This window comes from Leopardus geoffroyi, chromosome A2 (assembly GCF_018350155.1).
Source record: "Leopardus geoffroyi isolate Oge1 chromosome A2, O.geoffroyi_Oge1_pat1.0, whole genome shotgun sequence".
Lineage (NCBI taxonomy): Eukaryota > Metazoa > Chordata > Mammalia > Carnivora > Felidae > Leopardus > Leopardus geoffroyi.
Genome location: NC_059331.1, coordinates 60,513,738 through 60,584,012, shown reverse-complemented (window position 1 = coordinate 60,584,012; position 70,275 = coordinate 60,513,738). Strand labels below are relative to the sequence as shown.

Genomic DNA, 70,275 nt, shown 5'->3' with positions numbered 1-70,275 from the left:
TGTAAAAATTCTACATATCACAATAAGACTGCCCAGAAAAAACAAGTATTTTGTTGGTTTGTTGGTTTGTTGGTTTGTTTGTTTGTTTGTTTGTTTTCCTGGTATATCTTATGTAAGTATTTTTTATGGCATTTCTTTGTCATCTTATGTTAGTGGTTCTGATTATTGTCTTCATGTCTATGATCAGCAGCAGGAAAAAGTCAAACCTTAAAATAAGGTCTTCCCAAATGTAGAGTTAAGATGTTAAGAATTAACACACATGGATTTTCTCAAGGAGATAATCTGGTAACTGCTCTCTTTGGAAATATGATTTAATGTTTCACGATACAGACAGAGAGTACAATCTTATTTGTAGCAAGTAATCTGTGAGTATATTTTATTTTCTGTCCTACTGAATTACCTCTCACAGCCAGACGTTCTGGAAGAACAATTAGGTCTAATGAGTGATTCTTCAAAATTTTACCAAGAGAGAACACTGAATTTCTTTTCAGGGCTAAATAAAGCTTCAGTGTAACCAAGTATTTCCTAGGGTCACGAGATTTATGCAGTTACTTTTTAAATTAAGAATCTTATACCTAGAGGGGCACCTGGGTGGTTCAGTTGGTTAAGCATTGGACTTCAGCTCAGGTCGTGATCTCGCGGTCAATGAGTTCAAGCCCCGTGTAGGGCTGTGTGCTGACAGCTCAGAGCTGGAGACTCCTTTGGATTCTGTGTCTCCCTCTCTGTGCACTGTCTCTCTCTCTTGCGCTGCGTGTCTCTCTCTCTCAAAAATAAATAAACATCAAAAAAATTTTTAGAAAAGAATCTCATACATAAAGAAGCACAAGAATTATATACCATTCCTTTAACAATGTAGCTTCTTATATCTTTTGAATCTGTTTTAAATTCCATCAGTAGTAACCACCAATTTGTTCAGCTCTTTTAGAAACTGTAGTGGATGTGTGAGGCTTTTTCTACATACGTGGCTTCTCTGGGTGTAAACAAGTCTATTTGACATCTTCTTCAGAAGGTAATGTCTATCTGTAGCATATGAGCATTCTGTAAAAATAAATCTCACTGCAGTTTAATGAAATTGTTATACAATAATGTAAGTTTTCTGAACTATAATATGAAACATTAAAGGGGTTTTCTTTTTCTTCTTTCTTTTTATAGTGTACTAGAAATCTTATTTGGCCTGAGAAAATAGGATAACTAATATTTAGTAATCTTTTTAAAGTTAATCTGTTAACATGTAACACCTTTCCTGGCCACTAGGGTCTTGGAACTCTTCTCTAGTTACTTCCCTCCATAACACTGCCCAACTTCAAGGACAAATTTCTAGATCATTGTCTGCATCTCACTATCTTTTATAATTGTTTGGTTTCCAAAATCTTAAAACTCTTTATCTGAAACCCTCTACCTTTCCAACCTTCAAATTCCTTCGGTGGCACTGCTACTGAGCGTAGCTGCCATCCCCCACCCCACCCCACCCTCACATCTCCACCTGTCTCCTGCATTCCCTATCTCCAGTGACCTAGAAATTGAGCTCCTTTAATGGGTCATTCTGTAGCAGGCTTTGTTTTCCTGTTTATGTGGCCTGGACACAGTCATCGCTCATTTCAATTGTGCTCGCTTAAGACTTTTTATTCGTTTGTTCCTCTTCACCTTTCACCACAGAAAACTTGCCATTGATAACAGGGATTGGTCCAAGAATTTTATGTGTCTCCTTGTCATCTCAGATGCTTAGGACTTCTACAGAAACATGACATAGCTATACTGATCAGGTCCTTTAGGGTTATGAGTGTAGAATCTTCTGCCTTAAGCGCATTCTCTCTCTCTCTCTCTCTCTCTCTCTCTCTCTCTCTCTGTTTTGTTTTGTTTAGGTTTTTTTGTTTGTTGGTTTGTTTGGCTTTTTGGGTTTTTGGTTTTCCCAAGGCATTTCTTTGGGCAGACCTAGGGACAGGGAAGCTCTGTATCTAAAAGAAGATTTTGGGCCTCTTCATGGTAAAACATGGCTTCTATTGGCCATGCAAGACCCGGTGGGTCAGTGGGAACTTGATCATAGAGTCATGGAGTTGGTTGGCTGCTGGTAGGCACTTGCTGGCTGCAGTCTCCTCCACCTTTATAATCTGGATCGAGTGGGCCCAGGTGCAATGCCAGGTGTCCATGTCTCAGTAGCACTGGGTAACAGCACCTGCAGTGGTCAGGTCCAGTACTCTTGGTACATATTGTGAGTGCCACTGGGGAGTCATGGCACAGACAGGTGCCAAAGTTCTTGACCCACATGGGGTATTTCGGAAACACCTGTCCATAGTAGACAATTTCCCTTGAAGATATATTCATCTTCTTCAGCTGAGAGACAAAGTACCAGAAGTGGAACTTGTTGACAGCATGATTATGTACAAAGATGTGCACGTGATAGAGGCGCAGAGTATGGCGTTTGGGGTAGGCAGGCAGTGCTCTATCACCTTGTACTCTCCCAGTGTGCCTGAGGCCTTTGGGGCGCACTTTCCACTCTCACTGCGGCCCACAAAAGGAAGTGTTGGCTGCATACTTATTAATGTCTGATACCTTTTTCTTTCCTGCTAGCTCCAGGTCCCTTTTTTGTTGTGGCTGCCCCAGTGTTACCAAGCTACTATCCTTTAACTTCAACAGATGTCTTGGATTATTTCCTCAGTGAGAAAACAAGTCAACAGTCATGAAATTTCTTTGCTGCCCCTCTTTACCCTCTATCACAGATTCTTCATATTCAGTGATACTAGGATTTATCTCACTTTCTCCTCCAATTTCAGAGAATGAAATACCTTTTCCTTCTTAGGGTTAGTTTTCCAACGATTTTCTTGCTATCTCTCCTTTCTATGTACTTTAAGAACTTACTTCATCAGATTTCCCCTCTCTTTCTTGGATCTGCAAACACTTCTTTCCCACAGAGCCTTTCTTAAAGCAAACTAACTGTTTACTTCTCCCTGTCATACGTAATTTCTCCTGCAACCCTACATTTTCGTCAAGTTAAATTCCCATCTCTGTCTTATTCACATTCATACTTTAAAAATGATTGATTTCCCCATCTCCTGCTCATCAATTTGCCCAGTGTGATCTGTCTTCTATTTTATCCATTTTTCTCAAATACTCTTTGGAATATTGACTATTGTACTCTCTATTTGATCAATTAAGTTTTTGTTTTTTGTCTCACTTCATCATGGTCACAAAGTGACATTGTTGGATCTTCGTGTTTTGTCCGAGATAATTTATATTCAACAAGAGGACATTATACCCTTAACTGTGGGTGCCAGGCCAGCTCTAACAACACCCAGGCCTTGCTGTTCGACTCAGCCCATTTGTGGCTATTAAGGGGCTGATATCCTCCTTCTCAACAACGATGATGGTGATGTCAATAATAAATGATAAATGCATTTGGTGCTTATGTTCATTCTGTTTTAAATTATTAATATATATTAAATCCTTCAGTCCTCTCAATACTACTGGATAGGTACTATGATTTTCTCTGTTTTGAAGATGAGAAAATTAAGACCCCAGAAGGGGAAATAACTTGAGCGCAACAAAGCTGGTAATATTTAGAGCAGATAGGTCAGCTATTTCGTACACACCATTGCATAGCTTCCCAGTTGTATTTGTTTCAGGGCTTGGCCTCTTATTTTGCATTAGCTTTCCTTGTGATTGATTCTCACTGGCACAACTCATCGTGTTTTATCTTCCATTCATGCTGAATCTTTCTTGCCTCCTGCCTCAAGACATCTCTGTTGCCACTGACACCCACTTGGTATCTCTAGATGAGCAATGTAGGAAAGGCAGAAGAGTTCAAAGTTTTTAGAGCAAATTTTTAACTAATGTTGTTGAGAGGTGGTGAATATTCTCCCTTTTGTCTTATCCATGGGCTGTCCTGAAATGCAACAGTTAGGATGGTCTCTTAGAAGACATTCCAGCAATCAAACCATCAAGTGTGCTTGACTTAAAATTGAATGTTTTCTCTCCGTATATCTGTGTCTCACGCAAATTTCCCCTCACTTCTGCTTCCCTGGAATTGTATTCCCTAAGAAACTGGCAGTATATAAACCTTTATGCCAGGTTTCACTTTTTGGAGAACCCAAGCAATCTAAATCCAAACTGTGAAAACTCCACCTAGATGGTCTACAGTCTCTCTTTCCTTATCCAGTAGAGCATAGAGGTTGACAACACTGGCTTCAGAAGATAAATATCAATTGGAGTTTGGATGTTGCCACAAATAAGCAACGGGACCTTGAGTGATGTATTTAATCTCTCTTTCCCTTTCTTAAAAATTAGAGATAACTACTTACTTTACATAGCTCTACCTCCTTAACAAGGGTTATGACACATTTAATAGTTTGCTGTGACTAACATACTCTTTGACATGTAACATGTAAGTGCTATTTTTATTATCATTAATATCTTTCAAAACTGTCTTTCACCTTTGTCTTGATATATATTCATGTTAACACCATCTAACCTACCACCCAAACAAAACAAATTGTAAGGAAAGCATTGACTCTTCCATCTGCTTCTTCCATCTGTTTCAACCTCACAAACTTTCATCATATAATTGCTTCATAAATTAACGTTTGTTTTACCTCTCAAAAACCCTCTCACATCCATTCTATATTAACCTTGCTATCTTCATTTTGACAGGCATTTCCAGAATCTCACCAAAATTTGCAATAATAGTGTACCATGTTAAATGATTTTCCTTGCCTACTCTCCTTAATGCATCACATTTATTCCTTTACTTTCCTTAGTCGTTTAAAACACAGCCCAATTTCATCACTAATAATACTGCATTGTAATTGGTTACTTATTTCTCTGCGGCTCTCAAGGGTTTATCAACCTTGGTACTATTGACATTTGGGGATATATAATTATTCATCACTGGGGGTGTTGTTCTTTGTATTGTAGGCTGTTTCACAGTATCTCTGGTCTCTATCCACTAGATGACAGTAGTGCCCCCTCCCCAGTTATGACAAAAAAAAAAAAAAAAAAAAAAAAATGTCTCCAGACTTTGTCATATGTCCCCTGAGGAGAAAACCATCCTGGTTTCGACCACTGCTGTAGAAAGTGAGTCATTTACAGACAGGGGTTATATTTTATTGACATAAGACCCTAACACCAAGCACCAAATTGCAAAAATGATAAATGTTTAATAAATATTTTATTAAATGAATGAACCGGTTCTCTCTTTCAAGTATTTTTCTTTTTCTTTTTTAAATCTCAGGGACCACCTTTTATCTGTGCTTCTGTAGCTTTTAGCATTTTTCTGTACATATGTCTGTTTCCCCAATTACATCGTATGATTTTCTTACATCCTTAACCCCCACAGAATGAATGGAATATAGTGGGTTCTCAATAAATACATATTCAATTATATTTAGTTAGTAAATTAATATCTATATTCTGTGGATATGTTCATACCACATGATTCTCTCATTGAAGGTCCTATATGATAATAATTGTATGTTCTCACATCATGCACTTTCCCTTTGTGACACTTATACCAGCTATAATTAACTGATCGTGTATTTAATTGCTTAGTATCTATCTCTGTAGGGTATTTGAGACAGAAATCGTGGTTACCTCATTTTTCCCCCTCTCCTCTGGCTAACCCAGAACTTTATTCACAGTACATACTCAGGAAATTATAAGTCTTTGTCAAATGAATGAAGGAAATAAATTAATGCTTCTGCTAGATGAAATGGACAATATGTACTTGGAGAATTTGATGCAATATATGTATCATGGTTTATGGATGTATGTGATGAAGCATCTTTGAACCTATATTAGGAAGCTTTAAAAAGTGTCATCTTTGTCAAATTAGTGAAAAAGTAATTTGCCCCTCTAAATCACTTCACAAAAGGGAGAACTTGACGCTGTCATAAGTCAATACAGATGTTTGATATCCCAGACTTGTAATCTCCTCTTGCTCAGCATGTTCATTTTTTTCCGGTCCTAATGAGTAGCTCATGGATCTTAATTGACATTTTGACCTTGAAAACTCTAGACAATGACCTCTTGTGCCAGCTTCATTATCTGTGGCTTTATCAGCCAAGGAAATTTGACAATAAAACATGAAACAATCACAATCTACACAAAGACACTATAAATCATACTTCTATCAAGTAAAAATAACCAATATAGTCCCTAACATTGTATCACACAAATACAATTTTGTCTTGTATTCCAAATATAAAATAAGTAGTTTTGTTCTGCTATTGTCTGAAACTACTTATTAACCCATATTTAAAAAATCTCAACAATGAATGTTTGATAAGAACTTCATAGAGCAGAATATTGTTTAAAGACTCTAAATTTAGTGTCTTTTGAGGAATCTTCTTGCATCAGAGGAAACCAGCATGCTATCTTAAAGAACATTAAAACCAAGAGACAAAAAAAACTCTTTTCATACATATTGCTGTGTGTTTTCTTTCCTCACCATGGTCTCCTGTTGTTCCCAGTAGGGATACCAATTTTAGGATATGCAGTAGACAGCTGTACTATAGAAGCTAAAGCTTGAAATTGTTCGGGAGAAGCTAAGTTAGGGCTTTTCATTTGACAAGAAATTGTAAGCAAAGAATCATAGTAAACAGCCTGCAATAAATGGCCTGTAATAGAAGTACCAATTTTTTTTTTCAACGTTTATTTATTTTTGGGACATAGAGAGACAGAGCATGAACGGGGGAGGGGCAGAGAGAGAGGGAGACACAGAATCGGAAACAGGCTCCAGGCTCTGAGCCATCAGCCCAGAGCCCGACGCGGGGCTCGAACTCAAGGACCGCGAGATCGTGACCTGGCTGAAGTCGGACGCTTAACCGACTGCGCCACCCAGGCGCCCCTAGAAGTACCAATTTTTTAAAAAAATTATTGACTTAGAATTTTCTGATGGAAATACTATGCCAAAATAAATTTGAAAGTGATCCTAACCACAAGCAGTCATGTTAGGCACCTGTTGACTCTTCTATACCATGCATAGCTTAATGAAAAAGACCATTGTTTCTCACAAAAGTGTGTAACTGTGTTCCCGATGGGGAGTAAAAATTACAAAAGTATGAAATTGTCATTTCAACTTAAAAACTACTGATATTTAGGCGATGTTTTATTTTAGCTGAGCGCATCTCTATTATACATGTTTTCATTCCTTTTTAATGTCGGGAAGACACACAGGTCTTTCTCCAGGACATAAAATGAGTTATTATGTTGTTATATTAATTGCCTGTACAATCATATCCAAATTCCCAAGACAATAATGGTCAGTCCTCTATCTCCCTTTCAAACCTCACTCCCATTTGCCCCTTTGTTCCTGTTCTTGTGACTGTACACAATGTGGAAAGCATCCATAGTGTCTAAACAGGTAGTATTCTGGTTGTATTACTCCCTGTGCTTGGAATGAAGACCCCACTATTTATCCCCGGAATACTCAACCTTGCTTTTCAAATCTCAGTTCAAGCCAACACTGCCTGCTCTCTGAAGCCATCATTGAGTCTTCCAGGCAGCCTTTGCTGTTTCTTTCTCCATATACCCAACTGCTTCTATCAACTCTATTTTTCCTTCCACTCTCTTCACTCTGGAACAAATTATCAGAGATATTAGTGCTAAAATCAGTGGACTCAGTAGTGTCACTTGCCTGTGCACTGATCAGACCATATTTAGAAAGTATATTTAATTCTTGGCTATTGTAGAGCAACATTGATGAATCAGAACATGGTCAGAGAAGAAAAGATCTTAAAGCCATTATATCGTGAGCTGCTACTTATGCAGTTATAAATTGGGAATAATAATATCTGGTACTGTTGTAAAATTGAACTAAAATAACACATCAAAATTCTGTTAACTTGAAAAGTAAATTTTGAGAAACATGTTCCATGCCCATTTGCCAATTTTACACTCCCTGTATTGGTTGCTCACCATCTTGAGAGAATAGACTCCCCTGTGGGCATTTGTTTCCTCTGTTTACAAAGGAACTTGCAATGAAATTACTACTTTTTATTTTTTATTTATGTTTTTATTTTTATCTCCTTGATCGAATGTAAGCTTCTTCATGGCACAAATTGGTGAAATTATTTTCATATCCTTTAATACCAGCACATTAATACTAGACACACAGTACAGTCTTCAAAAGGATATGAAGAAAATCTGAAATGAGTTTCCACCAAAGGAAAACATTGTTGTTTTCTTTAAAATAGCTAATGGGCCATCATGTAGAAGACTGGTAACTTCATCACCTCCAAACGGTAGCACAAGGAAGAGTGTGGGTAGCTAATTGCACATCAGTATTGGGAGAATACTGAAAACTTCTAAAAAAGAAACAAATGATTTGTTATCCCATTGTCCAAATAGTCTCTCCTAGTTGAAATATATGAAACCAGTTCATACAAATGATTAGAATATAGAAAGAATTAAAAAGGTATATACTAGAAATAAAAGCCTAACCTTATATTTCTAGAAACCACCCTTTACAGTGTTCTTCAAAAAGGTATTATGCATGTACATATATGCCTATAAGTACATCCGTAAAGTATTTTACACTGAAGGCATTCTCCCTATTCCCATTTATGTGAGTTAGTTGGTGTCTTCCTTTCTCCTGCCCTCTCCTCCCTCTCTTTCTCTTTCTCTGTGTTTGTGTGTGTAACTCCACTTCTTTATTGTCGGTATTATTGAACTTATTAAGAAAAACAGCGTTGTCATGAGCAGTCGTGTACATGGATACTTTGAAATATATCGGGAACTTTCTCTAAAGATTTAATGTTAAAAAGGAAACCAAAGAAATAGACTTTCCTGTGAGGTAACGATGTCTACATGAGTGTAAACTTTTAGAGGCTTTCCTTTTTTAAAATTGTTTAATGTTTATTTATTTTTGAGAGAGAGAGATTGACAGAGTGTCAGCAGGGGAGGGGCAGAGAGAGACACACACACAGAATATGAAGCAGACTCTAGGTTCCGAGCTCTCAACAAAGAGCCCAACCCGGGGCTCAAATTCATGAACCAGGAGGACAGGACTTGAGAGGAATTCGGATGCTCAACCAATGGGCCACCCAGGTGCCCCCAAGGCTTTTCTTTAAAATATTACTGCTTTGGAAATTAAGCTAAACTAAAATGGTTCCTAACAGCTGTTCATAATTCTAATATAATAACGAAATTTTGGTGGCTATTCACATCAAATAATGCTTCTCAACATTAGCTGTAAATTATAATCATCTGGAGAAATTTAAAAACAATAACAATGCGCAGGTTCCAGTCCTGATGAATTAAATCAAAATCTGTAGGGATGGGACTCAGGCTGTAGGTTCCTAGGTTCTTCTAATGTGCATTTACTATTGAGAGTTTGTGATGTAAAAGTCAAGTCATTAACATCGTTTATCAATAAGTTTGAAAACAAGAATGGCAACTGATATGTAGCAACGTCCATCAGAAGAGATGAGTAAGCTTCTGTCAAGGTAGATGCGGCAGGGTAGATAGAATGAAACCTGAAGCTAGGTTAAGTAATTGGGTTCTTGTTCAATAAATTGCTTGTTTGTGCTGTGTAATGAAAGATCTTTGGTGCAGTGGATGTCTGAATCCAAATACTCTTCAGATTTTCTGATGGAAAAAGAGATAAGGGTGAAAGGGATTTAATTTAGAACTATTGAAAACCTTTAAAGAGATTAGAAAAAATTGGCAAATGCACTTTCTTTTTTAAAATCAGGATTCTTTGTTACTTGTCAGCGCTGGTTATTTATTTTTTCAATTGACAATAAAACTTATTTGTTGGTTTTGTTTTTGTTGCTTTTAGTTTTTCTCCCATCAATTTGCCATCATTAAGTGACCTTTAAGATTCAGATTATGAAGAAGATAATGGAGAAATTGTTTTCTCCCAGCCCATGTACCCTAAACCTGAATTTAGGAAGTATTAACTTTCAGGATTTCATTGGAATGTCACATCAGAATTGTAGGCACTGCATCAGTGCATAGACTAGACCTCATGTCTTGATTCAAGTGATATTTTTCCCCCCATAAAGTCAGACCTCACTCATGTGCCTAAGCTTCTATTTAAAAAAAAAATTCTTGAAAGAATACACTTTAAAAATATATCTCATTAAAAAATTCATGTGAACAATCAGAGCAGTCTGGATATGTAATAGTGGGTAGAATTTGGTGAAATATATTAATCTCAACAATAAAACCATTCATGCATTGGGCTTTTTAAAGCATTGTCCCAGATAATTTTAATAAGTAATTATTTGAATGGATTTACTTTCTAAGGGATAAAAAAAATGTGTCCAAGAAATGAGAAATAAAATGGTCTCTTTCTTTTCATTCCACTCGTTTAACACTTGAAAAAATAAAAGGCTTTAGTTGAGGAAAAATTTAGGGATACACAACTAGAAGAGGAAAGGGATTCACAACTCAGAAGGAAAAAAAATGTTGACTGGATACGATCTGTATTGAAATTCCCTTCAATATATGGTACATTCATAGTGTTTTGATACTTGGGACAAATCCCAGGCATCGCATCCCCTCAGACGCTTTGTTTCACATCTCTGTGTCATACTCTCTAACCCTCCCTTCACTAGGTGATCTACGTATTCATACTTCATCTATTCTTGTTCTTTCCTCAGTTTTCCCTCTCCTTCTTTCTCTTCTCTGGAGGAACATGTATCTAATCTCCAGGATCATATTGGGAGTCAGAATTCTAACAAATAAGTGCTTATTGAAAGTAGCTTCTCTTTAGGGTTGCCTAGCATGCCACATGAAACAGCAGAACTAGGAAGTAAGAACACTGAGTTGAAGCAAAAGTTCAGCTGAAAAATTTGTTAAGTCTTGGCAGCTTCTAAGCCCTGTAGAGATCCATTTTCTTTTAGCAGAGGGTCAAAGGCAGAACAGGTGATCCAGAGCTGCACTGAAGATGGGAGCGTCTCCTGATGAAACATATCACTCTCAGACTCTGGGAGGCTGTCATGTGAGAGGCTGAATTAGAAATACTTTCAAAGAGACAACTGTCTTCTAGAGAGTAACCCTCCTTTTAAAAAAATTCAGGAGTTGGACTTCCCATTTATCTTTAAATGAGGAAGGAGACCTTCTCCATTTTCCCTAACTCTTGACTTCATTTTAGAACTGACAAGTTTAAACAAGATGAGAATCAGATTGCTTCTGCTTATCTCATGCTTTCAGCTCTAGCCGACGATGTAATTAATGTTGCTGTAGGAAAAACAAAAAGCGTTCTTGAGGAGAGCTTTTTCCTCTCTGCTTTTTGCAGGCATCGTTCTTGAGAGAGTAGGTTGTCTTTTTGACATACTACTGAGGGAGGTATAACACACAGATGTCCTTGATGATTTTTTGCATGTCTGTTGATTTGTAAGTTAAGCCCAGACTACTTTTGTCTTCTTATCTTTTTATGGTGCACAGAAGTTATTAATTACCATACTGTTAAAAAAAAGTAGCATCCAAAACAAAAAATTATCCATACATATGCACATAGTTTCTTTTGCTGGCCTTCCCTACAACATATGATTTTCCTTAGCATGTTGGTGTTTTAATCCGTTTCTGGGGAAATTTGCTATAGAAAAGTACTAGAGTTATACCGATAGCTATCGGGCGTCTTTTATAACTAGTTCCCTCAGTTCAAGGTTACATTTTCTTTTTTTTTTTTTTTAATTTTTTTTCAACGTTTATTTATTTTTGGGACAGAGAGAGACAGAGCATGAACGGGGGAGGGGCAGAGAGAGAGGGAGACACAGAATCGGAAACAGGCTCCAGGCTCTGAGCCATCAGCCCAGAGCCTGACGCGGGGCTCGAACTCACGGACCGCCAGATCGTGACCTGGCTGAAGTCGGACGCTTAACCGACTGCGCCACCCAGGCGCCCCCAAGGTTACATTTTCTTACCTACACTGTCAAAATTGTTTTTCAACATCATTCCTACAAATTCCAGTAGACTTCCCATCTTCTCTTGCAAGTCAGGTTTTCTCCTCAGAATCCTTCAATTTCTCTCTCTTAGTTACCAAATCAATTGTGAACGCTTTATTCTGGCACTCAGTGGTCTATAGCTAGACCCATATTTGAGTACCTATCCTGACAGTTTTATGTGCTTCAATTTCTGGTCTCTAATTAAATTATATACATGAGAATACTCAGAACTTACCCATAATATTTAGTCCGCATGGACTGCTTTTATAATCCATCTTTCTACTGTGATTCTACTCACTTATCAAGACCAAGTTTAAATGCCATTTCATCCATAACTTTTTTCTCTTCATTTATACTTTTTTCTCAGCACCCTTGCCCACCATCTACTACCACCATGGGGACATACCATAATTCATGGCTATTTTTTTTATGTTTGTTCCTATGCTATTGTAAATGCACGATACCTTGTGATATATGTATTCATATGTGTATCTGTCTGCCTTATAAGAACCTCAATATAGGAATATACCTATATCTATACAGTAGCGTATGTGTTGGTATGTGAAACCAACTCTTTGTTGGTATGTGAAATGGTTTACCTACTTGTTATAGAGAATATATACAGTTGTTTCTTACATTTATTTTTTAAAGGACAGACTATATTATTATGGAAAAAAATGTGTTAAGAATTCGTGGATCTTTTCTGTAGATAAACTTACATTCTGTCAGGAGAAGTCAACGCCTATTTTCAAAGGCAGGAAATTTTCTTTTTTTCTTGGTAGCAATAATGGGAAACACTTTAACCTCCTGTTTTTTAGTCCAAAGTGGAATGGTGTTATTTATCATGCATTGATTTGTTGTCTCTGAACTGACAAAGTAGGTGGTTTGGCTATTTACAGTCAGTGTAAGATGGTATATATGTTCAAGGATGCAGGTGAGTACCATTAGAATAAGTCCTTTGGGACGGCTAGTTATGTAGCAAAAGGAATATATCATACAAGTAATTAAGGATGCAAAAGAAGAATAGTATAGAAAGATATGATGGCTTTAAACATAAGTTGTCTTCTAATGAAGCTGATGTCAATCCAACCATTCTTTAGAGAAATCTATGTAGGATAAAGTTCTAAAATTTTCATTTTGTGATCATAATTGTATTTTGAAATGATTTCTATTTATAATGGGAATCAATATTTGATCTAGTGGATCCTCCGTATCATCCTCAGTATGATAGGATTGTTTAAGCATTTGTAAATTGGGAAAACTGAGGAATATAACAGACATGAATCCCTCACTTTCATTTTCAGTTTTTATGAAATAAAACATATATTTATGCATTATATTTATACTTAATATTATATTCAATGTTTACTGTAAAGTTATTGTAAGTAAATTTTTTTCCTGTTATAATTAAGGGGGTATGTAGTTGATAACTTATGTAGAGTATTCAGTGAAAATACTTAACAAAATGGTCTTAGTGCATATATTCTGCATACAATTAAAAACTTCTGTTTGTATGAAATGAGAATATCCCAGGATTCATATCAGATGGCTGTAAACTACCTACTTAATGTTATGTGATTTTTCCATAAGAAGCTTATTTGGTGTTTCTTTCTTTACAGAAATACCTTTATTTTAATATATTTTATTATAATAAAATTTATATGCTAACACTTAATAATAATATTCCTAATAAATTACTCATGCCGCCAATGCCACCTCGCCACCACCGCCGCTATGACTCCCTAGCGTGTAGTTCTGAACTCTGTTTCTTGGTAAAACTGCGAGGTAGGAAGTGTTTGTTGGCTTTGAAACCAGGGGCGGATCAAGATGAGTGCTTGACACTTTGGTAATGATGTCATTTAGGAAAAGGCATCGGGTTTCTTTCTTAGTTTCTATTCAATTGGGAAGGCTTAGCTCTATCACTGTCATTTTCTGGTGACATGACTGAGCGTGTTTGCTGAGCCTCAAAGGCTGTGCCACATGAAAGGGTACTGGGGCGGGTGGCCCTCAATCCTCCACCTTCCTTGTCGGGCGCTGGTTTGCTCTGCTGCCCAGTGACAGTCCTGGATGTGAGCAGTGTCCCCCCTCTGCCTTGTCCTCAAGACTGCTACATCAAGGCCTGCAGAGGGTGGGGACTTGGCCACAGGCCCAGCCCTGGGGACCTTGGCCGTGGGGCCAGTGCTGGGGTTCAGTCAGGGTCTGGCTGGCTTCGGCTGTCCTTATGCGTCCTCATGGCCAGCGCACCTGTGACAGGTGTGTGCTGTCTGTAATTTGGTTGGGGTGATGATATATGGAAATGTCCAATAGCTTGCTTTTAATGTAAGCTGTTCAGCAAGATTTTCCTATCTTACGGAAAGCCTTTTTGCTGATGCTATTAGAGTAATCGCCGATAGACCAAGTTTTGAATTCTGTGGCAAAATCCCAGAGAGAGGACGTGAACGTGCTCAGGTCTCTGCTCATCCCTCAGCTTTTACTTAAAAGGACCTGGCTGTCACTTCTTGTTCCTATTTACATCTGATTTCTCCCAAAGCGGGGGAGTTGGAGATGGAGAGAGGGAGCTGCGGTGTTCTTAGAACGCGCACCTGTTGGGGCAGCTGGGAGGCTCCGTCGGTTAAGCGTCCAATTCTTGGTTTCGGCTTAGGTCATGATCTCATGGTTCGCGAGTTCAGGCCCCACGTCAGGCTCTGTGATGACAGCGTGGAGCCTGCTTGGGATTCTGTCTCTCCCCTGCTCACACACACTGATTCTCTTTCTCAGAATAAAACAACAGAAACAGAAAGCAAGCATGTGTCGTGCTCAAGAGGAAGCTCCAGGTTTGGCAGGCTTCTCACTGTAAGGTCTGAAACTTTCCTCAAAGAGTCGTTAAAAACCATTTGTGAAGCTGAAGAGCCTGGTTTAGTTGCTTGCCACTCAGTTTTAGCCTCTTGACAGGAATCCGGTTTTCGCTGGCATCTTAGTGGTTCAAATTCGACAGATTCTATTTTTTTCCCTTTCAGGCAGATTTCAAACTGATGTGTGATAACGCGATGACCTACAACAGACCAGACACCGTGTACTACAAGTAGACCAAGAAGATCCTTCACGCAGGCTTTAAGATGAGCAAAGTAAGAAACCCGCGGCAGCAGGGAGCCACGGAGACATGAGTTCCCCTCTGTCTCGATGCCTACACAGAGCCCCACCCCCACTGACTGACATGCTTCCACCAGTCCATCACTGGCAGTGGCGCGGAGCTTCTGCTCTAGGGTACACATCCCAGGCCACCCTCCCCTCCAGGTGCTCTCTCTCTCTCTCTCTCTCTGCTCCTGCGCCAGCTGGAACGTCTCCTTTAGGGTTGGTGGAAAGTGCTGGATCTGTTGATCTAAGTGTGGGTGTCTGATGGATTGCAGCCAGACCGTGATTTGTTTTACATGGCTGCCTCACTGAGTCCGGACAGGACGTCTTGGCCATCCAGAGTGACTTCCCAGATCTGTCCCACGAGCCAGGTTGCATGTGTCACGCATCTAGGACCAGTGCCTTGTACCTGATCGGCCTGTAGGTGAGGTGAGGGCCACTGTGCCCTCTGGCCCGTCCCCCTCTGCCAGCCCCGAGTGCTCCCAGCCAGTCGGCTGCGCCTGTGGTGCTGACTCCCACCTACACCTGCCGCGGTAGCGCCATGGGAGCCCGCTGTTAGGCCAGGTGAGGCTGCGGCTGTCCACATCCAACCCATCGCCATGGCGCCTCGGCTGTGAGGCAGAGGTAAAGGCCTGCTGCTCTGTCCTTTTTGATTCTAGGAGCGGCTGTTAGCTCTGAAGCACAGCATGTCGTTTATGCAGGACATGGATTTTTCTCAGCAGGCAGATCTTCTGGGCAGCGAAGACACAGCTTTTGAGGAGCTCGTTCCTGAAGCAGCACCTGTACAAGTTGAAACTGCCAAGGAATCCAAAAGGAAGTAGAGAAGTTATCAGGTATCGGGAAACGCACCTCAGGAATGCGAGTGAGGGTGAGCCTGTGCTGGCGCCCGTGTCTGTGGAGTGGCTCGTGGACCCCCCCCCCCCCCCCCACCTGCTGGAAGGAGCCTGGTCCCCAGAGGCTGCGTGTGAGCTCTGGTCTCAGGTGTTTCCAGGCAGCTGGCCGGCAACCTGGACCAGCCGGGCCTTGTCACGCTAACGGACCTGGGGGCACAAGGGCTGGACCGCCCCTGCCAGCCATACGCAGGCTCTGTTCCAGGTGTGACACTGCTGTTCCCATATGTGTGTTGCAGTGATTGTTGGCCGTTCACTCTGAAGAAGTTCCCTCCTATGCAGGACACTTGTTGGTGGCCTGGCTTGGCTGTCCCTGAGCGGGGGACATAGCTGTGCTGTGTTAGGCAAGTGACACGCTTTGGGGAGGGCTTCATTCTCATCATACCCGACCCCCCAACTCCTGCAGCCATCCACCCTGGGCCGGGGGGGGAGCGCTTCTTGCAGGCTTGGGATCCACAGGCAGAATTTGCTCCCACAGCTCCTTGGATGGAATCTGTCCATATCCTTCTGGAACCTTCCACAGGAGAGACCACATCCCTTGGGTGCTGCACCCAGCGACCCTTGGCTGTTCAAATAAAGCTCTTCTCTGTGTGGGGTCTGAGGCCACCTGCCGAAGCCTCGGGATGCCCCTTTTGCCTCATGACCTGTGCTCCCAGCTCACCCGTGTTTCTGGTGTCTCCACGCTCCATGGAGCTTTGCCTCTTTTTCCAACGGTGCCTCGAATGACATTGTGAGTAGTGAGGTTGCCGTCAGGTTGCTCTTAGATCGACTCAGGTGTGCAGCTGAGACACGAGACACCTCCAGCGGCCGTTTGGGTCTCCCTTGCTGTTCGTGGAGGCCTCGCGTATTGCTGCAGTTACAGCCATGAGGACAGGGTCAAGGAGTACTTCGTGCCCCTGCTCCCAGCCCATGGTGACCTTGGGGAGTGGTAGGGACTGACTGTGGTGAGGTGGGAGCAGCACGGGTGCCCCGGTGACGTGGGTGGTGTTCTTGCCTCGCAGCTGCACGTTTGAGCCGGAAGGAAATGCCTGCAGCCTGACTGACAGCACGGCAGAGGAGCACGTGCTAGCCTTGGTGGAGCACGCAGCTGACGAGGCTCGGGACAGGATCAGCCAGCTCTTACAGGGGCAAGGTAGCGTCAGGGGTGTCTGGGCAGAGCTCGTGTCCCGCAGGCTCTCTTTGGGTCCTGTCACCAGCTCCATCTCTGGGGTGCCTCGCGAGCAGGACCCTCCCAGAAGTGGTGTGTGTTATGGGGTCGCTGCAGGCAGGCTCGCCCCGTAGTGGGGATGTTGCCCACCGGCGGATGGACGTCAGGCCTGCCAGTCATCTGTGCTGCAGCCTCCCTCTTCTCCTGGTTGCTTGTGTCTCTGTACGCCTCTGCAGGACCTACACGAGGCACAGGCAGAGCACAGGGGCTCCTGGCTGTCCTCCAACCTCAGCTCCCTGTCCAACACCTCCCCCTCCAGTAGGGACCAGCACCACCTGGGTAAGGTGGCCCCGGGACTTTTTGGGCTGCTCCCTCTGCAGGGTGCCCCTGCCCCTGGGGCGCTGAGACCGCCCTCTAGTCGGGCAGCTGCACGGGGCTGAAGCGTGTGAGTGGAAGTCACTTGGGGTTAGGAATCGTGGGGAGTGGCCGTGAGACATGGCCGGCCCTGCGTCATGAGGAGCCCCAGCTGGCTACACCCCAGGGACCTTGGAAGGGGCAGAACGAGCCTCAGACGCTGAGTTCAACTCGGGGAACGTTTGTTTCTTTCTGCCATTCCCGATTTTCGTCCTAACACAGAGTGTCAACGAGTGTGTCGATCCTCCGGGGCCCTGAGGGGAGAGCAGGTGGCCTGGGGCCTTCTGTGTTTACTGAGACAGAGCGGGCAGGTGTGTGGGCCCCACCGGGATTTCAGTCCCACCAGGAAGGGAACCAAACGCTTCCTGGCTCCTTGAATTTACTCCCTTACTTCCCCATGCTGCTGTTGTAGTTCCCAGATAGAAGGTCGGGCTCGCGAAATACGTCTTGACGTTGTGGGCTCGGGGGTGCTCGTCCATGGTGGAGGTTTGGCTGAGTAACAAGCGGGCTGTATGGCTGAGTTGTGGTTTCACTAACCGCCGTCACTAGGACACATTTTCGGCCTGGTGTGAACCGCGACTTGTGTGTGGATCCACTGTGTGAACACCTGTCTTTCCCACAATTGCAGGAAGTCCTTCTGGCCTCAGCATCGGGGAGCAGCCAGAGGTGACCCATGACCCATACGAATTTCTTCAGTTTCCAGAACCTGCAGCCTCTGCAAAGAGCTAGCCTTGTAGATAGACTTCCGTTAGTTTTTTTTTTTATTTGTGTGTACAGAGTTTTTGTCGTGAGACAGAGACTTTCGTTTTGTCCCCTCTGGCGTGTGGGAAGCAGCCCCGGGGAGGTGGGGAGATGTCTCTGGCATCATGTCAGCCACACGCGGATCCCGTGTTTCTGTGGGTAGCCCCGTGAATCCTGGACAGTGGACAGCACACATACAGGTGTGTGACCGGGTGGGGTTGAGCCGTTGTGCTTTGTCTCTTGAGCTTTGAGGGGTCTGTAAAGCTCCTCTCTGTGGCTGGCCGGGACATACCATCCTGCCCCAGCTTCTTTCCCGAGCACCCCCTGGGAGGCAAGAGATGCCCACGTTGAGGGTCCTGTGTGCTGTTTGCCCTGCCCGCCCTCCCCGCCGTCCCCACATTTCCGAAGCCGGTCATGGTGGGGCCGCACCCTCCTGGCCTGGGATAGGCTCTGTGCTGGGCGAGGCCTGCCTTCTGCTGGAAGCTGACACTGCCCCCTGACGACAGTGATGTGCTGTGTCCATAGACTTTTTTAATCTGGATGTGTTTACTGGATGCTTGTTTACATTTGCAAAATGTAGAGATCTCAATAAAATACAGAGCGATTGCATGTAATTGTTTGCAGCCCCATAGGTGTCCACTTCTTTGTTTGTTTGTTTTTTAATTTTCTTCAACGTTTATATTTGAGAGAGAGCACAAGAGAGGGAGGGGCCGAGAGAGAGGGAGACACAGAAACGGAAGCAGCTCCAGGCTCCGAGCTGCCAGCTAAGAGCCCGACATGGGGCTGGAACTTACAAACCGTGGGATCATGACCTGAGCCACAGTCGGACGCTCAACCACCCTGAGCCCCCCAGGCACCCCTGTAAGTGTCCACTTCCAAGTGACTTTTCAGCAAGAACCTTTGTCACAGGAGGTCAGCAGCGTCTGTTCCGGCTGCTCACCCTCTCGCGTTTACTCTGTGTCTGGCCCCGTTCTCCGCCCGCAGTGTGTCTCTCTTACCCACCCTGCACAACTTCCAGGTGGCTTCCTTTTTGAAAACAGAATTGGAAGGGCGCCTGGGCGGCTCTGTCGTTTAAGCGTCCCACTCTTGATCTTGGCTCTGGTCATGATCTCCCGGTTCGTGGGTTCAAGCCCCATGTCGAGCTCTGTGCTGACAGTGCGGAGCCTGCTTGGGAGTCTCTCTTTCCCCCTCTGCTCCTCCCCTACTTGTACGCACATGCGCACACTTCTTTCTCTCTCAAAATAAATAAACTTCAAAATATTAAAACAAAACGAGATTGGCGCTTCTGTCACCTCACAGGGCAGAGTGAATCCTGGGGGAAGGGGGTATGTGTGACGGAGGCAGTGGACAGCACGATGTCCCCCGGCCCACAAGTGCCACGGGGTGGGCCAGCCCTGCTGGCCACTGCCTGCTGCACTGGTAGGGCGCCTTGGGAACCTCAGGAGAAGGGGAGCAAAACATTGCATAGCTGAGGCGTCAGGAAGCCGTGGCAGGTGCCAGCAAAGGAGCAAGTCCCCAGGAGGACAGACCCCACGGTCAGGCTGCTCCTTCCTGGGTGTGTCACACACAGCCGTGAAGGGGGGACCTGGGGCTTGGGGCGCCTCCCTGGGCTTGCTGCCCCAGGAAGCTGGCAGGATCCAGGTCAGAACCCACAGGTGCTCTTGGTGGTCAGAATAACTGGGGGCAGGTGGCCTGAGAGGGGGAGTGTCCCTCAGAGCCACAGTGGCCACGTGTCAGCCACGGATGCATGGGAGCACCACAGCACCTCAACCATGCTGTTGACTCTCCAGAAAGGGGCTGTCTGGGCAGACAGTGCCAGGTGATGGGGGTCCATCTTGCTGCCTTTTCTGTGGGAAGCCACACTCCAAACAAGACCAGTGAGGTGGAGAGTGTGCACATGTGTCAGTGTTGCACGCTTGTGCAGTCTCGTATGTGCATCTGTGTGCACATGAGTACGTGTGACATGTGAGCATATGTGTGAGCACGCGTGTGCACATGTTTATTCTGGTGCACGGGTGTGCACATGCACATTGTGCTAGTGCATGTGTGAGCACGTGTGTGAGCATGTGTGTGAGTCAATGCCCGTACACGTGTGAGCACATGTGTTGGCGTGTGTGTGTTGGTGCCTGTGTGTGTGCACGTGAGTGCCAGCGCCTACCTGTCCCGCACTCCACCTCACTCGTCCGCCATCCCCGCCCCCAGCCCCAGTGCTGACCCTTTGGGGGTTGGGTGTTTAGGTGTGTGCGCAGCGGGATTGCAGCAGGCCCGTAACAGAGCTTGTGAATGACCTTCCTGTCAGGCAGGTTGAGGATCACACTCGGTGGAGTGCTCTGTGCACCCTAAAACTAGGGGGGAGTCTGTGTTGAGGGAAGGGGACACTGGGCTGCAGTAGAGGGGACAAGAGTGGGTTGCAGAGTGGGGTCCACAGAGTGGGGCCCACAGCACAGAGTGGGGCCCATTAGAATTTTAGGGCATGCAGTTGTGCGTAGGAAAAGTCCTGGTTGTCCCGGGCGGGGGTTACGGCTCTGGTTTTTAGTCTGTTTCTTAGCGTTGTAGCTTCTGAAGTTTTTCTCATGGAGCGAAGATGTCTCTTTTGGAGGCACATTTCTCATAGGTGTGAGTGGCTGAGGTCAGCCAGGAGGCCCGACCACCTGCAGACTCGGGGGACCCCTGGGGTAGTGCCTCCCCTGCCCCACTCCCTGGTGCCTCTTTCAGGGTCTGCCGAGTGGAGGGGTTGAGGCCACAGGCCCCAGAAAAAAACCCCAGCGAGGGGCCAGCAGCCTGCACACAGGCGTATCTGGGGAAGCCCGTTCTATGCAGAAGGCCGACACCTTGCTCGTCTTCATTTACCGAAAAGCACTTTCAAGCGCTGTAAAGACTAAACTTTGCCGCAGCTTGAGCTCTGCCAGTGGGAGTGGTGGCCTCACAGCCAACACTCACATGCCGTGTCAGATGTGGCGGCTCAAAAGTGAGTGCACTGTGGGAGGCCTGCACTCTGGTGGGTGCCCTGCCCTGAACTTGAACTGTGTTCAGTTACTGGCATCTCCCACCATCCACGGCCTCTGCTGTGCCGATGGCTGGGCTCTTGGGGGTCTGAGACCCTGGTCAAGCAGCCTGTCGTCTGCCCTGGGTCTCTGGTGGCATGTTGGCCTGGCCCGGGGTAGCGCTGTGGACGGTGGTGGCCGGCAGGCCTGGGCACGGGATTCCCTGGGATGTGGTTCCAGGTGGAGGTTAGCACGCAGAGCTGTGCGGGCCCCAGCCCGGGGCTGCCCACAGGCGGGTGCTGGTGTGCAGGGCCCATAAGGGGCAGCCGCTCTCCCCTCCCCCGCCCGGCCACCGGCCTCCAGCACCCTCATTCCCTGCGGCCCCTCATCCTGGGCCCCATCTCCTCTCGCCCGCCTGTGGTCAGACAAAGCTGCCAGGATCAGCGTCCCTGTCATCCCCAGGGACTCTTTGCTCCTGAAGATCGCTCCGCATGGTGTGTTGGGCCAAAGGGGGTATGTGTTGAGGACGTGGAAGCCCAGGTAGTCAGGCTGGATGTAGGAATGACCCTACAGACCAGCAGTTGGCCCCACCCCGGCCACGGGGGCCTTCTCTGCAGGGTGTCCCCAGCTGGCTGGGGGGGCCCCGGGCCTTCTCTACAGGGTGTCTGTAGCTGGACCCACCCTGCCCCCCGTTGGCTGTGGGGGCCCCAGGGTGGGGCAGGCCTTGGCTTTATGAGGCACCTTGGGCTCCATCATTGCCACAGCAACTGGGCCTTTGTTGTTTCTCAGGCCTGGGCCGAGTGAGACTGTGATCCTCAGTCCTTCCTGGACTGTTAACCAGGAAGGAAGTGGAGCGGGTTCTGTCTCCCAGCGAGGTAGGTGTCTCCTGCTTCTACTGTGACCAGAGAACTCAGAAGCACAACCTGTGCGCATCCCCAAGCAAGACACAGAATGAAATAATGATTCAGGGGCTGTCAGGACCTGTGTCAGGTTTCAGAAGGTCACGTTTGCCAGGCTGTGATATCATAAACACGCAGGTGTGCCCAGGTCGCCCTGTTCAGAGAGCATGGTGTGACGGTGTCTGTCTAGCAGGGGACAGGGTCACCACCCACAGTCACACTGGGCCAGTGCAGCAGCCTCTGCTCGAAGCTTCTGTGAGTCGGCCATGTTTGTGTTGGGGACGTGGAGGTGACGATGGTCTTGTGGGAGCATTGCGACTCCAACACATCTCACACCAAAACCTGGACTAAACCCTTAGGAGTAACGAAAAACGAATGTCAGGAACTGAGCTTGGGCTAAGAGGGGACCCAGGCCCCACCGAGTCTGCCCAAGAGGGAGATCGTTAGGTTCCCTTCCTGCAGGCTGAATCCAGAGGAACAGTCCTGGCATTTGAGGAAGGAGTAGACGGGGGACTGGCTCAGATCTGGTGGGGGAGGGGGGGGGTGGTTAGGAGGTCGTCTAGGGAGTGACACCAGCACAGGCTCCAAAGGCAAGAGATGGCCATTAGTGGAGGGGGTGGGGAACGACGTGGCTCCAGGCCGAGGAAATAGCACGAGAAAGGTGAGGAACGAGAAATGAGTCAAGAAATCTTGTGTGCCTATGCTGTGTGTGTGTGTGTGTGTGTGTGTGTGTGTGTGTTTGTGGTGTGTGTCTGTTGCGTGTGTGTCTTGTGTGTGTGCTGTACGTGTGGTGCATGTGTATGTCTCTGTGGTGTGTGTTCCACATGTGTATGCGCTCTATGGTGTATGTGTGTGGTACGTCACGCATGTGGTATGTGCGGTGTGTTGCGTGTGCACGTGTGTTCCGTGTGTGGTGTGTGAGCATGAGCATGTGGATGGACGTGTCCGCACGGGTGTCTTGTGCACACACGGAGCCCACGTTAACTGTGCCGTCTGGTCTCGGCAGGAGTCAGGAGCCCTTGCATTTGTTGGTAACTGTGTATTTGTCCTGGTGAGAACTGCTGGAATCTTCTGAGACTGAAAAACCGAACCAGAAGATCCAAGGGGGTGTTCGAGCCGAACACCTGCCCCGCCAGGGGGCCCGGGGCGAGGCCCCTGCTACCACCTGCAGCTGTTCTCTCCAGACCCCCCGGCTCACCAGAGCCCACGTGACTGCGGAGCCCGCGGGGCCCGACTTTGGTGGTGCCCACCACAGCCACTCCTGGTGACTGGGTAAGTGTGCACCTCCCGCCGCGGCTGCTTGGGCCGTGTGCGTGGTTGTGACCTCACACTCATGGTGCTGTGGTCCTGCCCAGGGACCAAGGCTGCACTCACCCTCCGTGGAGTGTTGCTCTTGGTGCCACTTTGAGATTGGCTGCAGGGAAGCTTTCGGGGGGCCTCCGAGGAGTGCTGCTGCGGTGCCCCCACACGTGCACTCTCGGTCCCATGTTCCCGTGACACTTTGGCTGTCTTTGTTCGGGTTCAAAGTACTTTCAGAACTTGAAAACTCGCTCTGTTTCAAGTTTTACCAAATCCAATGCCAGCTGCAACCTCAGTGTTTCCACGTCAGTGATACCATTTCTGTCCTGGGAAGCCCCGTAGGATGTGGCCCACCCTTGCCTTCCACGGGCTCCTGGGCTGACATGCGCCCTCCCGTGCCTTCCCTGTGCCCTCGTGTCCTCTCCGCACCCCCTCGCTCCTTCGACAAGATAAGTGCTGTCTCCACTGCCATCCTCCACGGCACTTCCAATTTCTCCCACATCCCTGTTTCACCTCCCTGTGCCAAGGTCTGTGGTTACACCCTAGAGCCCACCTCCCCGCTAGTGGGGTTTGGTTTTCAGAAGCATCCTTTCCATTGGCCGGTACTTCCATCCAAATGTTGTTTTCGTGCGGGAATTGTGTCGTTTGTAACACAGGGTGCCTTTCTGTGCACCAACCCCCGGGGTGCTGGCCTCGCCGTCCATGTGGGATGGTCTCTGTGGTCCCCCAGGGGTCTCACTGATCAGGTAAGCCCTGCCTGGCCCCACACCCCGAGAAGAGTGGCAGAAATCCGCCCTAATGAGGCAAAGTCCCCGGGACCCTCGGCTCTGCCGGGGGCGGCTGTGATGTGGCTCACCTTCTCCAACAGACTGACACCTGGCCAGAAGTGGCCACGGCTCCCTCCCAGCCCCTCAGCTCGACCTGGGTGTCCCCAGAGTGCCCAGAGACCCCAGAAGCCCCTTGGTCAGCAGGCCTTTGTTCTGGAGCAGGAACGTCCTCAAGGGAAACTTGCAGAAGATTCCCTGAGGATTTCAGCACACAGAAGTGTCGCGTGGTCATAGGGTCTGCTTTTCCTGCAACCTTTTCCTCGGTGTCCCTGGGGGTGGGGGTGGCTCTCCACCTGTCTTGCAGATGGATCTGAGCAGCCGGAGCCAGAGAGGGGCCCTGCGGGAAGCCAGCAGGGAACAGGCCTCGCCCCGCCGCTGGTCCAGAGTGAATGGCTGGTCGTGGCCCCTGGACCGCTTCCAGGTGGTGGTTTGGACCATACTGTTCATCTTGGCCTTTGCCAACTTCTGTATCTTCGTCCCCTTGCTACCACCTAACTGGAACTTAATCATGTATGGTGTATCCTTCACTGTGGGAGCAGTGCCTGCTGTCCCAGGGAGGCTCCCCACGGGCCCTGCCCCAGATCTGGCTCGGGGCCCTGCCATGCCTACCAGCCCCCCACACCTGAGTCATCCACGGGTCCGCCCTCTGTTCTGTGACCCCACTCCCCCTCTTTACCCCAGACACCCGCCATGGCCACGCTGCCTGAAATCTTACGTTTGTTCTCTGTGTGGCTCACTGGCTTGGGGCTGGGGCTAAAAGCACAGGAGTGTCTGCTGCTTGCCTGCTGTCAGTGCAGGGAGAGCACGCCTGGGGTCCAGGGTCTTTGGGGTGAGGCAGGCAGCCTGGACGACAGGAAAGGGTCGCAGAGGGGTCACAGGGATGGCTCAGAAACTGAAGGCTGAGTCCCAGGGATTCACATGGCGTTCGTTCTCAGGGTCTGGGGTGCCCCATGCGGGCCCCACTTGTCTGCAGGTCTGCAGTGGGCTGGGTCAGGCTGGCTGGTGGGGGAACCACGCCAGGGGTACAAGGAAGACACCGATTATAACCATGTCCCTTCTTGCAACAAGTGAGTCTGGTGACGGGTGTTGGCCGGGCCTGGAGTGGCCGAGGCCAGAGAGAAAACCTGCCGGTTGCTAGGAGCCACACAGTGGGGACTGTGAACCCCGTGGTGGCCTTGAAAGGAGGTTCCAGACATGTCACCAGAGTAGGCTTCAGGCCAGGTGGGCAGGCATCAGGGACGCACTTGGGGCTGACGCGCAGGCCCCGTGGTGGAGCATGGCAGGTGCAGCCGAGTGCTCCTCCCCTGACCAGGCGGGCATCGCCAGCCTAGCCCCCTCCTCACACCTCACTCTGTGAGTGACGGACCTCAGTTCCGCCAGCGCATCCGTGCTCCGGGGGCCACCGCTGGCCAACCCCACCAGTGAGCCTGGGCATCCCCCATGGCCTGATGTGCAAGCCTGCTGCCCCCTGCCCAGCGCCACGCAGCCCCTGATCTGGCCGGCCTCCCCCTGTGGGGCCCTCAGGGTGTCTGATCCAGCGGCACAGAGCCGGGAATGTGGGTCCTGTGTGTCTGAATGCAGCTGCCCCACTTCTAGGCCTGTGGCCCAGGGTTGGCAAAGCTAGGTGGGGCCTCCAAAGCCAACATCCCACGCCCCACATCACCCCGTGTAACTTGTGTCTTTCACACACAAGAGGATGGGCAGAAGTCGGCCAGCCTTGTAGATTTCTCCACTGGTCCCCAAAACCTGCTTTGTTGGGTTTTTAAATCCAGAATCCAGTCACAATTCACGCTTTGCATGTGGCAAGGGGTCTCCTCTCTCTGTCCCAGCACAAAGGCCTGCAGTGCCCGACCCACGACTTCCTGGTCAGAATGGCGCTCTCACTGGGACTCGCACCACAGCGAAACATCTCCCAGTTCTGAGAGGGAGCCCTCTCTCGTTCTGGGACCAGAAGCCCTCAGTGTCGGCAGGGGCCAGCTCCGGGGAGGGCCAGTTCCTGGCCTCCTTGCAGCCTCCAGCTGCCCCTCTGTCTGTATCCTAACCTCCGTCCCTGACCGTGGGTTTGCGTTCTGGGTTCTAATCCGTTGTCTCCCTTCTCCCTTCGCTGTGGCTCAGCCTGTTCTGGGGCCTTCTCGAGCTGCCTCGTGTGTTCTCTGTGCAGGGAGCACTCTGAGAAGTCACCTGCTTTTGGGCCCAGAGGGCACCCTGAGCTCACTTGTACGCCCTTTCTCCCAGGAGCCCCTGGCTGGCCCCAAGTCCCAGGTTCTGGCTGGCTTCCTTTCCCCCAGTCTCCGAAGCGCTTGGCCACCGGGGGACGCCAGCGTCGTTCGGCGCTGCAGGGGCTGCTGCCCCAGGAGGGAGGGCAGGGTCTCCGTTGCACCTCCAGAAGACAAAGCAGAGGAGGCGGACCCCTGGTTCCCTGCTGACCTCAGAGGCCAGCTTCTCCCACCGCCCTGCCCCTGTGAAGGGCCCAGAGGGTCCCTGTGCTGAGGGACTGGCCTCTGATGTGACCTGTCTTAGTCCCAGGGCCTGCGCCGTGGCCAGGCAAAACCCCTGGTTAGGTTAGCCTCAGTGACTGCAGGGCTGGTGGCGGGTGGTGGGAGCTCTGGGGGGCGCCTCACCCCTTCCTGCCGCAGAACCTGAAGGACCCGAAAGGAAGGTCAGGAGGGCATGTGTCCTGGGCTGGCGGAGCTGTGTTTACCAAACACAGATTGTCTCTAAGGGGATGAGGCCTCGAGGGCAGGGCCTGGCCTTCTGCATCTGGAGACCTCCTGCCCTGTCCCTTTTACTTTTTGTTATTCTCTGCAACCTGAGAGACACCCATAACCCGGGCATCTGAATGTGGGGGCAGAACTTTGGTGTGGTGCCCACCTGCTGACACTTCTCAGCCAAGTGGCTGATGGTGTGAACGGCCAGGCAAAACGCGGTGGCCTTTTGCTCACCCGTGTCACTCCCACGGGTGACCTGTCATGAACCCGTGTTCGTGCTTAAGGGGGCTTGCCTACCACATGGCAGGGGGCTGCCCCTCTGTTCCTGGGGGACACGTTCTGGGAGTGGTCTGGCCACGGCACCTGCAGGGTTGGGACATGTGGGGAAAATCAAGCTCAGGTCAGGGGCCTCGCTGCCTCCAGGTTGAGGCTATAGTGCAGACCACGCTGCCCCTACAATGTCTCCAAGGGCCCCAACGCCTCAGTCCCTCCCCCATACTTTGCCTGCCTATTTCTGATGCAACAGAGGAAGGGGCCTTCCTGTTGCACCTCTTGTCCTGGGCCGGACCCCTCTGCTCAGGACCTGCTCCCGCTGCCCCAGTAACCACACAAACAGTGCTTGCCTCCAGCCAGTGCCTCAGGCTTCAGGGAATAGGTGCAGGGAGATGGCATACCAGCACTGTGTTGGTGTCTCCAGCTGTGATGGCAAAGCCTGACCAGACCCCTGACCACCCGGCCACAGCCCCATACCCTGAATGGGACAGCAGAGCAGGGGAGGCTCAGGCCTTACCCAGCCCCGCAGGGTCCGGTGGCCACAGGAGGGGCCTTGGTGTCACCGCAACCCTTATGTGGCACTGAGGGATCTGGTCAGTCTCGTGCCCCCGTGCAGGTCCCCCAGGGCCCGGCTGGTTCTCAGCCACCCTTCCACTCACCCCTGGCCTGGGCACCAGCTTGGGCTGATCCTCGTGGCCCTCAGCTCATTCTCATCTGCCCTCCTCCTGCCCTCCTCCTGCCCTCCTCCCCCAGCAGGGCTGGGTCCCCATCACCTCCATGCCTTCATCTGGCAGCCTGAGCCCTGGGTCTGCACGTGGTGCCTAGAGGCTGGAGGGCGAGGGAGGAATGAGCGATTTGGGCCAGAAGCAGCCTCCCACTCAGGCTAGTGCATTGTGGAGGCAGGACCCCGCCTGTCAGCTCCAGGCTGCTCAGAGGCAGAAGCAGAGGCTGCTGGCAGGTCTGAGGAGGACCCCCCGAGGGGGCTTCCCGCAGGCCTGAGCAGTAGCCCCAGCCCCCTGCTCCAAACCCCCACCCCTGTCAAATCCCGGCAGAACCCCGTGCACCCATGGCCTCGCCTCCCAGGCTGGGTCATTTCTCCCTACCACACCCGGGAACCCAACCTGTAAACCCTGAACCCTCCCATTCAGCACTGGTCCTGGGAAGCAGGGCAGGACTGACGGGGAGGCGGCTTCCACCTCTTCTGTTTGGTTTCCAAGGGGACAGACAGTGTGTTGGTCCCGAAGGGGAGGATGAGGGTGGGAGCCCAGGGACTGGTTTTACCCTGGGTGCCACGGCGGGAGTGGGTGCCAGAGAGCCTGAGGGGCCTAGGGGCGAGGAGAGACAAGATGGGGCCCAGACAGACTGTGCAGACTGGCCGTGTGAGCCCTCCCTGCTCCCCTCCTTCATTTTTTGATGATACACTGTCTTCTTCCCCCGACGCACGTGCTCTGGGCATCTCTGCTGCCCAAAGAACCCCCACGACTTCGGCACCCAGCGTGGTGGCCGCTGGCCCCTGAAGGCCTTCCCTTGCTGCCTTGGTGAAGCGCGGGGTCCACACCCTCAAGCAGGCGCCTTGAGCAGGCGCCTCCAGGGTCCTGCTTCTAGTTTGAGCGGGCACCTTCGCCGTGTTAACCAGGCCTGCCTGCACGTTCCTTGACACACTCACGCCCAGGTGACTGGTGGGCTTTTCTGTTTCTACTTCGTGCTCAACTTGCTTGCTGTTTCCATCGATCCTGCTGAAACCAACGTACGGCTCAAGAACTACTTGGAGCCCGTACCCATTTTTGACCCATCCAAACACCCGCGTGTCATCGAGAACCAATATTGCCACCTGTGTGAGGTCAACGTGTAAGTGCCCAGGGTGTGGGAGCAGGCAGCCCCGAGGGCACGGCCCCTGCCGTGTGGACCCGTCCCCTCTCCGTGCTGTGCACAGGCAGGTCCTGCCCCAGCCTTTCTGTTTTCACGCAGCTGACCGGTGCTGCTTTCCTTGAATGACCAGCAGTGGCCCTGAGACACGCAGGACCCCTCACCCATCTAAGGGCTCAGATGAGTCCCAGCCCCCCCTACCGGAACCCCACCTGGGCTAGTCAGAGCCCTGAGGGCTCAGCAGGCAGCCTGGGAGGGAGGCCTGTGGCTCAGGATGGGAGCTGGTGGCGCAGTGTGGCAGGCGTGGCTGAGGGAAGATAACCTGCCTGGGGCCTGGTCTTCCCTGCCACCTGTCTCTCCTTTCTGACCCTGTCTTCCTCCCGCACATGCTGCTAACGGGCTGCTCATGTGAATTCTTTCTTCTAGGAGCCAGAAGGCTAAACACTGTAGGGCCTGCAACAAGTGCATCTTTGACTTTGACCACCATTGCAAATGGCTTAACAACTGTGTAGGGGGCAGGAATTATAGGTGAGGGGCTGGAGGGGGAGGTCCGGGAGGGAGGGGCAGAGTCCTGGGGGAGGGAGAGGGAGACCAAGCAGGGAAGAGGGAAAAGGGCATTGCAGGGGCTGGGGGTGGGGAAGGGAGGAGGGACCTCGAAGTGGGGAGGGGTGAGGTCCTGGTGGAGAGAGAGGAGGTCCTTGGCAGGGGGGAGGGGTGGGGTGCTAGGGAAAGAGAAAGTGAAAGGACTGGGGGAGGGAGGGGGATTGGTCAGGGGGAGGGGTGAGGGGGCCCGGAGAGAGGGGTCCTGCAGGCTGGGGGCCTCATGGGTAAGAGGGTGGGGGCCACAGGCAGTGGGGGGAGTCACGTGCTGTCCCCAGCACAGCGGTCCTTAACGTCTTTCTGTTCTCCTTGTCTGGCTCTGAAATGTGCTGGCCTGGAGCCCCTTCCGAATGTGGAGGCCCAGCCCCATCCAGAGGGGCTCAGGCTGAGCTGACTTGTCCTTGACCCGCTGGCCTGGACCCGGGCGCTTTCTCCTGGGAGGCCGTCAGAGCACAGAGGATGTGGGCCGAGGCTGCACTGGGAGCAGGTGTTCAGTCCTGCACGGGCTTTGCCAGGACCCCATGTGCTAGGGCCCAGGCTATGAGTGGCCAAGAAAGGCGCAGGGGCTCCCCCAGCTAGTTCAGAGTGGCCTTCGCCGGCTCATGGCGCTGCAAGGGGTTCCACTGCTCACCCACCACTCATAGCAGGTGTGCTCCGTGCAGCCTGGTCATGGAGCGTCATGGTCTGTGCTCTGTGCAGCCCAGTCCAGGAGCGTTGTGGTCTGTGCTCCGGGCAGCCTGGTCCAGGAGGGTTGTGCTCCATGCAGCCTAGTCCGGGAGGGTTATGGTCCGGGCAGCCACCAGGAGGGTTGTGGTCTGTGCTCTGGGAAGCCTGGTCCAGGAGCGTTGTGGTCTGTGCTCTGGGCAGCCTGGTTCAGGAGGGCCATGCTCCGTGCAGCCCAGTCAAGAAATGCTCCACTTGTTCAGGCTTCAAAAGCGTTGCTGCTTTGAGCAGAAGGAAATGCAAAGCTGTCGTCATTAGAAAAGTCAAATGAGAATTGGGGGCCTGGGAGCCCCCATGTCGCCCTCTCCACTACAGAGGAGGAGCCCCAGGCCAGCTGGAGTGGGGGCGGGGGGCTGCCTCCTCACGGTAGCAGGGCTCTCTTCTTTCCCCCAGATGCTCCTCTTAAGGTCTTGGTGCCACAGGCTGGTCGCCTTGAGGTCTGGTCGGCTGTCTGGGATGGGCGAGGGTGTGTGGCCCTGCCACTGAGGAGGACCACGCTGACCGGGCCCCACAGGGCACACAGGGTGGAGTTCCGAGGTCCTGACAGTGGCCTCCGGGCACAAAAGGCTGCAGGAGTTCCTGGTGGGGATGGCTGGGCCCCAGGAGCCCTCCTATCCACTGGGCAGTGGCAGCAGCAAGGAGTATGTGCAGAAGTGAGGGAGGGCACCATGTGCGCGGGGGTCTTGGTGAGGGCATGGCCACTCCTGTCCACGTGGAGTCCCAGACTCCCTCCTGTCCCTTCCACCGTCAGGCAGAGAAAGCAAGAGGAAATGACTACATTTACAAGACGAGTTGGCCAAAACAGTTGGCAAAGTGTGATAAGCTCCTGAGAGGACGTGCCTTCACAGGGGAAGTGCCCGGACTGGGTGCTGAGGCACCACAGACACAGGAGTCAGAGACGACAGCGACGTTTTCTGGCTCCGAACATGCAGTTGGACAGGCTTTGGCCCTCACCCTGCCGGGAGGGCCGCCTCTGGCCTGGTGCCAGCAGCACCGGATGGCCGAGGGCCTTCTGCTGCGGGGTGGGCCCGTCGGCTGGAACAGCTGCACCGCACACCACAGGCTCCCTGGGAACCAGAGCCAGGTGTGGGGCCAGGCTTGTGCCCCCTGCACCTCGGGGACACACAGGACACGTGCCCTCCAGGGCCTTTGACAAGGGGCCACAATGCAGGCTGCCCTCCACATCCACATGACCCTTTGAGGACATTCTCGTTTTAGCTCTCTGCCTAAAGATGTGTTAAAAAAACAAAAACAAACCTCAAGATGTTCTGGAAAAGAATAATGGAGTCAGATAAATTTCAGCTGGATAAAAGACACTGCTGAAGATTGAAAATGCTAAAGAAACCGTTTCCTTAAATATCACCACGGTAGAAAGCCCAAAGGAAGACCTTGCAGCAGGAGATTATTCCAAGAATTGCTGACCAGAATTTAATTTTTTGATGGTTAGATTGTTCTCTGTGTCCTGAGCACAGGCAAGAGGACAGGAGTGATTCTGGTCTAATGCCAAAGCACAAGATGTCACTTGTGCACAGAAGTGTGCACAGGCCCCGGGAGGGTGTGTGGAGATGATGCAATGTGGGCCGCTGGCCGGCCAGGCGCCTGTCCCAGCACCCCTGCTTCCCCGACCTGCTGGGCTTCCATGCTTCTGGATGGAAGCACAGCACCCAGGATCCCGTGCAACATGGGGGGCAGGGGTGGTGGTCCCGATCCCGACCCGGCGGAGCCCTGGTGAGCAGTGGCGGTGTGTGGAGGAAGCTGCAGGCAGCCCGACCCGCCTGGAGCCTCCGGGTACCCACCTGGGAGCCAGGCCAGGCCCTTCTCACCGCCGCGTGGGGGTGGGAAGGGGGCACAGAAACTGGTGGTGCCCTCAAGGCGTCCCCTGGGGATCTCGGGTGCCAGGAGACAGGAAGAAGGCTGGGCCTTGGGTTCGGGGTCGGGGGCACCTTGCCCAGCCCTGAGTCTGGCTCTGCCCCCTGCAGATATTTCTTCGGCTCCTTGGTTTCCGCCTTGGCCAGCCTGCTCTGCCTGATCACCATCCTGCTCTATGTCTTCATCCAGTACTCAATCAACCCGGAGGTGCTGCGTACGCATCCCCTATATGAAGGTACGGGCGGGGGGGGGGGGGGAGGGCTCCTCTCTGGCATTGCTTTCTCTTGGGTCACTCGTGGTGGTAGCCTCTCCCTCCAGCTGTCTTTCAAGGAAAGCTCTCCTTCTGGGGGACGTCAGTCTGGCCTGCCCCCAGCTGGGTGAGCTGTGGGGCCAGGCAGGAGGGCAGCAGTCCCCCAGGGACCAGAAGGCAGGTTTGGGGCCCCGTGCCCATCACCCAGTAGTTGGTCTTGGCAGGGAGCAGGGTGGGGCAGGAGGGCAGGGCTGCCTGGGGAAGGTGCTGGGTGGTGTGTGGCTGCAGGTGTCTGCTGAGCGGCTCCAGGAACCTGGCCTTGGGAACACATGTGCCTCAAAGGTCTGTCCATCACTGCGCAACCCCGGGCCTGTGACCGTGACCTTAATTGGAGAGAGGGTCCTCCCAGATGTGATTAAGGATCCCGAGATGATCATGGGTTACCTGGCAATGTGTGGGATCCTGGATCCAGTGAAAACATCCTTATAAGAGACTGGAGGGACATGGCCACAAGCCAAGGGGTGCCTGGAGCCCCAGAAGCTGGAAGATCCAAGGACAGATCCTCCCCCATGGCCTCGGAGGGAGACGGGCCCTGCAACACCCTGACGTCGGGGCTTCATCTCTGCTGTTGAAACTGCCTGGTCTATGGCCATCAGTCACAGCAGCTCTGGACACTGACACAGGGAGAACCCCAAGCGGAGCACCTCATGTGTCTGTCCTGAGTGTTTGGGGACCTCAGCCCTCAGGGTTCAGAGCAAAGCTTCCTTTCCCTGTCCAGGCCTCTCTCCAGAGCACGTCACGGCCATGCCCTCTTCCTGGAAGGGCACCATGCCCTGTGCACCTTCATCCCAAGGCCTTCAGTGTACCTGGGCTGGATGAGCCCTGGTGGGATGGGCCATCTGACCTGCACCTGCTCCAGAGTGCATCCTGGCTATTTCCATGGTAAAAGGGAACAGTGGGAGTCTCAGCGAGACCCGGCCCTGCTCAGCGGGAAGAGCCGCCTGCGCTCTGCACACAGCCAGCTGGAGGCCTCCGCCTGCCATCCTTCCTGACATTCTCCACACATGGCCTGAGCAGAGGGGCTGGCCGGTGACCGCCACCTCAGAACGGTCACCGGTGGGCACTGGGGATTCCCTGCGAAGGTCCTCCCGGCCACGGGGCCTCTCATTGCCCCAGCACACTCTGAAATGCGGCTCGCACATGGTAAGCAGCAGCCTCAGCGCACCCGAGTTCCATAGCACATGTCATTACTTCCTCCCAATGTGGGCGTCGGCTGGGCCCTCGCTGCCACGTGCTGGCAGAACAGAGGGCAGCCTGGTCTCCGAAGGTGCTTCTCTCTGGGAACTTGCTCGCTCCAGAACCATCGTGGATGTGCTGCACATGAATGCCTGATGACTGAGGCAATCTCCTGGGTTTGCTGTTCCAGAAGATTCCATGGGGCTGCTTACCCGCCAGTTCCCTGGGGCACTTTGGTCTCATTGGTGGGAATTCATCAAGACATCACCGGCTAAGGGGACAAGCATGTGGCCGGCCACCCCATGGTACATCCAGCCTCATGCACACTGCGCTGCAGCCCCCGAGGCACACAGCGGGCCTGGCAGCCACTTTCCACGCCACGTAAAGGACTGGAATCAGTACCTCCCAGACCCTGTGGTGGGATGAGAGCATTTCAGCTGGATTCCATCTCCATGGGCCTGCCTGCAGATTCCTCAGTGCTTTCCTCACACCGAAGTTCGGAAGTGTCAACAGCCCTTGGGGCCCAGATGACCAAGTCCTGGAAATGTCCCAAGGCGCTGGCGACTGCCTTGCAGTTCCCTGTGAGGGTGGCTGACTGAGAACAGGGAGGGCCTGGCACAGTGGCATGGCCCTTGGGACATGGTGGGGGTTCAGCCAGGGAGGGGGTCAGGCTCTGCAACCCGGACCCTTAGTTATCCTCTCCCAGCCTCACCTTCCAGACCCGTAAAGTGGGGCTGTGACACCCACCTCAGTCAGGGGGCTGCAAGGGCACCTGGGTGAGGTAGGGCACACACTGGGGTGGGGGAGGGGCTTCCTTGGGCTGCTCACCCTCCCCCACCTCCCAAGGAGGGGCTGGCCATGCCCCAGGTGCTGGATGCATGCATGTCTCCCTTGCCTCCGCAGATATCCCCAAGGACACTTGGCTGCTGTTCCTTCCTTTTTTCCCTGTAAAGACGAAGGCCCTGGTGGTCCTGGGCATTGGGGTGTTCGTCCTGCTGCTGTCTGCCCTCAGCGTCGTGCTGCCTGGATACCTGTTCATCTTCCACCTCTTCTTAAGTATGTGCCCTGACCCCCACTCCAGTCTTTGTCCCTCGCGTTCCCACGTGGCCCAAGACAAGGTCTGCCGGCCCCTGCTGGAAACGAGCACATCAGACAAATGACAGGTAGAGACACCCCTAGAGGGACAGCAGGGCTCATTCTGCTCTGAGGCCTGCAGAGGACACGAGAGGGACTAGGAGTAAGTTAGATAAGGGAGCAGAACGTGTGAGGCAGGAACAGGCACCATTAAAAAAAGAACGGGGGATTTAGAGAAGCACCAAGTCCTGACAATGAAAAATAGTGAGCCAGCGACAGGGTATCTGCTGACCCAGCTTGCTGCAGGGACACTGGCCGTTTCCTGGAGTCCACGCGGCACTGCGTGCAGCAGGCCCCACCACGCCGTGGCCCAGGGGAGGGCATGAATTCTCTCTGTGGCTTCTGCAAGGGAGAAGGTGGCAGCGGGGGCCCTATGTGGCTGCCAGAGCGGGTCTGGCACAGGGAGTGTCCTCAGCAGAGCCAGGGCCGGAATCAGCACCCAGAGCCAGAGGTGGGTCAGCCCAGGCCCTTATCCTAAAAGCTTCCACGCACTGGCCAATGGGGACAAGGGTGAATTTGGGGACAGTGCCCCAGCTGCAGCATACAGTACAGCCAGCAGGTGGCAAGCTGGGCAGGTCCAGAAGTCCACTGCGGCCACTCAGGACAGACGGATGTGAGACTGGAGAACAGGTCCACGGGACAGATGGCCAATGGGAGATCCAGGCACAGGGACCAGAGAGCCCCAACCCAAGCAACAGGGAGGGTGGTGGTGCCACACTCACTGTGGGGGTAGGGGAGGGAGATGCACACGGAGCTTATGGCTCAAGGTGCTGTTTACAGGGTATTTGGACAGCAAAGCACAGACTTCCAGAAAAAGTTGGGATATTAGCTATTGTTATAGTAAACTTACCCTGCTTGAAGTAACAGAGTTATCACCTTGCAGTCTCTGTGGGTCATGGGTTCAGTATAGCTTAGCTGGGTCCACTGGCCCTGCTCGGCCACAAGGCTTCCTCCAGGTGTGAGGAAGGGCTGTGGTCTCATCCGACTGGGACCCACGTTTAGGTTCAACGCCAGGGTGTTGGCAGGCCAGTTCCTGGCCTCAGTTCCCCATGAGTTGTTGGCCGGTGCCTCCTCCCACCAGGACACTCCAGCACGAGGGGGCAGCCGGCCTTTTGTAGCCCAGTCATGGAAGTGACGCCCTTCACCTCTTGTGCAAGGTGCTGGGGCCACCCACTCTCCAAGGAATGGCGTGACACAAATACCCTGAGGTGGGGGGTAGGGGCTGCTTGGGGGCCTGTCAGAAGCTGTGGGCAGCTGGATGCCTCTTTGAAGTTTGGGGGAAGGACATCCTGACACTGCAGCACGAGTGGAGTGCAGCATTGGTGAGGGCAAGACCTCCCAGGAAGATGCACAGATGTCTGGTACCAGCAGCAGGGGTGTGGGGAAAGCCGCCTCCACACAAGCGGGGGACAGAGCATCCCAAAGACCAGCGGCCCCGGGCTGTTGTGTTGACACCTAGTGTCGCTGGAGGGGACACGGCAGACACTCATTCAGTGCACACCGCACTCTGGCCTCCCTCCCCAGCCACATCTCCTCTCATTACTGTCAGACGAAGGTGTTTACTCAAAACTCAGGACGAGTGTGAGCTCTGGGGAACACACAGTGTGTACTTGCCACCTGATGGTGATGGCAGCCATCCCTGCAATCCCTGCCAGAGAACTAGTGTTTTCGCGAGCATGTGGCCAGATGCAAATTACGCCCGCACATAGGTTCTGGGGGAGGTGGGAGAACCAGTAAGAGCCAGGTGTAGTTCATCAGGAAGCCAAAGCAAACACAGACAGATGCCCTTGTACAAACCACCCAGGGAAGGGAACGGGCTCCACGCGGGTGTGGGGGGCAGCCCACCTTCCGCCTGCCCCTCCAGCTGCAATTAGGCTTCCGTGGGTGGCCCTTATCCCTTTCCAGAAATAATTAGAAGCCATCTGTCCTCGTGTTTGTTGGTTTTAGGGAGAGAAGTGGGAGGATTGGTGCCTCTGTTGAAGCAGGCACAGAACCCGTTTCGTGGACGGTGCTATCTGTTGACAGACCCGGGTCTCAGATGTCCTTTCAGTGACCTGGGGTGCTTCTGCCACAGTGCCGGAGCCAGCGTCCGGGTCCACACTGGCTTTGTGGGCCTGGAAGGCCGCAGGGTAGCTGTTCCTGGGACGGGGCGCCAGCAGCCTTGGGGCTGTGATGGGCTACTGCTTGCCTCCCACAGGCAAGGTGGGCCCCGGGGTGGCCATGCAGCAGCCCCCCAGCGCCCCAGGTTAGGAGGCAGCTCCCGGCACCCTGGGGGGAAGCCCTGGAAGACCGGGTTGTGGCCTGTGGGCCATTCTGCCCGCTTGCGTAATTGTAACTGCCTGTTTCCGCCTTTCTCCTCTCTAGTGTTCAAGAAGTTGAGCACATATGAGTATGTGATACAGAAACGCTATCAAAACATTCCAAAAGTTCCAGCAGGGAGGAAAGAGCTGTCCTTCAAAATAAGCATGCCACAGGTAGCGGGTGCCCCTCTGCTTCACCATCTGCGCTATCCAGGCCTGGGGCAGCACCCAGTGTCACCTTGCAGCTGGAACTTCTCACAGTCCTTTGCTTGTGTGTTGGCACAATTCTCTGATTCCGTGTGTGTGTGTGTGTGTGTGTGTGTGCGCACATTGTGTGATGCAGTGCAGGTGTATGTGTGTATGTGTATGTGGTGTGTGTGATGCAGTGTGTGTGCGTGCGTGTGTTTGGTGTGAGATGCACTGCATGTTTGCACGTGTGAGTGCATGATGTGTATAATGTGATGCACATGTGTGTGGTTGTGTGTGCATAGTATGTGATGCAGTGCATGTGTGTGTGGTTTTGTGTGTGTGTGTGTGTGTGTGTTTAGTGTGAGATACGGTGCATGTGTGTGTGACTGAGTACATGTGTGTGATGCAGTGCATGTGTATGTGTGCATGTGTACATGGTGTGTGTGATGCAGTGTATGTGTGTGTGTGCAGCGCAGTACATGTGTGTTTGGTGTGTGGTGTGCATGTGTGTTATATCATTTGTACGTTCACTGTCCACAGAATCAAGCCAGCAGGGCTGACTCCTTTTAGGCCCATATATTAATGCAGCTGTTTCTCATCAAAATTAAAAACATTTGCTTTTCAAACGAGCACCATTAAGAAAGTGAAAACATAAGCCAAAGGCAGAAATATTTGCAAATCATATACTTGTGCCCAGAATATATAAAGAATTCAAAATTTAATTATAAGAAAAATGACCCAGTGTTTTAACTTTTTAAATGCGCAAAAGATTTGAACCAACTGTTCACCAAGGAGGATCCACGGTAGCAGATAAGCACATCGACATCAGTTACCATTAAGAAAACACAAAACCACAGTAAGATACCATTACACATCCAGTAGAATGGCTATAATCAAAAGAACCAATAATAAAAAGCGTTGGTGAAGCTGTAGATCGAAAGGCTCCTACGTTACTAGTGCAGATACCAAATTATATCACTTTGATCAGCAGTTTGGTGTTTTCTTAAAAAGTGAAATGTATAGTCACCGTTGAAGTCAGCAATCCCACTTCCAGTTTCTTAACTATTAGAAGTGAAGACACAGGTATTCATGTGACAGGGGTGCTATCCCCCAGTGAGATCCTTTCCTAGGACCCAGGGACGCTGAAGCACCATTACTCAAAATTAACTAATAACTGACTTGAATCGTGTATAAGACTAAGCCCAGTGTCAACAACTTTTTCACGTTATGAATTTTTATTGCTCACAGCAAGAAGATGACCTGAGTCTGTCTGCACGTAGGTAAGTGTGTAAGCTTACTAGAGTTGTTTTATCTGTCTGACAAATACTATATGCTCTCAACTGTCTTGCTTTAAAAAGTCTTCGTTACTCCAAGGTTATACAAATATCCACATTCTTTGCTAGTGTTTTCACCAGCTTTATTCGCTTTGCATTTTGATTTCCAAGCCGTCCTGAATTTGTGTGTTCACGGAGACAGGGGCTAAGGTGGATCTGCCCAGGACCTAGTGCCCCCGGCTCCCCCAGGAGACCCTCTTCCGGCCGTGCCTCACCCTGAACGTCCAGCAGGGGAACGCCCTCGGCATTCTTTAGTTTCCATAGTTGTTGACAATTCCTCCACGTTTTTAGTTTCCGTATAATTTTTAAAATAGTTTTCATGCAGTTGTGAGAAAGGCAGAGTTCGAAGTGGAGTTACAGGAAACATTCCTTAGAGGCGGGAGCGAGCGGAGCCGCATGGTCTCAGCTCCAAGCCCTGAAACTGCCCCAGAAGTCGGTCTCCCCTGGGGGAGCGGGCCGGAAGTGCCCCAGTTCTGTGGTGCTCTCGGAAGTTCGGCCCTGGCAGAAACGGGTGGGGGCGACTCCCATGTTCTGGCGGAGCTGGGCAGGTCGCAGGGCTGGTGCTGGTTCTTGACGGAGGATCGGGAATCCCTCCAAAGAATCCGCTCATTCCTTTTGCATTTGTTTCCTTAGACACCCGGTAGCCATGCTTCTGGGAAAACCTGGGTCGTTGGGAGTTTCACTTGAAGCATTGCCACACTGCGGTCCTTTAGGTACAATCTGAGCACGTTCCCCTCGCCCTGTCCAGCCTGGGGGCCAGCCGCCTCTAGAAGCAACTGAGACTAACCCCGTTTTCGGGCAGTCGGTGTGGACACTGCGCAGGAACTGGGGACCTCAAGTCTCTGGCCGCCCCACGCACTGCAGTCACTGCTGGTGCTCCGAGGACTGTCTTCCAAGTTCTGTTTTAGTATTATTTTGTGAGTTATACTCACAATGCTTTGGTTTTATAAAATTGTAATCACATTGTTCAACTCTTTAGAGCCCCTTTTAAAAATTCCATATATTGTGGTGCCACTGGGTGGCTCAGGCGGTGAAGCATGGGACACTTGGTTTCTACTGAGGTCATGATCTCACGGTTTGTGGGGTTCAGCCCCACATTGGGCTCTGTGCTGGCAGCAGTGAGCCTGCTTGGGATTCTCTCTGCCTCTCTCTCTGCCCCTTCTCCCCAAGGCCTCTCTCTGTCAAAATAAATAAATAAACTTAAAAAAAATTCCATACATTGTGGACATAGTTAAAAGAAAAAGAAACATAATTTTATGAACATAAGTCACTTCATCTTTGGGAGGGACCATATTCCTCATTTCTGGAATGTTATTCCTTATTTTCAATCACTATAGTGTTCCCTTCTCCAACTGGAAAGTGAGCTGCTAACCTTTGTATTGAAAGGTCGATTGTGTTGAGAGACAAGCCTTCTCAATGCGCTGGGCCATCTGTCCCAGTGGCCTCTCTTTCCTGCAGAAGTGTCCCTAGTTTGACCTGGACACTCACAGCCTTACATGTTAGGCAAAGCCCACTGTCAGAATGTCAGCTCCAAGAGATCAAAGAGTATCTTTAAATCACGTGGCACTCTGTCAATCCCCCCAAAAGAAAAATCCACTCAGTAAGTGCCTGTGGAGTTCCATGATGTAAATCACTGGTATATTTTAGGGGAGAACTTAGTGTAGCACTCTCTAAGGTGCTTCTCTCTATTAGTAGGTATCAGACCAATTTATTGGGAGTGTTTCCTCTGGACCATTAATCTGCTGCAAAAGTAGGATCACACGTGTGAAGATACTTCTTGCCTAATTCTACAGGTGTTCTGCTCAGCTAATGTCCATCAAGTGGCTTGTATTAATTTTTTATTGCTATCTGGCAAATTCCCACAAATGTAGTGGCTTGAACTAAGACTCGTCTGAAAGTGCTTGTGGGTCATGTGCCTGGCAAGCTCAGCTGGGTCCCTGATTGGTGCCTCCCAAGGCGACAGTCACGGCTCACCAGGTCAGCCCTCCTTTCTGGAGGTTATGGGGAAGAGTCTGCTTCCGGGCAGATAGAGAATGCCAGTGCAGCTGTTGCTTTCCCACTCTTGCTACGTGGCCCTTCCATCTCTAAGTTGGTAATGGTGGGTCTAGTCTCTTCATATTTTAGATCTCTCGGACTTCCTCTTTTTCCTCATTTCTCAGTTTTTAAGGATTCGTGTGATTGCATTGGACCTACTTGGGTAATCAAGGACAGTCCTCAGTTTCCTACAGTTGCCGCAAGGAATGAGCACAAAGTGACAATGCCATGGTCTCCAAGGCAGGTCACTTTGTCCAGTTGTAACTGAGCCCTGCTGCACCCACAGACTCAAGAACGCAGTGGCCCAGCGTGGGGGTGCCACAGCAGGAAGAAGCGCCCCTGTGGCCTCCCACCGGCAAGCAGTCATAGACCTTTATGGATGGTGCTCCTGTGCCGTGTCCTCCGTTGTGCCGCCAACCCGAGGGCACACGGACGGCCTCCCAGGAGCTGCTGGCTCTGAGGCTCTGCAGATGAGCATGTCACGATGGCGGCCAGTGCATGGAGCTTTGCAGCTGTCAGCGGTGCTCTCTGAGCTCACTACACAAAGCAAGGCCCTTCTTTGCTCATGGAAGTCTGTCCTCCCTTTTGCCCCATCCCTGTAGAGAGCAGCGCAAGGAGGCCCCGCCGCAGCCGAGGTGCCCGGGTCTGCGTTCCACCATCACCACGTGCCAGGAGAGCTCCCCGCTGCAGGTGAGAGCCGCTGGGCACGTGAAAGGTCTCAGGCTGCCCCCGGAATGAGGACAGAAAACGCTTGGGATTGCTTGTTTGACCGATTTGAAGCATTTACCCAGTACCCAGGCATGTTACTCATATGGGAACAAAGGTGGAGGGAGAAGAGAAGAAAAACTGACAGAAAATATCCTTAACTGTAGGGCTTATAGTGTGTGTGTGTGTGTGTGTGTAAGGGGGGAGAAAGAGATAAATGCAATGCAATCTGGGTGTGTGAAGACTGAAGTGGCATCCGTGTGCTTTAACGAAGGGTATTGATGTCTGTGTCCTGCTGGCTTTGAAAAGCACCGGAAAATAAAATGATGGATGGATAGTCACATGGTTAAAAAGAAATATTCACAGCAAAATTTTAATGATGATAGAACCTAGAAGTTGAGTGTTTGGGCATTCTTATACAATCCTTTCCACTTTTCTGGGTGTTTGAAATTGTCCATTCTTAAAAAAGTGTTAGGGAATAACTATAGGACACAGACGTGGAGTAAGGGGTGTGTGTGTGTGTGTCTGTTTATGTCTGCTCTTCACAGATTGAGACTGAGGCAAGAATGTCCACCTCAAACTTCTATTTGACATTTTACTAAAGTTCCAGCCAGTGTAATACAGCAAGAAATACAAAGACATATAGATTTGAAAATGAACCTGATTTTATTTGCAGGAAACATGCTTCTAACAAATCTGCAAAAAAATATAGTAGAAATAATAAGATAGCTCAGCAAGGTGGTAGAATACAAAATGAATATAATAACCCCCATTATATTTCTGTATACTAACAATGAAAAATCTCAAAATGATATTAAGAAAACCGTTCCATCTGTAATAGCATTGAAAATAATAAAATAAAATAAAACAAGCACCAAATGTGTATACTTAAAGCTACAAACTATTGATGAGAGAAACTGAACACAATCCAAATAAACGGAAAGATTTAGAATATTCGTGGACTGGAACGCAAAATATTGTCATGATAGAAAACTCCCCCCAAAATTGATCTACATAATTACCATGAGCCCTATTGAGTTTCCAGCAAGCTTTTTTCTTTCAGGAAATAGCAAGCCAACCCTAAAATAGATACAGAAATCCAAAGGACGTAGAGTGACCAAAAGAATTTAGAAAAAGAAGCAGCAAATTGGAGGACTTACTCAATCTGACTTAAAAATGAACTATCAAGCTACAGTAGTCAGGACAGTGTGAGCCGTGAGGGTGGTGTGCCCAGTGAGGGTAGACATGCAGGTCAAGGGAACAGAATAGAAAGTCCAGAAATAAAACCTGATCAGTGGGTGTTAAACAGAGGTGCCAGGATAATTAAACAGGGAGAGATGAGAGTATATTTAATAAGCTGTGCCAGAACAACTGGATGACCATATGCAAAAAAAGAGGGCGGGGAAGAGCTTAATAGCTGCTTCTCACCATACACACAAAAATAACTCAAAATCAACCACAGTTCTGAATTTAGGGGCTAACCTATAACACTTTAGGAAGAAAACAGAATAAAACCTTTGTGATCTTGAGGTAGACAAAGTTTTCTTTAATATGGGTACCAAAACCACTATGAAGAAAATGGAAAATTTGACTTTTTTATAAAAGAAAGCATTTCCTGTTCAGAATTCACCACTGCAAAAATAAAAATGTAAGTCACAGGTTGGAATAAATATTTGCAAAGCCTGTACTTAAATCCAGAATAAATAAACAACTCTCAACACTTAATAGGGGAAAACGGCCCCATTTTTAAAATGGGGAAAAGATTCTAATAAACTTTACCAAATAGGATATATGGGTGGCAGATAATCACCTGACAAGATGTTCAACATCATTCACCACTAGGAAAGTGCAACTAAAGCCTCGGTAAGACAGTTGGAACGGCTCCCTGAGAAAGGCTACCGGCACCAGGAGTGGGAGACACAGAGGAACCGGAGGCCCGTAGCTAGGTGTGCAAAGTCGTCGGGGGTTTACAGTGATACCACTGTGGAAAGTAGTTTGACAGTTTCTTAAAATCTTCAATGTATTCTTAACCTCTGACACAGCGACCCCCACACAGAGACCCCTTCCTAGGAAGGCTCTGAGCCACACGCACCTGAAACTAATGACGGACTTGATTTCCTACGAATAGCCTCAGTACCAACAATTTCTTCTTCTTTTTCCTTTACCCCTACAGGCAGCCACAGGTGACCTGAAATCACCCTCACCCAGGTAGGTTGTGAGCTTGTTGGACTTGTTCTCTCTGAATGAAAATGGCTACGCGATCTTAAGTCAAATTGCTTTGGAAAGTGACTCATCTCTGATGGGATATTTTTAAATAATGTGACAACACAGTAGGAAATAACTCTGTTTAACGTAACAGTACCACGTACAGCTACACAGGGACCTTTTGCGCTCCACGTGCTTGGGGAAATGTAGTAATTCTCTCCCTGTGGACAACTCGCATCTGAACTAGCACGCCAGCGTCAGCGCTCATTTATTCTGTGTGTCAGTCGGAGAACGTGTGGGGAGCGGGTCCCAGCCTCCTTTTTATGACCTCCGATAATACCTAGTTTCCCGTCGCTCCTGAGCCATGCCTGCTCATTCTGAGCCTGCGAGGAGTCACACAGAGGACAGCCCTGCAGGCACACACGCACCCAAAGTGCACCCCTGCAAAGTCACAGAAGCAGAAAGTGGCCCATTATGAAGGTCACGACCCAGGGTAAGCACACATTTTAAAACGTGCACTTGGTCTCCACTTTGAAACTGTACCAGTGTGGAAAGTCACCTCAGAACATGGAGAAATGAGAAATATGCTCACATTAGGGTGAGGGTCTCGGTCTGCCAGGGCTGCCCTGACAAAGGACCACAAAACAGGTGGCTTAAAAAATAGAAATGTACTGTCTCACTGCTCTGGAGGCTGGAGCCGGACTCACCTCGACATGTCCCCAGTCATAGGACCTGCACTTGGCTTCTCTCCTTGGCTCGTACCTGATGCTGTTTTCCCTTTGTCTCTTCAGTTTTCCCATTTTGCCCCTTTCTGGCAAGAATGATTGAAAATTAACGAACCAGGAGGGCCTGCCTGTCCTCTTGCACAGATTCGGTTGTCAGGCCAAGGGCCTGCCTGTCTTCTGGCATGGAAGTGGTCATCCCGCTGAGGGCCTACCTGTCCTCTTGCATGGACGCGGTAGTCGGGCTAGGGCCTGTCCTCTTGCGTGGACATGGTTGTCGGGCCGAGGGCTGGCCTGTCCTCTTGCATGGACGCGGCCATCGGGCTAAGGGCCTGTCTTCTTGCACGGATGCGGTCGTTGGGCTAAGGGCCTGTGCTCTTGTATGGACGTGGTAGTCGGGCCGAAGGCCTGTCTTCTTGCACAGACTCAGTCGTCGGGCCGAGGGCTGGCCTGTCTTCTTGCACGGATGCGGTTGTTGGGCTGAGGGCCTGTCCTCTTGCACGGACACAGTAGTTGGGCTTAGGGCCTGTCCTCTTGCACGGACGCGGTCATCGGGCTGACCCTGGTCTCAGGTGATGACACCTTGAGCTGCTAGAGTCGCTGCATCTGAAAACCCCCCTTACAGCAATGTGAGGTCATTGGTGGACACTGTTCAATCCACTTGCACAGTTCAGTTAGCTGAGTGTCCCACGACCTACATCCCCACCATTGCTCTTGGTAATTCCTGAACATCTTTTTCCTTCCAAACCCAGGGTCTCTTCCCAAATCCCTTCCTGATCTGCAGGGGCACCCCTTCTTCTTGACACCCCCTGCTGCTCCTGCAGCTCTCCCTTTAGGTGCTCCTCCCCTGCCCTCCCGGGGTCTCCCACCATGCAGTGGACCTGAGGGGAAAGGGTGGTAAGGAGGCTGTGTGATGCTGTGGCCTGTGGTTTCCGGCAGCCATCAGCATCCCCTCCAGGAAGCAGTGGCCGTCCTTGTTGATGAGTGTCTCCCCTTCCCCCTGCCATCCCACAGAGTGAAGTTCAACTACCTGCTGCCGGATGTGCACTCAGGTCCACCCTCCTCCACCAACACGTTCATGGAGGACTCGTCGTGGGTGATGGTAAGTGAGGCACGGCCGTGCGTGAGTGAGCCTCAAACACGGGGGTGGGGTCCAGTGCTGAGTCTAAGCTCCCCACAAGAGCAAGGGCAGGACAGTATTTGGACCTGCTTGTCTGGCTGGTTTAAGGCATTTATGGTGTCCTCTGGGGACACTGCTCGAACAGGACAGTGGTGGGAGGGGGATAAAGGGAAACAAGGCGGGCAGCACAAACGATCTAAAACACAGGGCATGTGTGTGAGCAGAGAAACATGACGGAAAAATGGGTGCTACTGGAACGGAAGCATCACACGTGTGCTTGGGTGACATGTGTGCACTCCAGCAAGCTGGCGGGATTCTGGCCAGGAAGGGCTCAGTGACCCACTTACTGTCACGGCAGAAGGGTGCCCCTGCTCATCTCCCAGGTCAGCGGGGAGGAGGGACATACCTGGTCCACTGTGTTCATCGCAGAGCCTGGAGTCAGAGCTCCGTGTTGGAGATGCTGGAGGCCGGTCTTCAGTGGGGACTGTGTGTGACTGGCCAAGTCACAGCTTAAACCGTAGCCAACACAATTATGGCATGACCCCTCCCCGCCACTCGCTCCCATCAAGCCTTCCAACAAGTACATGCTTTACATGCATGGAGACCAGGCTGATGCTCCATTCCAGGGGTCACAGTGGTAGCTATGGCAGTGATAGCATCTATTGGCGCCCCATCCCTGCCATCCCTTCTTGGGTGGTGGTGGCCACACAGCTTCTGAGTGACATGAAGGACAAGAAGCAAAGATGTGGGGTGTTGACCATGTATGACCGTGAGGGCCATGTACCCCCGCTGGTTATAATGTGTGTCCAGGTGAACATGTGGAAGCCCTCTCTCTGGTGTGTGGCTCTGGAGCTCGCCTCTAGAATGTGTAGTAGAGCAGTCTCAGGGCCACCTTATTCCCATCCTGTCTCAGGAATCCAAGGAAGCTGTGACCGTTCATTGTCACTCTGCTGGACACTTCTCATCCATCATCACGTTTAATCCCTCTGTGGGTTATCTGAGATAGATCATCATCCCACTTTGATGGCTGGGCTCGCCTCTTGGTGTGCGTGGAGCTTTAGGATCCCACCGGCTTAAACCCTCCCCACCCCACACCCCTGAGGATACATTTTCTTCTGTTTTCAAAACTGTATATGCCAGATATGGTCATATGGCTTTCTAGTGCCACAGTAGTAATAGCATGGGGTCTGGAGCTTTTAAACATTTGTATATTCATTCTACGTCTTCCAGTGTTGAAAAATGCATTACTCACTTAAGAAAGGTAGTTACCTTTCCAGCCAATTTACACAAATTACCAACACTGTCGAATTCTACCGAATTTTTAAAAAATAATGACACAAACCCTCTCAGAATATAGAGGAAGGGAGACCTGTTCTGTGAGGCCAGTTCCAACCTGATACCAAAGCCAGACAATGTCATCCCAAAAGAATATCAGGAGGCAAAATCCTTCAAGAAAACACAGACAGACACCATTGATTAAGTGTTAGCAAACCAAATCTAGCAGCATACAGGATTAAGTACCATGGCTATGTGAAAATTATTTGACATTATACAAAATACCAACGATAAATGACAATAATATGGCGATGTCAATTCAGAAAGGGAGTTGCCAATAAGAAACTCTTACGTGTGACAAAAAAATATTCTCAACAAATCAGGAATGAAATGAAAAGATCTTCATTCTGACCTATGCAATACACCTATTAAATACAACTAACATACTTCCTGGTGAAAGACTGAGTACATCCCTCTTAAAACCGGGATCAAGGCAAGGATGTACTGAAGTTCCAGCTGGGGCAATAAGACAAGAAAAAGGAATAAAGAATAGAAAGTGAAACTGTGTTGATCACAGACAACATGATTCTAAAATACAAACAAAACAAAAAACAAAACTACTAGTGATGAAATAGCTTTGCAAGAGGCAGGTAAAGTGCTCTCCAGTAAGCTCTGGGACATTTATCTTCAGTGTTATCCAGAGCACACCTGAAATCAAATACAGTCCCTACCTGGCGTCAGGAACCTCTGTGTGCCTCCAGCTAGCTCCACAGCAAATTGCCACCACGTGGTCAAAGTAAAAATTTCTCCATTGCCTTGGCTGACCTAGAAATGTTTTATGTAATTTGCCATTATCTGGAATGGAAACAGTTGTTAAAAAATAAATCTTTTGACTTTGTATTGTTAAAAAAAAATAGCAAGTCCAATCATATTTCTGTATTTGGCAAAAATGCCACTGAAAATAATATTAGTTATTTTATTAACAATAGCATTAACAATAATGAATTTAACAAAACTGTAGTAAAGTCTATACATTGAAAGTTATAAGTCATTGCTGAGAGAAACTGAAGACATTTAAAATAATGGAAAGATATACAACGTTCATGGATATGAACACTCAATATTGTTAAGATAGCATTTCCCCCAAAACTGATCTATGGACATAGTACAATCCCTATTGAATTCCTAGGAGGTTCTGTTTTTTTGTGTGTTGTTGTTGTTGTTGTTGTTGTTTTAACCAACAAGCTGATCATAAAATGTACATGGAAATTCAGAGTACCTAGAGTAGCCAGAACAATTTTGAAAAGAGAACAAAATTGGAAGAATTATACAATCTGACTTCAAAATTTACTAAAAAGTTACAGTAATCAGGTTAGTGTAGTCAACGGAATAGAAATGGAATAGAATAAAAATTCTAGAAGTAAGCCTTCACATTTATGGCCAAGGCAATCCTTTGGGGAGAAGTGAAAATTTCAACAAATGGTCCTGGAACAACCAGATATCCATTGTGAAATAAAAATAACACCGTACTGGGAATGCAAGCTGGTGCAGCCACTCGGGAAAATAGTATGGAGGTTCCTCAAAAAGCTAAAAATAGAACTACCCTATGACCCAGCAATTGCACTACTAGGTATTTATCCAAGGGATACAGGTGTGCTGCTTCAAAGGGACACATCCACCCCAATGTTTATAGCAGCACTATCAACCATAGCCAAAGTATGGAAAGAGCCCAAATGTCCATCAATGGATGAATGGATAAAGAAAATGTGGTATATACAATGGAGTATTACTTGGCAATCAAAAAGAATGAAATCTTGCCATTTGCAACTACGTGGATGGAACTGGAGGGTATTATGCTAAGTGAAATAGTCAGAGAAAGACAAAAATCATAGGATTTCACTCATATGAGGACTTTAAGACACAAAACAGATGAACACAAAGGAAGGGAAGCAAAAATAATATAAAAACAGGGAGGGGGACAAAACAGAAGAGACTCATAAATATGGAGAACAAACAGAGGGTTACGGAAGGGGTTGTGGGAGGGGGATGGGCTAAATGGGTAAGGGGCACTAAGGAATCTACTCCTGAAATCATTGTTGCACTATATGCTAATTTGGATGTATATTTTAAAAAATAAAAAAAAACTAAAAAAAAAAAAATACCATACTTAGGTATTGACTGCCCTGAGACCCAGGTGCTGTCAAGGTCAGACTCTCCTGGGGTGTCTCCCCTCAGCCCTCCGAGTCCTTCAGGCGGCCCCTCTTCTGTGCGCCTCAGTCTTGGCAGCTGCCCGCATGCAGACTTGCCACAGAGGTCAGGGCCCGCTGGTGGCCCCGTGTGACACATACCGGTCCTGAGCGGGCCCCTTGGCCAGTGTGGGCACTGGCTGTGGAGTGCGCTCCCTCACAGACCCCTTCCCTGACCCCGGGACCCTGAGGATATTTGCTCCAAATCGGGTAATAAAGAATGTGGGTTGTGTTTAACAATAAGCTCGACATTGACCACTCCATCTTGTTTCCTGTTGTGAACAATCATTTCTTCCTTCACAGAAAACAGACAGAAGCCTGACTTTATCTGCCCTCAGGTGAGTCTCTGAGCCTCCTGCAGGTGCTTCCCGTGTCTCAAAGCCTTCACCGTGATTCCTGAGGAACACAGTCTTTTGTGGGAAACCTTGGGGTACTGTGATGACGTGATCGAAGACAAACCGGTTTCCCTTGACGTCACAGATGCGGACTGCCCCCCGAAGGGCTCGCCATACTCCGCTCACTGGAGCTTGCGATGAGACCTCTCTAGGTTCTTCACAAGTAACATGTGAGCTAGTGCACAGGTGTGAGCGATGCCCGTCTACTTTCTGTCTGTGAGCATGTGCCGCTTGCAGAGGACACCGCGGTCCATGACCGTGTGCAGCAGTGGCAGGGCTCGCCGTGTGCCAGGTGGGTGACCGCACCTCGCAGGCCCCTGGGGAGCACACGGCCTCTGCCCCTCCTGTGCCACAAAGACAGAGAGTGGCCCCTTTCACATCGTGGCCCGGCTTCAAGCACACATTTTAGAGAGTAAATCAGGTGTAGCGAAACACGGTGACTACCGTCCCCTTGACAAGACGTCATCTTCTCCTGGAGTATGAGTAACAGGAGGCTTCACAGCACCCGTGTCAGCGAGGTCCGTGCTGTCTCCCCTACATTTCCCTGAGCACACGGAGAGCACAGGCTCCCTGTGTTCCTGGAAGGATGGTTCTGGGGAATATTTTGCAGTTGTAAGTGTCTGAATATTGTATCCTGACTTCACAACCTCAGTAACTTTGTACCAAGTGCCCTTTAATGCATTTGAAGTAAAATTAAAAAGGGCAAGTTATTTACTTGAATGTCACCCACCACACACACACACACACACACACACACACACACACAGACACACACACCTCCCGCTCTGGCCCGCAGGGATTGTTGCAGAAAATGTTTCTTTGGTAACCAAAGAGTTTGGACCCAGTTGAGCAGCTAGCGCTTTAGACACCTTCCGTGGCCTGCTCCTGAGGCCTCACCCGAGTCTTAGTCTTCGAGGCCCACCCACCCAGGGCCTCCCCGGGACGTCGATCACGGGGAAACCTTGTAGGACTTAATGCAGCCTGTGTTCCTGGCAGTTGCTGGCAGACAAACTTATTGGGAGTACTTCTGTCCGGCTGTTTATTTGTCTAGGGTGTATGGTCTGCTGGTTATGTACAAATCAGCCAAACAGTGAATATATGAATAAGGGGGAGGGTCCATCATGCAGGTGAAGCTGCTTCTGTCTGGTTTTAAAGGCATTTCTGTCAGCAGAAATCCACCGGGTGGCTTGTTTTAATTTTCCGCTGGTGGTGGAAGCCTGCAGTGTCCTTCTCGCATGAACCTTCTGCATGTTTATGGCGCGAGACCCCCTCTGGCACTCAGCCTCCAGGCGCTGCCTGCTCCCGAGCCTGCAGATAAGAGGGGGCCCCAGCGGGGAGACGTCCACGGACACCGTGGAGCCTGCAGGGTCCCCACGTGCTAGCCCACCCAGCGAGGGCCTGCTCTGTAATGTGTTCCTCCTTCCCTGCTCTGCCCTAGCCTAACTGGGAGCAAGGTGTCCTTGTCGCCATCCAGTGACTTCACCCTACACCCCACCTTGGCTGCCGGCACAGAGGACCACCTGCCGCTGAAGGTGAGCCTGTGTTCAGATGTAGGGCTTGGGGCTCCCTCGTAAGCTGGGCTCAGCACCATACCTGGATGCTGGTCGCACTGGTGTTCTGCATTTACTGGGTGCCTGGGCCACTACACAAAGAGCACCGACGGTGTGTGTGGAGTAGGAGGAGAAGCGAGAGCAGATCACGCTCCTGACAGGGGCCCGTGCGTGTGAGAAGCAGAGTCCCCAGACAGGTGTCCCTAAAACAAGCCTCGTATGTGTGCTCTGGTGCCACATGCTGGTGATGGCCACGTGGTAGGTGACACAGAGCAGAACGCCCGCTGTGATAGACTCTCAGCAGTGGGTGTTTTCAGGGTGTTCTGTGTAATCCCTTCAACTTTCTGTGTGTTTGTAATAAATGTTGGGGATAAATGTTGGGATAGAGAAGGGGTGTGTATAACTGACGGTCAACACAGAGCGTGTGAGCCACACACGGGGTTGAGTGAGGAAGCCTGCAGATGATACGCTCATGGCCCCAGGACAGGGCGTGTGGGGTGGCCTGTGTGGCCAGGCAGGAGACACAGGTAGACACAGTATGGTGGCAGCCTCACCAGCAAGTGAGTGTAGAACCCAGCAAGGCAGGGCTGTGGAGGACCCGGGTCCCACCGTCCATCCTTCTGTGTGCTCCCTTCCAGGGTGGCTCACGAGGCCACCCAGCCAGTGGGGCCTGAGTTGCTTCTGTAACAGCACGAGGCTCCAGACAATGTGCTGGAAGCCTCGGCTTCGAGCTTGACTGCACTTGAGAGGGCCCCTCAGACCCTGGTGCTCAGCCGCCCATGCACATTCATTGAACTCACGCCCTTCCCCGGGCTGGGGCTTCCTCTCTGCTCATTCTGGAACCCGCGTTTAATCCTGACACCCTGTGTGCCCCCACTTCACGCCAGGCCCACCCCTCTGCGGGCGACCCCAAGGCCCGTAGCTCTTAGCAGAGTCATTAGAGAGAAATGGGCACCATAAGACACACTTGGACTTGGAGTCCACTCTGGTGTGCAGGCGTGACTGGTTCCACAGCCCAGAGTAAGTTCTTTAACCTCCTGGAGTGCCTGGGTCTCCACGCTTGCAAGATATGCATGGACTCTGTGTGGGGTCCCGAGTCCTGCTGCCAGTGTCCAGCTGGGACTGGTGCTCAGTAAATGGTAACCCCCATCCCCCATCACACCTGCTTTGGACCTCGCTGCCCATTAATTATAATCCTCATCTGAGGACACAGACTCATCACTGATCTCTGCATTACCTGCTTCCTAAGTTTACTCAGTATTTTATTTATTTTTGGTAACAGATGAAGCATCACTCCACCCCCCCCCAGAAAAAGGCAGGGTCCTGATGTGGTCAGCTTCTGTGTGGCCCAGCCACGTGTGGTCTGCTTCTGTGTACGTGGCTTGGCCACGCTCTTTGTTCTCATGTTTTCCTTTCACTTCAGTGTTTCACATCATACGTATTCCTAAAAAATAGATGCTCACAACACATCGGTTACTCTTTATTTCACAGAAAGGACATAGTGTGTATGTGATGTTTGGAATTTGGGGGAATCACCTCTCGGTCAAAACGGTGGTTCCCTGTCCCAGGTGGCCGAGCTCATTTGCCTTCCTTCTGCGACTGCTTCTTGTAACTCCCCTCTGCTGTGGGCCAGCAGGACGTGTGCCCCCATGCAGGTCTCTGTGATGAGCAGTAGGCCATCTCTTCTACAAGGCCAGACTCTTCTACAGGGGTGCTCGGTCTGCACTCCCGCAGAAGCATATGCATATTCGGAGCCCCGTAGGTCCGTGTCGTCCCCAACACCCGGGGCACCTAGTGGTGTGGCTGGCGGCTCACGATCCCTCCCAGCCTTCCCCTCACCACCGATGGTGCTGAATGTGCATTAGCCATGTGAATTTCCTTCTGTGGGAAGTGCTTGCTCTTGTCGTTGGCCCATTTTCCTCCTGGCCTGTTTCTGCTTTTCTTATAGATTTATTTGTGTTCCTTATAGATGCTTGATACAAATGCCTCATTAGTTGGGTGAATTACAGATAGAGTGTCACAGCAACTCGACTCGATGCTTAGCTGAACTCAACATTTGATGAGTCAGAGTCACACTCACACTTGTGCATATTTTATGATAATGCTTTTTGGTCTCGTTTAATCTTGAACCCAATCTTCTAAAAGACAGTCATCTATACTTTCCACTACTAATTTTCAACATTTGATTTTGAGAGTTGAGTCCTCACTCTGTGGGTCATTGGTGTGCTTAGTGTGAGGTAGGGATCCAGCTTCATCCGTTCCAGGTGGGTTTCTGTTGTTCCAGCTGCTTTTGCTAAACATCAAATGGACCTTCTTTCCCCCACTGATTTATTTTTTTGTATGTCTCGTATAGTTTTTATTCCATACTTCCTCCACTACTGCCTTTCTGTATTTAGTTGAATTTGCATACTGTGCCATTGTGATTCCCATCTTCTTTCCTTTTGCTTATACTTTTTAGTTACCTTCTTACTGGTTACCTTGGGGATTACAATTAATACCTTAAACTTATAAGAGTCTAGTTTGAATAATACTGTGTTAATTTCGGTAATATGTACTCTGATCCTCTACATCTTCCTACCTCTTCCTTTATATTGTTACATCTTTCCACATTGTGTGCCCATTAAGAAAGATTTATAATTATTCTGTGAATTGGTCTTTTAAGTCACCTAGAGAAGAAGAGGAGTTACAAACCAAAGTACGACAATCCTGGCTTATGTCTCGACCTGTGTGGTTATCTTTCCGAGCGTACTTTATTTCATCTACTGTCTAGAGCCTCTGTTTCAGCCTCAATATCTCCCTTTAGCATTTCTTGTAGGGGAGGTCTGTTGCTCATGAGTTCTCTCAGCTTTTGTTTATCTAAGAACATCTTAATTTCTTCTTTATTCCCAAAATACGGTTTTGTTGGATTTAGAATTCTTGGTTGGCAGATTGATTTTCCTTCCAGGACTTGAAAGGTGCCCTCTGGACTCCATGGTTTCTGATGAGAAATCAGCTGTTGATCTTACTGAGGCCCCTTGTATGTGATTAACCACTTCTCTCTCAATGCTTTCAGACTCCTCTCTTTGGGTTCTGAGAATCTGGCCGTGCTGTGTCTTGGTGTGAACCCTTCTGAGTTTATCTTGCTTGGAGTTTGTTGAGCTTCTTGGATGTGTAGATCCATATCTTCCATGGGATTTGGAAAGCGTGCAGGCAGTGTTTCTTCAGATACTTTTTCTCTCTGCCCCCTCTCTTCTTCTGGGCCTCAGGTCCGCCAGGTGCTCTTCATTTTCCTTTGTTCCATTTTTCTCCCTGGTCCTCAGGTTGGAGAATTTCAATTATCTTCAGCCTCACCGATCCTTTCTCCTCCTGCTCTGTTGTGAACTCACTCTTCTAGTTAATTTTTAATTTCACACTTTTCAGTGGCAGAATTTGGTTCTTTTTTGTAATTCTATCTCTTTATTGATTTTCTCTTTTGTTCATTCGGTATTTTCATGGCTTCCTTTAATTCTTCACCTTGGCTCATTGAGCACATTTAAGATAACTGACCTAATGTCCTTGACTACTAATTCAAATGTCTGGGCTTCTTCCAGGAAATTCTGTCAAATTATTTTTCTCCTTTGAATGCGCCATATTTTCCTGTTTCTCTGGATGTTTTATAATTTTTTTGTTGAGAACTGTATATTCTGAGTATTATAATGTGGTTAAGTCTGGACATCAGATTCTCCCACTGCTTGGGATTGTAGATCTTTGCTTGTTGAACTATCAGTTTGTGACTCTCCCAAGCTACTTTTGCAAAACATGTATTTGTTGTTGCAAAGTTTCTCTCATTATCTCTGTGGTCAGCCAGTGTTTTCCTTCAATGTCTGGCCGCAAATAGGGGGAATAAGTGTCCCATTAGATGCTCCCAAAGACAGCTACTGCTGCCAAGGGGGCCAGGGCAAGCGAGCCCTTGTGCCGGCCCCTCGGGACATGACCAGACCAACCAAAAGGCACAACAGACAAGTTTTGGAGTACAGAGTCCCTACTGCCTGCACAGGAATGAAGGCTGTTGGCCTGTCGCCACAGGACGACCGAGGGTGGGTTGTCGCTGCTTTGTCGACACCACTTACTCGGGAGAGTTGGACAGCATCTCTTCCCTGGTGCTGTGCACCGTGTCTGGTCTGGCTTCAGAGTCTGGAATAGTTGACCCCAAAGGCTCTCTTTAGCACAGTGGTCACATCTGTGGAGGACGAATCTCTCATGCTTCCTGTTCCCTGGCTTTGTCCTCAGGTGAAGGATGCCGATGTGCACTCTGAGAACACGTGTCACCACCTCCCCACAAATCTCTACCCCGCAGGCAGGCCTCCACTGTTCCACTGCCCGGCTCCATTGTGTTTCTGTTTTCATTCTAAACAAACAGTGTGCTTCCCTGGGGCATCATTTCAGTAATACCTTGATCACCTTTGCTTCCAAGCACCATCACCTCCTTCTGTGGGTTTTTCTTACACGTCCTGCCTCTACCAGGTTGCTGCCCACTCCGTGGCCCTCTGTGGCCGGCGCCCCCACCTCTTACCCGTCGGAGCCCTGCCCCCACCTCAGCTCCCACAACTGCCTCTGCGTTGGGTCCCCTGGGGGCCTGTCCATCTCAACAGCGTTGTCCTCACGCCTGGCTTTTCTGCAGTCTGTTGCCGTTTGCTTCCTCTTCTTCAGGGAGCCATTGTTCATGAGGTTCCCCTTTCATTTCCTTCCTATTTAACCTCATTCATGCCTCAGTTTGTATCTTGACTAACTCTCAAGAGCTGGCTCTGGGAGGAGGACAAAGGCATGTACGGGTTTAGAGATCTAGAGACACTGGACTTGCAGAACCTTCCAAGGAAAGTTGTGCACAGCTGCACAGTCCAGTCCCACCGCACACAGCCCTGTAAGTCAGAAGGAGCACCGTCCCCGGCCATTTGGCAAGAGCCAGGCTCTCCCCTGTCGTCTGTGCAGGGGATTTGAAGTCACCGTCAGCAGGCCCAGTAGCACCAGGGCAAGGGAGAAACCTCCTGCTTTCGAGAGATGGTGTGAAGACATTCGGGGCCCCTGGGTAGCCAGAACTCACCACCAGCAAGCAGATTGTGCAGAGAAGGTGCCAAGCAAGACGAGGCGGCCTGTGTTGTGTCTTCCCCCCATGCCAATGGTCCAAATAGGCTTTGCTGGCCCCCAGGAGACCCTCCTGCTCATCAGGAAAAGCACCACTTGTCTCTGTCCTGATGTGCGTGCAGAGGGAAAAGCCACCCCCCAGCGCAGCCTCATCAGCAGCCCCACATACAAGTGAGTGCTCTGAACTCAAGAGGCGAGATGGCTGCCAGTGTCCCAGAGCCCGTCGTGGCTCCATCTCCAAATTGTGCTCTTGCTGCTACATTCTGTCCCCTTTGGCAGTGCGAGAGATGCCATGTCACGTATTTCCTGTTATTTCTCTGCAGGTCTCAAAGGACCAACAGGAAATGAGTTTGCCTGTGGAAGGAGACAGTGCTGAGGGCAAAGGCCCAGCTTCAGGTAAGACATCACACAGTGTGGGAGTTGACATCCACCCAAGTTTGATTCCCTAAAGAGGAAAATGTTTTCTCCAGAAAAACAAGGAGAGGGAGAAATCACCGGTGGGGAGTCAAAGGCTAGGACGCTTGTTGTCTCAGTGGCAAGGAGGACAAGCTTGGGCTCACGTAGTGTCTGCCAATGGTGCCTGGCGTCCCCATGCTAGCCCCACCACCTGCTCTGTGTGCCACAAAGCAGCAGGTGCAAGACGTGGGGCTGAACGCCCCGCTGGCAGAGTGCCTGCAAGGTAGGAGCTGGCCCTGGATGGCGTTGCTGTGGCTGCCGATGTGAGCCATGGACCCTGACGTGCAGGGGTGGCCAGCCTAATGATGGCACCAGAGCGAGGGCCACGGAGAGTTTGACTAGTGACTGGAACCAAAGGCCTGATGTGCTCTGTTAGAGGCTCAGACTCCACCACCCGCACGCACGCTGTCTGCCGAAATGCACGGTGATTTCGTTGTTCACTCGCCTGACCCTTCCAGAGTCCTTCTGAGACGGCCCCACCTCATCTAAGGAAATGTTCACCACTCAGCTTTTAAACAACTACCTACCCTTGGCCACGATGACACCTCCTGCTGCCACCATCACTTCAGAGCTCACAGTGCAATTCTCCAGTGCTCCTGTTTCTAGAAAAGAGGTGGAGGCTGACCTTTCAACACACCTGTGGCCGCAGGAGTCAGTGGCTCCTGTTCCTAGAAAAGAGGTGGAGGCTGAGAGGGTGAGTTTGATTTCTGCGTGATTCCAGAAAGGGCCAAAGCTGGATTTTAAGAAACATAAAATACAAGCAAGTGGCATAAGTGACAGGGAGCCTGAGCCTCAGGTCTGGGTACATGGCAGGTTGGCTCCTGAGTGGACTGACGCCACGGGCACATGCATGTGCACACTGTCCATGTGGGTGTGGTGCTTGTGGACAGGTAAGAACAAGGCGTCCTCAGCCAGGGACGGAGGCAAAGAAAAAACCCACAGAGAGCCCCGTGGGCACCTGCAGCCTATGTCCCAAGGGCCCCTGCCTCCCTGGTGAGCCGGGTTCTCACGGCCTCACATAAGGGAGAGACAGGCCCAAGCTCAGGGTGCAGCCAGAATGGAAGGCCGATAAGTCATCCTGTAAAATCGGGACTCAAATGGCTACATGTGCATTGTAGTGGTGAGCCCGGAGGAACCCCGTGCTCCCCTCCCACAGGACACAAGAATGAACCTTGGAGCCGAAAGGAGCTGAGAAAATCCCCAAACTCCTCAAGCTGAGGATTAACACCAAGTGATTGTGGACCAGCCGTTTGCAGGTGCCGAGAGGCGCTCCCCTCGCAGGAGCTGGGAAGATACCAGCCGCTCTCATCCCACATGGCCACGCCCTCATGGAGGCCAAGGCCACCACCGAAAAAGACACATGTTGGGAGCTGGGCTCAAGGACCAAATGCAAAGTAACTGTGGTTGTTGTTTGGGGAAACGACAGGCAAAGGGAAAAACATCTGAAGAGAACAGAAAACTTGTTTAAATTGCATGTGTATTTGAAGAGAAACCAAATAAGACTTAGAGCTGCAGAAAATACCACTGACGTGGGGCAGCTGACTGAGGGTTTTGTAGCACACGGGTCACAGTTGGAGTTCGTGAGCTCGAAGCTGGAACTGGAGAAGTTACCTGACACTCAAAGAAGGGACGACAGGCGGAGAGCGTGACCGGAGGTGGGGCTTGGGTCTGTGGTGTGAGCGGAGTCCCCCGCAAGGAGTGCTGCTCGGGGGGCATTGTGCGAGGCAGTGGGGCTGAGGGCCCTGCACTGCAAACCCACACACACTCGGGTCCAATGAGTCCAGGAACGGCAAATGAGACTGTAGATATGTCGTGAGCAAGCTGGCACACTCCAGAGACAAATAAAATGCGTATTTTTAAATATTTGGCGATAAAAAAGGGGAGTCCTTCCAGGGAATATCGACTAGCTACACTCATTGTAACAGAAGCTACAGCAGAGTGGAGTCCTGCCCGCAGTACAGGGAGCCATCAGCCCAGGGCTGCCCTCCTGGCTGATGCACGTTTTAAGGTGAAAGTGAAACAGGCACTTCACACAGAAGTAAGGAATGTTAGGGAGTGAAAAATAGACCATTTTCATAGCATTTTTAGAAAGCGATGTCCCTAGGAACAGACCTAACAAAAGACACGCCGGACTCATGGAGAAAATGATAAAACTTGCAGAGAGACGTTTTAAGGAGCCTGATGAGTGCGGACAGACACAGCTCACGGAGTGCGTGCCAGGCCTCCCAGAGAGGCCAGTGCAGGATGCCAGCTCGAAACCCTGCGTCTGAGATGTGTGTGGAACTGCAAAGGATCAAGAATGCCAAGAAGCAGAAAAGGAGCAATTTAGGATGTCTGGCTGGGCTGCTTCCACGAAGCTGGTGAATCAAAGACAGAGTGGTGCCCGTGCAGAAATAAGCGCAGGGCCTGGTGTGGTGGCTTGCAGGGGCCGCGAGCACGTCAGTGGGCACAGGGACACTGTTTCTGGCGTGGGGCGACTGACGAGCAGGGGTGGGTAGATTGTTTCATAAACGCGGAAACATTTGGTGCCATGTGGGAATAACACTAATGAAACCAGACCCCACCTTGTACCGTTTACACAAATTAATTCCACGTGGACTAAAGACATAATGCGTGAAGGGACAACTATACAAACTGGAAGATAATATTTGGTACTATCTTCTTTTTTTAAATTTATTTATTTATTTTGGGAGAGACGGAGAGTAGGGGAGGGGTAGAGAGCCAGGGAGAGAGAGAATCCCAAGCAGGCTTAGCACTGTCAGCACAGAGCCCGATGCGGGGCTCGATCCCAGGAAACCGTGGGATTTTGACCTGAACCGAGACCCAGAGTCCGATGCTTCACAGACTGAGCCCCCGCGGGCACTCCTGGTACTGTCCTTATGTCCTCATGGTGACTGAGGGTCCTTAAGCAAGATTTTCTTAAAGGCACTGTCCCTAAAGGAAGATACACAGAAATTAGATCACACCCAGATACAAAGGGAGGCTGTCAAAAATTGGGAAAATATTTGTAACACATAGATGACAAAAATTGGTGTCCAGGACACAAAGTACTACGACACCAGCAGGAAAAACGTAGACACATGATGACTAGGCACTTCAGGGAACAGGGAACCCAGAAGACCCACAAACAAGTGCGTACCTGCTGCCATCCTCCGGGAAATGTGACTGAAAACCACATGTGGTGGGGTGAGGTCCCTGTCACATGAGCAGGTGTGAGTCTGACATCACTGAGTACTGGCACAGGTGGGCCTGGGACGTGCACGTGGCTGGTGGGCTGGGCCAGTGCTGCACCCACAACTGGTGGACAAGGCCGTGGGCACCACCAGTCATCCTGGGTGTGGGTGGGGAAATGCCTGCCCGCTGCACCAGGAGCCATGAGCATTGCTGCTGGGTCCGAGGAGATGCCCAGTACGGGGATCCCAGCATGGGGGATAGGTGGAGGAGGGTTCCCGCTGACCCGCTGAGCAGGGCTGTGTGTGCAGACACAGATGTCCTGTGCAGAAGCAGCTGCCCTCCTGGCAAGATGTCAGGATGGACTGCACCAGGAACCTGTCCTTGGCCTTCCTTGCAGAGGGCCGGTTCTGCACCTGGGGCCAAGGACTGGGCGCGCCTTCTGCTCACCGCCCTCGGGTGCTCATGGCACTTTCTTTTGCTCTGCAGGAGCCGAGGAGCCCACACTGGCCAAATGGGCTGTCCACACACCAATGGCCTTAGAGATCCGGGCTCGGGAGGCAGCCCTGGAGAAACTCAGGCTCCCGCACACACTGCCCTCCAGCAGCCAGAATGTGCCGCACATGGATGTCCCCTTGGAGAGGCAGCAGGTCTACAGCATGGAGCCTGCCACTGTCACCACCACCAGGAAGCCTGCAGATGGGCAGGTGTGCAATGGAGAGGACATCCAGCTTCCAGGACAGATAAAAGAGGTGACTTGGGGCCAGGCATCGCCATCCAGCTAGGAAGCAGAGGGCCCGCTCGATGCTCAGGGAGAGACCAGGGTCAACCTGGATATCTCTGTCAGCACAACTTGTGTCCGCCCTGCCACGGAAGCCCCTGAGTCCAGGGCAGGCGCTCACCCCGACTCCCATGATGCCTGGCTGGCCTGAGGCCGGCAGGCGCTCCCGCCATGTTCATGATGCAGTGCAGCCCTCGACTCTATGCAGGCACCAGTGGCAGCCGATGGCCCGGCTTCCTCCAAGCGGAGTGCTGGGTCCTGCGTCCAGAGTCAAGAAAAGAAGGGAGACTGTGAGCACCCTGACTTGTGCTACACGGAAAGACTTTGACCACCCCTGCGCCTCACTCCACCTGGAAGCCATACTTGAAAGGCATTCATAAGTTTCTTGGGGCGCCTGGGTGGCGCAGTCGGTTAAGCGTCCGACTTCAGCCAGGTCACGATCTCGCGGTCCGTGAGTTCGAGCCCCGCGTCAGGCTCTGGGCTGATGGCTCAGAGCCTGGAGCCTGTTTCTGATTCTGTGTCTCCCTCTCTCTCTGCCCTTCCCCTGTTCATGCTCTGTCTCTCTCTGTCCCAAAAATAAATAAACGTTGAAAAAAAAAAAAATTAAAAGGCATTCATAAGTTTCCAAACACGTCCCCATTGTGCTCCAAGATTCAGGACAGACTTGGTGTGATGTATTCACTTGTGTTACTTAGGAATGTTGACAACTGTTATGAACCTAAGTAGCCTTTAAGGAAATTCTTCAGAATTTCTTAGAAAGTTATACGAAATAATAAAAAATAATTTCACCGGCAATAAGCTTGAAATCAGTCTTGGTAAACTTTAAATTCTTGGGTTTCAAGTGTCCTTTTCAAAGCCCCTCCTGAGTCCTGGCCAGAGTGAGGCCGAAGGGTGTGATACAGAGGAGGGGATTCTGGCTTTTTTGTTTTTTTTAAGTTTATTTATTTTGAAAGAGAGAGAGAGAGAGAAAGACAGCAAGCAAGGGAGGGGCAGAGAGAAGGAGAGAGAGAGAGAGAGAGAGAGAGAGAGAGAGAATCCCAAGCAGGCCCCATGCCACCAGCACAGAGCCTGATATGGGTGTTGAACTCAGAAACAGTGAGATCATGACCTGAGCCCAAACCAAGAATCAGACGCTTAACCCACTGAACCCCCCAGGCGCCCCAGGGCTTCTGGCTTTATGGTGAACTTTTCACCACAAGATAATTAGTGCTCTCATAAAAATGTAATTTCATTGCATCCTGGATTCATACAAAGTGAGAAAATCCTCACAACACCGGAGAACAAAAGTGAGCTGATAGGTAGGTGGTCCAGGGCCAGGGGCTCCTTTGAAACCAGGCCTTGATCCAGAAGCCAGGAACAGAGCTGGGGGCAAGGATCCGGGATGAATCCAGTCTCAGGCAAAAATAAACTGAGCTAAACTGGCCCAAGCTAGATTTTCAGAGCTTGAGATCAGTCCAGATAAGCTCACAACCAAAGATCACAAACCATCACACATGAGAGAGCCAAGAAACAGTAAAAGAGAATTCAGACCCCCAGAAACCTCAAGGACTAGAAATACGGGATATTAAGGAGGATGCACAAGATATTTTAATGTTGGGGCGCGTGGGTGGCTCAGTCGGTTGGGCGACTGACCGCAGCTCAGGTCACGATCTCACAGCTCGTGAGTTCGAGCCCCACATCGGGCTCTGTGCTGACAGCTCGGAGCCTGGAGTCTGCTTCAGATTCCGTGTGTCTGTCTCTGCCCCTCCCCTGCTCACGCTCTCTGTCTCTCAAGAATCAATGTTAAAAAAAAGTTTTAAAAACCAAAATATTTTAATGTGAAACAGAATGACAATAAGTAAGCAAGGAGAGGATGTTCTAAATGATCAGGAAGGTACGTAAAAAGACTGAAAAGGATTTTTAGAAATAAAAAAATATACTTGTTAAAACTTGGATAAATTGAACACCAGATTAAACATAGCCAAAGAGAGAGTTCTTGAACTGGAAAGTAATCTGAAGAAGTTGTCGGAATGTGGATGCAGCCGTGAGGGCCACGTGGAGGGAGGGCTGGCAGGTGCGGAGGGCAGGTGGGCCTCAGACGCGTCCACAAAGCCCACGAGAAGGGACTTACTGTAGTGGCCGGGTCTCCCAGGACTCACAAAACACGTGCCAGTGGCTTCTTGTCCAGCCAGCTGCACAGGTGAGGAGATCTACACCTCGACCTCCTGTACGGAAGCATGGGGCACCGGAGACACTCTGACCTTAAGGACAGCCAGAGGAAAGACCACCAACAGAGGAAGAGCAGACAGACAGCAGACATTCTGGCCGTAAGGACAGAGGGAGGAAACAACTTCCACAAAGCGTGACAGAAAATAGCTGTCGACCTGGAGTCACATACCCAGAAGTGCTACACGTAGGAAAAAGTAAAAACACATTTGTAGATGACAGAGAACTGTGCTTACTACCACCAAACACATAGTGCTGTGACTGGAGAAGGCAGGAAGGAGAGAAGTGTGCGAAGCAAACATGGACAGGAGGCACGGGGAACAGGTGCGACATTCACCCTGACCCTCTCGTGCTTCCTGTCGGCTCACCAGGTTTTCAGAGAGTAAAGACACAGATTTGGACGACACAAGTAACGAGCCTGATTCACGGGATGGCTGCGGACCCCAGGCTCACTTGTTGGGAGGTGTGTGTTCTCCCGGGGCTCGTGGACCTTTTCTAGAAACGGAGCTTGGGCTGCCCTGCCTCACCTCAGCACACTTCACCCAGGGACCCTCGGCGTGCCGCCCCCTCTGTTCCTCTGCCCCTTCACACTGTGCCGGTCTCCCGGCTGTTCCTGTCCCTTCCTGCTCACTGCCGGCAGCGTTCCCCTTGTGGTCCTTATGGTTGGGGAGCATCCAGCCTCTTGCGTCTGTGGGTTATAGTTTACGTCAAACTTGGAAACGTTTGGCCATTATTTTTCTAACACCTTTTCTGCACCCTTGTCCCAAGTATTCTCTCTGCTTTTGGGGGGACCCCAATTAAGCACACAGTAGGCTGCCTAAAGCTGTCCCACAGATCACTGACGATCCGGGTTTTCTAATTCTCTTCTTCCTGTTTCACTTTGGGTAGCTTCTGTTGCTACATTTGTTCCGTGCCTAATCTGCCATTGGCCTGTCCAGGGTATTTTCCATGTCACACACTGTAGTTTTTCAGTCCTGCTAATTCAGTCTGTGGTGCTGCTGTGACTCCCATGTCTCAATGTAACTTTCAGGCCCTGTGGAATGCACTTAGCTGTGCTAATACCTCGTACCAGTCCTGGGTCAGTCCCAGATGACTGGTCTTGTCACATGGATCTGATTTTCCTGCTGGTTTGCACCCCTGGTAGTGCTACATGGAATCATTATGTTCACCTTTTGGGGTGCTGAGTATTCCTGTATTTTTATGAATATTCTTGAAATTTATTCCGAGATGCAGTTAAAGAGTTTGATCTTTGTGTCTTGGTTGGGGCTAATGGTCCCCCACTAAGTTGTCTCCTTTCCCTGTTGCCTCAGTCGGCACTCCATGGATGCTGAGTCTTGAGCTCGGCCTCCGCACTTGCTGCACACGCTGGCCAGACCCAGCTGCATTCTCACGGGGCTCCTGCGGGGCTCTGGGTCCATCTTTGAGTTCTGTCACCCTGCATGGCGCTTGGAGGCTACTACCCAGGCACTTGCTGGGGACCCTGCCACTCAGGGGTCCTGTGCTTTGCTGCCTTTGCTCCATGTGGGAGAGCACACCTAATTCCTGTGACTGTGCCTCATCTGGACGCGAAAAACTGTAACAATGGGACAGATGGTACGTGCTGCTGCACAAAGGCCCATTTTCCTCTGCAAAAGCAGAAAATGCAATCATGGAAGCAGAGTCTGCTGGACCTTAAAAGGCTCAGCTGCTGTGTCCCCAGGAGGTGGAGAGGCACTGGGATGAACCCGATCCCGGAACTCTCGAGGGGAGCACTGTGTCAGAGCAGAGGGCATGGCTGCGCTAACCAGGAGGTGCGCACGCGGTCCTGTGCACGGAACGCTGCAGAGGAACTCTTGCTTAGATTAACTGGGGGCAGATCTGGACCGTACTAAGGGACTGATTTTGTTACCATGTGGAGGCTTCCTGGGAGGCTGTGGCACCTCTCTGTCCCACGGCTGCCTTCTGACAGGTTTTCATGCACATGTGGGAGCAGCTCCTTGAAGGGCTTGGATCTCAGTGGTGGCAGATTGTTTCTGTTTTCATCACCCGATAACTTGGTGGTGGACCGCGTCCTCCCAGAGGGGCAGCCAGAGAGCCACCTTGTTCACACGCCTCCTCTGGTGCACACTCCAGGCCCAGTTTTATGATTGCAAGGATAAATTCATAAGCTAAAAAAGCAAGTTTTGGGCTTCCTGGGTGGCTCAGTCAGTTGAGCATCCAACTGTTAATTTTGGCTCAGGTCATGATGTCACAATTCATGAGATCGAGCCCCGTACCGGGCTCTGCGCTGACGGTGCGGGGCCTGCTTGGGATTCTCTGTCTCCAACCCCCTCTCTCTCTGCCCCTTCCCACCTCTCTCTCTCTCTCTCAAACTAAATAAATTTGCATTTAAAAATAAAGATGAAAAAGCAAGTTTCTGAAGTAAGCATCACACGCACGGGCTGTGGGCGCCAGCCCTGCCCTATGCCTCTGTGTGTCCTCGTGTCAACTACCCAACCTCTCTGAGTCCCAAGAGTTGCCTGGCAGCAGGACTGCAGTCAGGGCTGTGTGTGCTGAGGACCCCAAGGAGGACCCTGGACTCTGTTCAATACGCTGTTGTTGCCATCTTGGGGGTGCTACTAATTTTTACACGAGGGGCCCCAAGTTTGAATTCTGACCAGGCCCCGTATGTATAGCTGGCCCTGACAGTGATGCTGTCTCCACCCTCCAGAAGCAGGGCGCCAGCCAGCCTGAAATGTGGGGGCAGGACCTCCGCCGCCGTGACTCTGCCCATCTGGCCCTGAGGGCTCCCCCAGCGCCCGCCCTGAGGGTGTCCCCATCTCCCGAGGCCTTGCCTCTCCTTTTCAGGGAAAATGCTCCTTGAACATTTATGCTCCTGAAACCTGGTGCCCACCTCCGTTGGCAGCTTACCCTGTGTCTATGTCAGAGCTCTAACAGGTCTTGCAAAATGGATTCAATGGTCACCTTTGGCCGATACGACAGTGGGAACATAGTGTGCAATGTTTTTCTTTCTTCCTCTTGCATCATTAGTAGTGATGTCCAGGAGAAAGCAGTGCTCAGGCCTGAGTGGGATGCAGCGAAGACGCTGTCCAGCTCCGACCTGAACAAACAGAACCCTGAGTCTCAACGAACAGACCTCTAGACGGTCGCCCATCTTCTACCAGTTTGTAGCGGAAGTAGAAACTAGAGGGTTGAAAGGAGGCATGTGGAACCCAGGACCTCTGTGGGGCTGGGGTGGGGCTGAGCCCCTAGGGCTGCCTGTCCCTGGCTCCCAAAATGTCAGGAAAAGCACGTCCTCCCCACCGTGGCCTAGTGGTCTGAGGCAGAGCCTGCACCATAGCCCCCTCTCTGGTTGGTGAGCTGCCTGTGCAGGCTCTGAGCAGGCTGGAATCTCTGAGGTGAGCCCCAAAGCTGCATCCCACCTGCAGAGTCTGGCACTTGTGATTCATGGGGCTCTGAGAGCAGGGCAGAGTCTGGAGGGGGTGTATGTGTGTGTGTGTGTTGGGGGGGGGGCGGTCTCTGCAGCTGGGAGAGTTAAGGACAGAGCCTGGGTGGGGGCGGGGGTCTGGTGCCAGATGGACCAAGGACAGGGACTGGGTGGGCATGTGGGTGGGGGTTCTGTAGCCAGGAGGGGAGGGCAGAACCTGGGATAGTGGTTCCTTGGCGAGGTCCAAGGGAGCCACAGCAATGAAACTGGAAGAAGGGTCACACCCCGCCCCCCGACCGGCCTTCTCTTCTGGAGGGTGTCCTGCAGGACAGACAGGGAGACCCTTACCCCAAGCCCCAGCACTAAGCAAGTGGGGCCAGCCTGGAGGGGAAGGGCAGCAGGCCTCAGCCAGAAAAGAGCAGGAGACATTGGAAGATTTCCGGATCTGCGTGCGCAGGTAGGCAGGACTGGCCCACCTCGAGCTCAGGAAGAAAAGGGTCTCCTGGCTGCGCTGGGAATGCAGCCGCTGCTTGTCCCTGGGAGGGCGGCCCCGGCTGCACCAGGGCCCAGCATGGCCTGACCGCACCCAGGCGCGGCTGCACGTTCCGGCTGCTCCCAATCTCCGGGACGAGGCCCATTCCCCGCCGGCCCTCCCTGCGCCCCCTCCGTGAGGTCCCAGCCCGCACCCCAGACCCCGACCCCACTCCACATTGGGCCTCCTCGTTGGCCCGAGTCTCCGCGGAGAGGCCAGCGCCCCGCCGTCCCCCCGCCCCTCCCCGGAGGCCCGTCCGCTCGCGTGCTGTCTGCCGTGGGGATGCGGGCGAGCCTCCCGAGGTCCCGGAGGGCCAGGTGCGGCCGCCCCTCGCCCACCGCCCCGGGCTCGCCTCCTTTGCGGGGTTCCCACGCCCCTGCGCCGCGCCGGCCTTGTAAGGCAGAGCCGCGCTGCCACCTGCCTCCGTGCACCCCGCGCGTTCCCCGGGCCAGGAGGGGCCGGGAGTGTGGCAGGGCCGCGGGCGGGCCAATGAGCGTGCGGGGCGGGCCGGGACGGGGGCGGGCCAATGAGCGCGTGGGGCGTGGCGGGCCAATGAGCGCGCGGTGCGTGGCGGGCCATCTGGGCGCGCGGTGCGGAGCTGGCGAGCCCGGGGCGGCGGGGGTGCGGGAGCTCGCCGGACACCCGGTCGCCCGCGGCCGAGTCGCGGAGGCGCTCGCTGCAGTGGCCGCATCTCCGAGGTAAGCGTCCGCAGAGCTCGGTCCGGGGCGCTGGACGCAGAACCACCCACTCCGCCCGGGCCCGCAGCGCCTGCCACCTGCGCCCGCCACGCCCCCTCCTGGCTGCAGCCCCCTGCGTCCCTGGGCCCCCAGGCCCTGGGCTGCCCGGCGGTCGGTGCTGCGCGCTGAGGCCCCCGGGGGCTGCGTCGGGGGCGTGGGTCCGGGCACGCGAGGGGCGCGAGCGGGGGCGACCGCGCCGCAAGGGACAGGTGGTTGGTGCGTGGGCCCCGAATGAGGCGCTGAGGCCTGTCTGGGCGGCAGCGCTTCACGCGACGAAGCCGCGCACCACCCCCCGCCCCCCCCCACCCTCTGCCGGCAGCGCCTTTCCCCGCCGCCGCCGCCGCTGCCGCCTCCCCACGTCCCGCTACGCGGACGCCCGGGCCTGGGGTGGTCGCCGCCGGCAAGACCGAAGGGAATTAGGGCTTAGAGGGTGTGTAATGAAGCCAGTGCCCTGCAGCCCCAATTCCGGGAGACCCGGGGCCACGCAGAGAGCCCAGAGTGAGCGTGGTCCCTTGACAAAGACCGCGACGCCCCCTCGGGGTCCTAGGCCCCTCTCTGGTCATATTTGCTTCACCATTATCATGCCAGGTGACAGTGTCTGCCGCTCACTGTGCGACTCCAGCAGCCTCCACGGAGGGTGACACATTCACTTATCGCCTGTGAGCACAGAACCTGGCAGTCAGGATGAAGAGATCCGCTGCCAGTAGGTTTGCTCACACACCTCTGGGGAGCAGTGCCCCACCTGTGCAGCAGGACCAGAGAAACCCCTTATTCTGCGGTTTCAGTTACACAAATGCGGCCTTGAAATGAGCTGGGGAGAAAATCCATTCCTGCCACTCTGCTCATGACTATTTCGACAGGCGTTTGGTGTCTCTGAAGATGAGACACCGTTTAGGGTAAGCTGACAGTGTGGCCATCTATCTGCGTATTTAGTGGTTAATTTACCTGGCATTTTTTGGATACTGGCAGGGTCTCGGCAGGGTCTCAGGGACGCTGGATAAAGGACCCAGCTCCCATGTCCCACTCTGCAGGCCTGTCCTGACTCCCCATGGCCAGCCTCTCAGGGAGGACCCAATGGAGTGGGGTGGGGGGGGGGGGGAGCTCTGCACAATCCAGGGCAGCCCCGCACTCCTAGGAGGTGATTGGTAAAGGCCAACCTGGATCCTGAGTGCCCTTGGGACCACAGAGGCTTGGAGTGATGGGGAGAGAGCTTGGAACAAGCAGGAAATGGGGATGGGGCAGCGAGACAGCGGCTTGACTGATGCCTTAATTAAGCTGGATTCTGTGACCCTGTCTCTGGTACCAGCCACTCTTCCCATCACATAGTCCAAATCACAGGGCTCCTCGAGGGTTCTGGGGGGAGGGGTGCTGGTGAATTTGTCTGCAAATTGCCTGCGGTAGGAGGGTATGTGCATTCTCCTGGCGGAAGGGTCTGCCGCTTTCCTGATTTCCAGAGGGTTCCATGAGTCAGAAAGGTACCATAACTTAAGTGCTACATTAGAAAATCCCTATCCGTGAGTACGGAAAGATGAAGTGATGGAGATCATGGGAAGCTCTCTTGGCTGTATTCTTATCTCCCTGGTGCTGTTTGGCTCCTCTTCCCGAATCCTTTGAAGTCTCAGTAAATAACTGTTGTAAAAGTGTATACAAGGTTATAAATACTCATGGTGGAAAATGTGTAAATCACAGGAGAATTTAAAGAAAATTAAATCACTCATCACTGCTTGAGGATGCAGAGAAGGCTTTTAGCAGCCAGACGGTCCTCAGGGCCGCAGAGTGCTCCAGGCAGGAGAGACTGAGAATGAAAAGCTTCCTCTGGCAGAGGCTGCGCTGCCTGGAAGCCAGGCCTATTTATAGCTGGTGATGTTGCTGGTGAGGCAGGAGGAGCATGTCTGGGGATCTCGGGACCACAAGGCAAGGGCCCTGCTGCACCTTGAAGTGTCAGGTCCTCTCTGGGCTCAGCGTGGCTCCAGCTGGAGGGCGGTGGGGGCGGGGCGGTGTGCCCCTGAGCCCACAGACCCTGGACCTGGCAGACACTTGTCTGTGTGTAAGCAGCAGCCTTACCTCAAGGGGGTGGGGGGATGGAGCGCACCTGCACCTGGGGCTCAGACGTGGTCTCCAGCCTTTCTGGGTGAGGACAGAGCCCTGGTGTCTGCCCTCAGCAGTGCGTCTTCAGGGGGACCCTTTGCAGCAGCGGAGAGTGCGGGGTGCGGGGTTGGCCCTGCTGGGGCCTCGGGTGAGGGTGTGGCCCTGTGTGAGCCCCAGGAGCGGCCTGTGTGTGTGTGTGGGGGGGGCTGCTCCTCCCTCCTCCCCACCTCTCATCTGATGTGGGGTGTCAGTCTGCTTCCAAGCTCCTTATTCCCTGGAACTGTGCAATAGCACAGTACGGCCGTCAGCCAGGAGGTGTAATTTAGCGTTCAAACACAGGACCTTCTTGGTGAAGAGTCTAAAGTCTTGCATAGAGTGTAAGGCAGTGACAGTTTTCTGCCTTCCCTGCCTTCGCCCCCAGCCCTCGCTTCTCTCAGCAGGGGGACCTGCCAGCCGGTCCTGGGAGGAGCACGTTCACACCGACTTTTTCTTGTTTTTAATTAGGTTTGTGGTGAGGAATGATGGATTCTTACCTTTGCTCAAGCCTAGATGTTAAAACCACCTGGAGCCTTTTCCACTCCTCCTGCTGCCTCTGTGGTGGGGCGCACCCATGTGTCCCCAGCGTATGTCCCTGTGTGTCCCCACGTGTCCCTGCATGTCTCCAGCATGTCCCCAGGGTGCCTGTGTCTCTGGTTCTCTTGGCATAAGTGCAGTACCCCCGCGTGGGCTCCGTGTGACCTCCGGCCCTGAGCCACGTTTCCCCAGATCTCTCCCTGTCACACCTGTGTGACTGCATGTCTGCTGAGCACCTGCCAGGTGGGAAGCCCCACTGCACTGGGGACAATACCCAGCAGCCGGTGCCCCCGGG

General features: G+C 51.2%; 1 protein-coding gene, 1 long non-coding RNA gene and 1 pseudogene across 3 annotated transcripts in view; 2 read left to right on the top strand and 1 right to left on the bottom strand.

The window, feature by feature from the left end:
* Window positions 1-1,955: 1,955 nt before the first annotated feature.
* Window positions 1,956-2,531, bottom strand: LOC123607227 (annotated as a pseudogene).
* Window positions 2,532-16,935: 14,404 nt separating this feature from the next.
* Window positions 16,936-60,808, top strand: LOC123606123 (probable palmitoyltransferase ZDHHC11B). Of its 2 annotated transcripts, XM_045494076.1 has the most exons (17): window positions 16,936-17,018; window positions 21,962-22,047; window positions 23,078-23,343; window positions 24,502-24,714; window positions 28,851-29,026; window positions 29,471-29,572; window positions 32,347-32,471; window positions 34,626-34,778; window positions 37,221-37,330; window positions 38,594-38,625; window positions 41,316-41,403; window positions 43,592-43,626; window positions 45,360-45,447; window positions 49,290-49,324; window positions 50,820-50,913; window positions 56,355-56,427; window positions 60,148-60,808. In XM_045494076.1, the coding sequence occupies exons 4-17, from the start codon at window positions 24,502-24,504 to the stop codon at window positions 60,441-60,443; spliced, it is 1,620 nt and encodes a 539-aa protein (XP_045350032.1). In that variant the 5' UTR covers window positions 16,936-17,018; window positions 21,962-22,047; window positions 23,078-23,343; the 3' UTR covers window positions 60,444-60,808. The 2 variants fall into 2 exon arrangements, with proteins under 2 accessions (XP_045350032.1, XP_045350033.1); XM_045494077.1 differs by lacking the exons at window positions 16,936-17,018; window positions 21,962-22,047; window positions 23,078-23,343 and having other exon boundaries at window positions 23,362-24,714.
* A 6,357-nt stretch (window positions 60,809-67,165) lies between these two features.
* LOC123606122 overlaps window positions 67,166-70,275 on the top strand; it is a 7,557-nt gene continuing 4,447 nt past the window's right edge. Inside the window, exon 1 of the long non-coding RNA XR_006716113.1 lies at window positions 67,166-67,280. This is a non-coding gene — a long non-coding RNA (uncharacterized LOC123606122). The remainder of the gene's footprint in view (window positions 67,281-70,275) is intronic.

Bases quoted from the DNA above. Each gene is read 5' to 3' on its own strand.
- LOC123606123 (XM_045494076.1), top strand. From the start codon at position 24,502: ATGGATCTGAGCAGCCGGAGCCAGAGAGGGGCCCTGCGGGAAGCCAGC. The intron at 24,715-28,850 runs GTATCCTTCACT...ACTCACGCCCAG, and splicing joins GGAACTTAATCATGTATGGT to GTGACTGGTGGGCTTTTCTG. The intron at 49,325-50,819 runs GTGAGTCTCTGA...GCTCTGCCCTAG, and splicing joins CTGACTTTATCTGCCCTCAG to CCTAACTGGGAGCAAGGTGT.